Source organism: Chironomus tepperi, unplaced genomic scaffold (genome assembly GCF_022539635.2).
Source record: "Chironomus tepperi strain 1889 unplaced genomic scaffold, CSIRO-AGI_Ctep_v1 contig_429, whole genome shotgun sequence".
NCBI classification, from domain to species: domain Eukaryota; kingdom Metazoa; phylum Arthropoda; class Insecta; order Diptera; family Chironomidae; genus Chironomus; species Chironomus tepperi.
This window is the reverse complement of record NW_027226551.1, coordinates 686716-758804: the sequence shown is the minus strand read 5'-3', so window position 1 is coordinate 758804 and position 72089 is coordinate 686716. Positions and strand designations below refer to the sequence as shown.

At 33.7% G+C, this 72089-nt stretch overlaps 2 protein-coding genes across 3 annotated transcripts; both read left to right on the top strand.

Moving 5' to 3' along the window:
- Window positions 1-20770: 20770 nt before the first annotated feature.
- LOC139097701 (UDP-glucosyltransferase 2-like) lies at window positions 20771-26598 on the top strand. Of its 2 annotated transcripts, none has more exons than XM_070649647.1 (2): window positions 20771-21425; window positions 25619-26598. In XM_070649647.1, the coding sequence occupies exons 1-2, from the start codon at window positions 20788-20790 to the stop codon at window positions 26556-26558; spliced, it is 1578 nt and encodes a 525-aa protein (XP_070505748.1). In that variant the 5' UTR covers window positions 20771-20787; the 3' UTR covers window positions 26559-26598. The 2 variants fall into 2 exon arrangements, with proteins under 2 accessions (XP_070505748.1, XP_070505745.1); XM_070649644.1 differs by lacking the exon at window positions 20771-21425 and adding an exon at window positions 24101-25322.
- A 41789-nt stretch (window positions 26599-68387) lies between these two features.
- LOC139097728 (uncharacterized) lies at window positions 68388-70293 on the top strand. The gene is made up of 2 exons (XM_070649677.1): window positions 68388-68973; window positions 69915-70293. The coding sequence occupies exons 1-2, from the start codon at window positions 68424-68426 to the stop codon at window positions 70259-70261; spliced, it is 897 nt and encodes a 298-aa protein (XP_070505778.1). The 5' UTR covers window positions 68388-68423; the 3' UTR covers window positions 70262-70293.
- The last annotated feature ends 1796 nt before the right edge of the window (window positions 70294-72089 follow it).

Below are 72089 nucleotides of genomic sequence, written 5' to 3'. Positions count from 1 at the left end.
GTGTCCCATCCTCAGAACTTCCTTTATATAGAATTGAATCGACATCCTCAACCATATAAACAAACCAAATAACACAAAAGTATTTGCTAGAAGAGAAAACTTTTTCCTTCATGAAGTGTTGTGAATTTCACCAATGCATCTACCTTCCTGTATATTTTTGCATTAAACTAGATAGAAATAAAAGACTAAAAGAAGGCAGAACTTTTTTTCAGGTTGCGTATGGGGAAAATAAACAAAAATAAAGTTTTATTTTTTATTCTATCAATGCACACTAGCTGAATATGTGAAGTGCACTTTCTAATGTATGTATATGAACACATACATGCGATAAAAAATAAAAGTTTAGCAAATAATTCATCTGGAAACAAGTGTGCAATTGAAGTGATTTATCAAATACAAAAAAAAGAGTCTGTATACCGGTGCTTATAACTTTATTCATACTAAAAATGTGCTTTTTTTGAAGAGCGACTTTTTTTGGGAAAGTCAATATAATGTGGAGTGTATTTGACTGCCTATGTCGAAACTTCAAAGCCATACTGATGAATCGCATAGACTTATTGACTTTCCGGTTTTTAAAAACGGATGAATTACAAGAGGTTCATGAGCTTTTTTATTTTGATTCCGTGTATCTAGCTTGTTATCTGAGTAGCTTGTTGGAACATAATGTATTGAAAAATGCTATACAAGGAGTCCTAGGAAATTTACAAAATCATTTAAAAATAGTTCAAAATCAAGGAATGGAAACTCTCAAAAGTCTACTGGAGCCAGCTGAAGAGGCATCGGTGGAAGGTATCAGAAGATTGCCTGCAAAGAAGGCCTTCGGGAGAAGGTGACAACCAGCAAAAAAAGTTTCTTGGGTAAAATGTGACAACCAGTAAGAAGGGCCTTCGATAGAATATTGTCACCATCTGAAGGGTCCTCCTGGGGAAGCTGTGATTTGGTGGGCTTTAGGCAACTATTTCTACCTGATCCCTACTACAGTTTATGATTACTTTAATGATGTTCAGAGAGTTTCAACAATCAAGTTAAGAAGTGCTGGGTTATGTTTGGAATCTTAAGGATTTTGAGAAGTTTCCAAGCCTTATTCAGAATTGACTTCAAAAAATGTAAGTTTAAGATGGGGTACGTCCACAATTGCAAGCATGCATACAAAAGACGCTGATTTGTTGCCTAGGTCAAACTATAAGGTACAGCCGAAAACTATGGACCAGTGTATCTAAAGTGTAGGTCAGCGGTTCTTAGTCGAAACATATTTTTAGACCATATACAACTAAACTGATCAACTAGTCAATGCCTGTTCCAATCATGCATCAATTCCACAACTTTTAAACAATCAAGCTTCAAAAACATTCCCATTGCATTCCAACTACAACCCAGCAACCACCTTTACCACAAAATATTCACAAAATTCATATTTTTCTTATCAAAAAAATTAATTAAAGCTTCAATAAGCTCCTTGATGTATTTGGGTCAACAACTACAAAAAAAAATATTCAGCATAACAAATAGAGGATGCGTTCCATTTACCAATCAGCCTAAAAACTCACATATTTTTATTTGATGCCGCACACCATCCGTTTGTGTGTTTAAGCAACTAGAACTCTTTTTTTCTGTATGCTATCTCAATATGCACAACTTTTGGCTACACATCAAAATTGACATTTTAATTGATGATCATTTGAACGAGATTTGTTTGTCAGTTTCAATGTGTGTGTCGTTAGAGATGTGAAGATTCATAAAAGGCCAAAAATAGCTTTATAGCTCAAAATTGTAGATTCAATATGTAGCATGTTGTTTTACGTCATGAACAGGGTAAATTAGATTTAATTAGTGCTCTAAAAATAACTGCTTAATATAAATATGGTTTCATGTGACCTTTTTGATTTGCGGTATTGTTGAATGGGTCAAGATATTGACGTAGATTCAGTGAGGTACGAAGGGTAGGTTCACTTATTATGTAATGAGAAAAATCGATATTTGACCCTCTTTAGTGATGAAATTTCCATTAAGAGTTTCAGGCATAACAACATCTCGAACCCCAAACCACCTCTCAATAGCGTCACCTAATGATTGAACGTCCCAAGCTTCCTAATAAGTCATTAAATAAATTACTAAAATGATGAGATAATCTAATTAAAACTGACAAAATAAGTGTAATTCTTGAGAATTTTAAGTTTAATAAGGATTATTGAGATAAAAGTCAAATTAAAAACTTGATAATTTTTAATTTTATTAAATAAATTCCAATAATTAACGATATTCGAGAAAGTTTAATACGCCAACATGAAAGGTTATTTGATTTAATTAACTGAAACTGGAAAAATCGAAATAAAATTTTAATCAAATTATGAAAAGTTCATGATTAATTTTTGTATCGTTAATTACGGATTCGTAATAATATGATGATATGATCAGTAATGAAAGAATGTGCCCAACGTGCGGACAGAGAATTTATACAAACTATGTGACAGAGCCTCCAACAGAGTTAGATGGAAAGCCTTCTGTTGTAACCTAAGCTCCAGATAGGAACATGGTCGCAGTAAGTAAGTAAGTAAGTAAGTAAGTGGGGCACAATCTCAAATGTCAAACATGACGGACAGATATAGCCCGAAAAGTTGGGTTTCTTTGGGAATTAATAGTAAAAGGGCTTCAAATTTACCTAAATTGAACAAAATCTCAATTGGAGATTCCGCTTTTATTAATAAAGGCGACGAAGCTTAGACAGGAATGACAGACAGAATGACACATCCTTTGCAGTGTTGGCAAGTAGTGAAGGAACGTTCGGAAGTTCAGCAACCCTAGAAATAGCATTTTAGACCCTCAAGATCGTAACGCTTCATAAAAAATCATGAATCTAAGTTTGTAGTTTGTGACAAAACTGTAAACCATCCCTAAGCGTTACGTAACTCATAAACAATCCCTAAAGCTTTATGCAACTCAACATTTACTCCTGTTCATTACTTTACACATCTCGTATGCTATAAAATAATTAATATGGAACATGAAAAGTCGACTTTCAACACTGAAGTGCATTAAAAATTAAGGTGATAATTTGCATAATTTTGCATGTCTTTGACTTGAACTTACATGCTTCACAGAACCAAATTAAAGTTTCCTAGTAATAATTTTTAAGGATTTTATGATTTTAGCACTATAAAATTTTATTGCACTATATGTGTCGTGTTTATCATTCTTACAACCTTTGATTACAGTAAAATTTCCGGATAATTTTCTTGAATAAGCCAAATGCTTTCAATGATTCGACCATAGAGGTTTACAACCCAATTGACACATTTTTTGAATTGCAGCTAAATGAAGGCTATGTGGCAATAAAATGACATTTATTATGGCAGTCAACAAGAAAATTGCCACTTGGACGACATATTACAATCAATTGACTACCGTGAATAATTTGAACCGATCGGGTTATTTTCCATAACTCACAACTCATTTGCCCTTGAAACAGTTTATAGATGATTATTTTATTGCAGAAACTGTTATGACTTTTCAATTGGAAAACTTTAATGTGGTGGATAGAAAGCTGTAAGTTGTAAATCCAAAGCTAAAAGTCGACATACTTGAAGTCGAATCATACCAAGAGGACTTCGTATCGACTCAAGTTGGTTTGATTTTTTTGAGTCGACTTCATTCGACTTCGAACTCTGTGTAGAACCCAACTAGAGCAGCATACAACATAACTTACTTCGCTGACCATGCAGATCAATTGTTTTCCATTGTTTACTTCAGATGGTGCCTAAAGCTGCCTAGTCAGGCTCTCTCGAAGGGTCTCTTAGTGTAATTTAAGGATGCTGGCTTGCTAGGTTAATGCACCTTGTATTAACCAGAGCCTCGCCCAATGTCAGCAAATTGAATTTCTGCCGTATCCATAAATATATGATAATAATTAGATGATAAAAGAATAAATTACTTACTTACTTACTTCGCTGGTCGTACAGATCAGTTGTGATCAATGACCTCCCTCCTGCTTGCTAAATACCACTCCAAAACAACAAAACACTCAAAAAATTTATTTTCTTTAAAGGAATTCAGCAAAAATTTAATGTAACTGAACTTTTCACATAGAACAATTTATATTATTAAACTATTTTTTTGCTGGTGCATGTAATAGTTGAGACTAAAACCACTTCATTTGTAGAGTGTGACCAACGAATAGTGTATAAATACCAGAACAAAGTCAACATCAAGTTTATGGAAAAACTATTTAAATTGTCCAACGTATATTGTTGTTGTAAAAGAATGTAAAGTTTTTCTTTCAATTTATTCATTTTTCATTTTTCTCTTTTTGCGGTTTTTGCGGATTTTCCAAGAAATAAAGCACATTGGAACTAACCAGAACCGAGTGAGAATGGGGGATGGGATGAGAAAAAAAAATGTTGTGCTTCATTCTTCATCATTTTAAATTACATGTGTTTGTATACATGTCTGTATTTAGTCATGAGCAGCATGAACAATACATCCATAAATGTATTAAAAAGAGCATTCAAACCTTAAATGAGGTTAACCCACTTTTCCATCTCATAGCATTTTATGCTTTTGGATCCTATAAAACAGACATACATGCATGCATAGACATCATTACTATCATCATCAAAATCAGGATAATAGGTAAAGAGACGTGCTCTTTCATTTACAGCAAATACTCGTTTATAATTATATTTTCTCCATTATTCAAAAATTTTCCTTTCACTCGCATGATTCATTACATTATTTTTGGCATAATACGTATGTATCAATAATAGGGCTTGAAGCACTTTGTTCTTGGCAGATTCAGAGGTCCTCTTCTCATGAATAGACACTGTCGATAGAGATGGTAACGCGTTTGACATCGGTAAATGACAAGCGGTGAAGACGGATGAAGACAGTTTCAGATGCAAACTATTGTAGGCCATTGATTATAATTGATCTGTACAGCCAGTGAAGTAAGTAAGTAAAAGTAAGATTCGGAGGTCAGGGTCCAAATTTAGACAAAATTCTTTAATTGGATTTCGTTTTTGAAGATTCTAGTCTAGAAGCTTAACCTTCGAGAAATTGATGGCTACGACCATGTATGACCATTGATACGTTCTATATGTAAACCGGATTTTACCATAATTCAGTCTTAATTACTGATTTTGTGTCGAGTACCAAAATGAGTCAATAAATCACAACTCAGCATATTCAAAGGATGAGGAACTAGGATGCAATATTGCCAGTTTCATAAAAATACCGCAAAAACAGCCAATACCGCCAAGTTTCTCAGCAATGGCACATTCAGAACAAAAAAAAATGCGCTCTATCCCAACTCTATCCATTCATTCCTAACTTGCAGTTCACAATTTAATTTACTTTTTTTTCACAAGTAATGCAGAGAAGGAAAAAAAATATTTGCACAACACAGCTAAAGCTTCACAAATACTCTTCTCATCCTGTTTGCTTGTTACTGCATGCAGTAAAAAAAAATATTCTTGGTAACAACACAATCATATAGTTTCAACTATGCACATTACCGGTACACAGATTATAGATGCATAAAAAATTAAATACCTTATTTTTTTCGCCTGTGAATGGAATGAGATGGCAAAAGAGCAAGGATGGTGAAGGAATTAAAATTATTCATCATGAAATATGATGTTAAAGTATATCTACAACAACAAAGTAATATGATGATACAAATACACAAAAAAATGAGAGGAGGAAAAGTTAGTAATAATGGAATGAGAATGAGAATCATCACATCAGGCAAGTTGAAAGAAATTTCATGTCTGCAAACATTTTTGAATATGACAATTGGAACAACTTTTGAATGTGAATCAACGACTTTTCATATCAACTGCCAGACACATTTGGGAGTAAAGGAACGAATGCATCAATTATTGTCTCTGAAGAATTCCTGCATTGAGTATTGGAAAATTCCTCGTAATACCCACACTTTTAGTACTTTTGTAAGCATAGTGTGATCTGAATCAAACTCAGGTTCAAAATGTTCAATTTTGCCCCAACAGATTTCCTAATTAATCCATAGCTCAAAATCGACTTGAATTTTATATGTAGTTGAGTCATACTTATTCATACAAAACCTAAATCGAATTCATGCTTTGATTTACCTGACTCAAGACTCATGTGAGAGACGCAAAGCAAAGAACCGTCATTGAAAGGTCGAAATGAGCTGTCGAGGTACCATCAGGGCAACTTCATGTCTTATCATTAATAAGTTGACGCAGCGGTGCCCTAGTAATCAAGTTGTGCTATTAAAGGCTTAAACGTTTCTAAATAGTTTAAGGAGTAAAGCCAAGGAGGAATTTGTGGGGCAAATTTAGAAAATTTCTGATCATCCCTTAGTAGGTGTTTGAGAAGAATTTATGACAGGTACCCCAATTTACTTAATTACTTCGCTGGCCGTAAAGATCGACTGTGATCAATAGCTTTCCTCAGATGTCGCCTAAAGCTGGTTTTACCACCGGCTTCCGCCTGCCATTTGCCAATACCAAACCCCAAAATCACGATGTGGAAAATTTTAATTCTCGCAGCAAAAAAAAAATTCAAAATATGCCATCATTAAGTATTATGGGCTACCTTATAAGCCAGTCTTGCCATTAACATGATGACGTACCGGCACCCTAGCGACTCTATTGTGCTTCTTAGAGTAGTCACCATTTGACTGAAATTATTCCACTGAATTTAATCTAAGTAAATGATAATAACGATTGATGCAACGATGCACAAGTGCTGGGAATTAAAAACTGTCCGAAGTTATTTAAAGACAGATCCAGCTTCCAGAATTCTAAATGTGGCAATGGGACGCCGTGTGCCTTCGCCAAGAAAGTAAAGTAAGTAAGTGATAATATGCTAAAACTGGACATTAACTTGCCATTAACCAGTAGTAGTATATTCTTGTCTACTCATAGAATCAGATTCTAGACCCCCGAAACCATATTGCAGCTACATTGCAAAACATGCAAATCATCAAAAAATGATATTAAAAGAAAGAAGTCTCGTCTGAGAAATTCGCGTCAATTTATTATAAAATCGTAAAAATTTGAGAATGAAGGGATTTCTTCCTTTACACAATTTGAATGTAAAATTTATTATGCACAAGAAAATTATGTTAATAAACTGAGTGTGAATATTTAAAAAGAACCATCTCATTTGTTTACGACAAAAAATGAAGAACTAAGAAGAACAACACAAAAAAGTAGAGGAAGAAAGACAGAACAGCCAAATGAGAGAGTTTATCATTTTTTATATGTGGGGAGATACGATAAATGAAAAAAAAGAAAAGAAAGCATGCAAAAGCTTACAACAATATATAAATTCCTAATAATATAAAAAAAAGAGAGAAACAAGGAGTGGAGAAAGTTTTACTGCTGGAAAATTTTACGAGACGCTTTTAAAATGAGACATTAAAATCTGGCAAAAAATAAGAAGGAGAAAGAAAGAAAAAAAAAACTTTTAATGCAAAACAAGAATGTTCCTATCCTTTATTCTTTATATTCAGAGAAGAACATCGATGGGAAGAACAAGAAAAGAAAAGTTTTACGAGACACGAGAATCATTTAGGAGAAAATTTTATGATTCTTTTTTCTCTTTTTTAACGAATGAGTTATCTAAGAAGTAGCTGTCGTTGTTAAAATAATGCCTTTGTTACGCAGAACTGCCTTCAAACAAACATTATTTAGAAGATAGAAAAAAATGTCATTAAATGACTTATTTTAGTCATTGACAGGCACTGATTCAATATTCAAGTACATTTCGAAGTACGATGTATTTATGTGTGAATATATAGTAAGCATAGATACTAAAACATTACATAAAGAGATTTTGTCTTTGTTAGAGTTTCCAAGGAAAGTTGCATCAACGGTAAGGGATCTATACACTGTATAGAAATATTCAGAGCAGAATAATAGTTTAAATTGGCATTCTGTAAAGCATATCAAACGACCCTGATAGGTTGGTGGTAAGAGCATATGACTGTAATTCGTAGAACACAGGTTCGATCCTCGTTCGGAACAAATTATTGGAAAAGTATTCCGTTTTCTGATCTATACTCAAGTCTTAATAAGTTATTAAGTATCAGAATGAAGTTTCAGCAATACTATAATCGACTCTTTCAAGGTCCTGGCATCATTACAGCCAGTTTATAGCATGACAGTATCGGACTATGAAAGTGATCTTGGATGAAAGTAAGTAAGTAAGAAATACGAGGCTAAATTGAGTTATCCACAGTTCTCTGAGAACCGATAGAAATTTGTATGAAATGTTACACTTTACAGCTCAACCTGATCCGGCACAAATGAACATGACATATGAACGCCAAACGGAGTCGACTTCCATTTGATGTTAATAACGGAGCCTTCTTCATTTGTGTCACATACCCATGTCAACTTCAACTTCAACAAACTACTTCTAAACTACTCTATTAAAGAAAATTTTGAACAAGTCCAAATACTTCTGTAACCATCATACACTCTACTTTTGCCATCATTGTTTAAAGTTCTTACAAATTCAATTCTGCAATTTCCTATGAATAAAGAATGGAACAATTCCTACGTACTATTCTTATAATAAGTAAAGTTGTTTTTGAAAACAAACAATAACCTGATTTAAACATTCAAGCAATGTGGTTATGCTACGAGTAAACAGTCATAGAAAAGTTTTTGAAATTTTAATTGGATCGAAAGTTTTCAATGCCGTAATACTGAAAAATATGTTTTCCTTTATTTCACTGAAGGTGATTATCTTAAATTTCGGATTAATTCAATTGAGTTTTGAGGATGTAAGTTCGTTTTAAATTACAGTATGTTTCACTATATTATGCCTAATGGCACATATAGAGAATGCTCCAATACGGAACTTTCAGGGTCTCGCTAAACCTTTTTTACTATCAGCATATGGAATCTGCTCAAATCTCTTGCATGTCCACATGGATGTCTAATTTAGGCAACTTCCATTTTCTTCTTACTTCCTTGGCTGGGGCGCTCGGGGTCCCATTGCTGCGTTTATAGAACGTCTATAGATAGCTCTATTTTTTGATAACTTCTGTCAATTTGGGATATTGTGAACTCTAGCGTCCTTATCAACACAACTAATCCAGGACATTTTCAAGCAATTTCAATTTGGTATTAATAAAAGAGATTTAGCGGAGCTTATTTCATTTGTGTTCCTCGGATTAGGCTGATAATCCGCAATCGAAGATCATCTACATTAGTGAAACTGACCAATTTTGAAACTTTTGGTATTAAAATTTGAATGGCAAATATTATTGGAGAAAACTTAATGATTAATTTATCTGCTTTAATTAATACAAGATTAAAAAATAAATACTAATAATGCAAACAATTTGAACTTGAGGAACTACGGAAATCATGTTTAATTTAAAATCAGTTCGTTTCAGCACTTACTTGAATAGCACAGATCAGCTAGATAATCAAAAATCAGATTCCTCGCTGCCATTGGGTCAATTTTGAGTTAATCAGACACCATGTTCGAGTCACGTCTGGTGTCAGATTTTGGATCAATTAATCAACTTGCTTTTCCATTAAGACATTTGAAATTATGTCTAATGTAATATCCCATAGATAGCCCGTCATAAAGTTTGATAAGACATCATTTGCCCAATAGTCCTCAGTAAATTTACATTCATTGAAACGTATAACTGTACACATTATACCACATGAGACTACGAATAGCAATTTCCTTGTTTGAATTTTCATATTGATTAAATTAGAAAATTTTCTGCTCATAATTGTACATTATTGCTAATGAAAATTGAAATGAATGTTTCATATAGATAGTATAAGAAATTTTGAAAGAGAAAACTAATTAGATTTTGTGTCATTTTAATTAAAATATGTCTAGAAGATTTAATTAAAGACCAAATATTTTTTAATGAGGTTTCATGGTAATAATCAGCTTTGTGCAAGCTTTGTGTATGCACAATTATATTTGGTTGGAAAGAAAATGTAGGCCCGAGCGACACAAGTGAACGCTTTTAGGAGGGTTCATTGGTGGGTCTAGGGGATAGTCCATTGATGGGTCGATTTACCAGTTGACAATCTCTTGGTGGGTCGATTGGACTGTCAATTGTTTGGTCGATTGGACAACCTCTTGGTGGGTCGATTGGACAACCTCATGATAGAAAGATTGGACAGTCGAATGGACGATTGGACAGTGCCTTGGTGGGTCGATTGAACAGTCCATCGGTTGGTCGATTAGACAGTCCACTGGTGGGTCGATTGGACAATCTCTTGGTGGGTTGATTGGACAGTCCATTGGTTGTTCGATTGGACAGTCTGTTGATTAGTCGATTGGACAGTGCCTTAGTGGGTCTATTGGACACTTCAGGATCTGACACGGAGCTTTTAAGGCTCTTTTACTAACAGCAAATAGCCTTTCCAATTTGGTTGCCATATGCATGCCTTAGAAGAGCTTTAGAAGAGCCTTCAAATCTACACGAGGAAGTCTTCTTCATATGTGTCACTCGGGTAATAAAAAAAAGTAAAAATTAAGCAATCCTCTCAAAAACACAAATTAAATGTAAACGAACTCATTATCGACTTGACTCCCCTTAATCCAAGCCGTATGTCTGATATCAATTTAAGTCACCCATTTCCACGAATTTTTAATGACTCTAGACATAAAGAAATAGCTAAATCGTTTGACATTCAATATGAATATGTTTTCAAATTATAATAAACGTCTTCAGTTCAAATACGACAGCAACAAGAACATCAGCATAATCATCATGATTCAGGATATATAAAAATATTAAATAGGATATATGTTCTTTTAAATGTTTACGTTTGCACAATAAATCTCTAAATGTATGTGCATATACATATTTATTGTGTGAATGAATATAAAAAACGAAAAAGAGATAGAATGAGGATCTAAAGCACTCAGTGATGCTCTGAAAACATAAAACAATAAATGAACAAACATAAAATGACTCAATTAAATTTTCTGTTTGCATTTTATGCAAGCAACAGCAAGTTTCCATCATTTTATGTATTGGCTTTACAGTCATAAATGTAGATTTTTGTGCGTCAGATGCAATATGTGGTTGATAAATTCATTTTGTCTTTAAAATTTTCAAGGCATTCAAACGTCTTTTGACAATAATTTGATTTTAGTGGAGATGAACATTTGGCACACTTGTCATTTTGTTTGCTTTTAATCCATTTAAGCTGATTAATTATTATCCATGGGATTTTGGTTTTGTAATTTGATGAGAAGCATTCTTAATTGATGATTGACCTGAAGGTCATGATATGGCAAATTTAATCTTTTGCTGTAAAAATGAGCCAAAAACAGTCATCATGGTGTCAGCAGGGCATCAACACACCTTGGAATCAACTGGGCAGAATCAAGAATTCCTATTTAAAATGCAGGGATTAAGAGTTGACCAAAGGAGCTCCCCAACCTCCTTGAATAAGCTCTTATAGTAACCCAACGTAGCGATGTCCTTGTGATTCCATTGTGTTGCTCGGGATGAATGATTTACCTAGTTGTCGATACAAGAGAGGACACATATCTTTGGATAGGTGCCTATATAGACCGAGGTAGAACCTAGAGATGTCCTAGGCAGTTGCATTGACTAGGAAGGTATTTTGGCCATTCCATATGCATGCCTTTATGCAGAAAGTGTCTAAGACAAGGCACTAGCTTTCATTCTGCATCATGTACCTTAAAAGATAAAGAGCATGCCCTCAAGAGCTTGCTTATCTTGAATATACTAGGTGAGCATGCTTGTGAGCGTTGAATTCAGCTTTCTTGGCTCTTACAGCTAGGTACATTGCAGCTATTGCATGCAGCTAGGCACATTGCAGCTATAAGATGCAGTTAGGTACATTTCTATAGCCACTTATCTGACAACTCTGATCCAAATCCAATAATGCGCCAAATAAATAATCTCACTGCAATTTCACCCCAACTTTCCTCATATGTTGTTCATGGTGAGGCTTAAACATTGCATGAATAACACAACAAATCCGTACACAAATTTCTCTCCCTTCGCTTGTGATTTTCACAAAAAAAAAGAGAATTTGTATTTTATATTTTATCTCATCCATGACAACCATTCTTGTACTTATTGTGTGTGTATATGTGTGTCCCCAACCACACTCAAAAGCACGCCATATGTTGCAACTCTCATGAAATTTTATAATATATAAAATATGTTCAGCATAAGCATAGAAGAGCCAATAAATCACAAACAATAACTTTTAGTTTCCTTCATACATTCCAATATTATTATTATTATGTATTGTTATTATTAATATTATTGTTGAATAAATTTTTGCTGTCGCTTATGCTTGCTGTTTAGAAATTTATTGAATACAAGCAATAAATTTTCCATCCTTTTAGAAAAAAAGCTTGAATTTGTTATTGATATTCATATTTATTTATTCCTATCTGCATACAGCTATTGAAATATGACAAAAACTGTCAGGGGTGTTAAACCCAGCCTCATTCCACCTTTTTAAGGTTCTACCTTTAAAAAAAGCTTTTATTACTTTTTAATTTTATCAAAAATCGCGTTCCTGATAAAAGCAATCACTGACTACAAAAGACCTTAACTGAGCAAACTATTTCAGCTATTTAATATAAACTTGATTATATGAAACATTTTACCGTGACACCCACGTGCATATATGTTGTTTCACAATTTACAGATCAACCCCCGCTGCATCATATCAATCGTGACATGGGTATTGGAAAATTTTAATAAAATATTTTATTTTTTCCCTCTGTTTGTCAATATTGTTTATTATTTTGCATATTTTATTGGATCGCTAAAATTTCAATCCCAATCAATTTTTTCTTTTTATCTAATGGGGGACTGTACAGTTGTTACGTCATACTCTTAAGGTAGGTTGTGTCTCTCTTCTGTAGAAATGGAGGTCTACTCTAACATTGAAGCATATACCTAATGAGAATATCACGGTAGCAATGAGCATGTTTGCTAAGTATCGTAAGATGCACAATAAGCATATGCACATACAAGGGTTATTGTTACACCTCAAATAATGCAAATGTAAAGAAGCACCACCTCTTCTTTTAAATCGTCAATTATTTTAACGTTGGGTGACGTTCATTTATAAATTCATGCGCAACAACCCAGAACTAACTTCCAGATCTTCTATTTTAGATCAATCGAGCTACTCAAAGCAGGACGACGGTTCTACATGGAGTCCACAAAGAGTCTGAATGGAGGAGCAACTATTTTAATGACTTTCAAATAGACCCTTATATAGTCTAAAGACCCTTATTAGAGGTTACTTAGAGTCTTGCTGACCGAAAACGCAGGCATGGTGCTTTGGACGCTCCAGATCTCGTCAAAAAATTCAAAAGCGACGTTATCAGCGATCTTTTACGTAATGAGTGAACGGCAACTTCTGTAATTAGTGGACAGTTCACAATATGTGGACGGTTTCTTACATAATAAGCAAACAGTCTTTTACGTAATTAGTGAAGGTCCCCATAGTATTTTTATTTTCATCATTTTCACCTAGACAGCTACAATTTTTTTTCGTACAACCCACATACTTTATGACAAAATATGAAATCTTCTTCCTTTATTTATCTCTTTTGCCTTGACTTTTGTGTAAAGACATGAAGGACTTAATTAGCTAAATTAGCTTTTTATAAAAGTATATTAATATTAATTAAAATTAAGTGAAGTAAGCAGAAAAGTGTACAAGAAGTTAACAAGATTTGCTAATTAGCACTCCGAACAGCACAACTCTTAGCAGACAAAGAGAATGCTGACTTAGTATAGAAATAACATTACTGTACTGAAAAACAGTATCTTTGGATGTAAGGCAGCACGTTAATTAAACTTTTGAGTCGACTCAAGATGACTTGACTTCATATGAAATTTGAGTCCACTTCGAACTCTGTTTGTGACTTAACGTTAATATGACGACACAGCTTAGCCCTAAACAGCGCGTTCTCTAACATGCATCATCAGAGCCTGGAGTCAAGTCGACTTGAATCAACTTCGAGTTCTGTTCGCAAAGTTGTCCTGATTTCACCATGACAGCTAATTTTGACCCAATTTCACAGCAAAACTGCAGTTGGCTGCATTTGTGTCACTCGGGCAGGTAAATTCGCCTGATTCTTTTCCATACATAATTAACATACTTGTAACAGACATAGAATATTTATAGATTGAATTTTATAATCAAAATTTCAACTCAGACACAGCTTCTATTAAATGATTATAGCTTACAACCTTGACCTTGACCTACATTTTGTTGCTATTATGATGTAAATTATTAGCATAAAATTGACTACATCTGTGTATACGCATCATAAAATTTTTGGACAATGAGTATTCAAATAAAAGGCCCTGATTCATTCATATCATCTATCATCTGCAATAGAATATTTTACTCAACTAATCCTGACTGAAAATGCCCTCAAAAATTTTACATATTGTTCTCTAAACAATATTTTATTTCCGAAATCTATCCATCATGTGTCATCATGTCTGTATGTTCAACATAACATGAATATTTTTATTAAGTCATAAATTACCTTCATTCATTGCATACATGTGTATGTATAGGATGTACATGCACAGTTATTCAGGTTGTCAGATACTTTTTTTCACTAATTCATTTAAAAAAAAGTTTACAATCAAGCTAGAAAAAGGAGGATTATTCATTACTTCCCCATTGTTTTTCATATATTTAATCTGTAGACATGCATACATGCCTGTCATATAACAAGAATATTACAATGACGACGATGATGATGATGATGATAAAAAAAAAGTGTGGAAGGGATTTTTTTATTCTGTATATGAATCTAAATAAATGCAAAAGCACCAAAAAAGCTCGTTAACATCAACGTGAGTGAATGGAGGACTTTGCGCTAAAATGCAAATTGGTGCTGAAAATTAATGAGTGTTTGTTTTCGTGTTCATTATGTTGCAGTCGTAAATTAAAATGCTTTCATGGGCCCCTCCTTCTACCGAAAAAACAGCACAAAATAAAAATATACGATGTCAACGATATTTATAACAGCAACAGTAAAGAGCTTACAAATTATATGCTTTTTTTTTACTATATCCAAACATACATGCATATGCATTGCATGCAATTATGAACGGTTAATGGAATAAAATATATATGTATGTATACATGAATATGAGAATGGCGGGGAATGGGATAATGAATGTCCAACCTCATCTCACCTCACCACTCATTTGCAACATCATAATTAAATTGTATGATGATGTATTGCACCAATGGTGCTTATAGCTATTAACTCACATACAATATTTACAGCTTAAAAAGCTTTTTTCCTGTGTTTTATACAAAGATACGCTAAAAAAGTGTTTTGAGGGGAAATAGCCTTCGGCGCATTTTAGCTAATTGTCTCATGCAGTCTCATATTGTGTACTTATATGATGATGAAGCTGTTATGGCTCTTATGAAACATGGAATGCGGCATTTTTTTACAAAATATTTTATATGATAATTCGCAGTGCTTTTTTGCCATCCTTCTTAAATGCTTAGCGTAGGATTTGTTCAAAATTGCAGGGCTGCAGACGGAAGATTGCATGTCTAAAGCCTTAGACGAGTTATAAGGTACAGTCTATAAATGTAAGCCTGCAGCCTTGAACGAGCTATAAGGTACAGTCTATAAATGTAAGCCTGCAGCCTTGGACGAACTGTAAGGTACAGCCTATAAATTTAAGCCTGCAACCTTGGACGAACTAGAAGGTACAGATAATAAATGCAAGCCTGCAGTCTTGGACGAGCTGTAAGGTAGTCTATATATGTAAGTCTGCAGCCTTGGACGAACTAGAAGGTACAGTCGAAAAATGTAAGCCTGCAGTCTTGGACTAACTATAAGGTAGAGTCGAAAAATGCAGAATTGCAGCCTTACACGAACTATAAGATATAGTCATACTAATCCTAGTATAACGTCATTTACGAATGAATCTAACTCTAGTTCCATTGAGCCAATTTTATATTTTTGCTGAAAAAAAATCCAATATTTTTAATTGCAAAATCCTTTTATAAAAATCTGTTTGTTAAAATTGTATAATGGAAGCATATACCAAAAAAAAACTTTCAACTTGCAGTCATCCAGCTACAACATACTCTCGACAACGATACATTGTGAACTTTGCTTTTAAAAAAAAGTATGAAATGAATGAATTTTTTACACTATAATGCATACCTTACCCTCCATACGATGTATCGTGATAATGTTCATACATTCATTTGTGTGATATCACTTACTATATATTTATCATGATTTCGAGATCACTATTGACACTTAATAACATCATGCATTACTTAACCTATACATGCTATTTACAATCATACGTTCATTTTTAATTAAAATATATTGAATGACTTGCAATTAAATAAATTGATATTGATTTTCATAAGTAGACATTCAACGAGATGCAATGACATAGAGCACAAGCCATATGTGAAATGCACGAAGAAAGAAAAAAAGAGTTTATGACAACATTTCATGCAATTGCGTTATAAAGATTCATTCCACTGACGTGATGTTTATCATCTGAATCATACATTTTCATTTCTTCGTTGCTTGCTGCTGGTTTTGAAAGGGGTTCTGGAAAGAAGGTAAATGTACGGAAATTGTCGATCTAGTTATACTTTCAATGTGGAAGTTCCTTTGTAGAATTCGAACTCTCAATGATCTTCAATCTCTGCTTTGATGTCATCTTGCAGCATCAGAGTAGTTTATGCGTCCTTACTTCCTTTCCTGGTCGTACAGATCAGTTGAGATCCATGACATCCCAGTTTATGCATCCAATCGTGCTTATTAAGCTTGTTGGTCTCTAGTAGAGCTCAACAATTGCATGCAAGTATGCGCATACGGTTTGCAAATATTACATATAATTGCTAGAATTTCATGTAAATTAAAACACTTGCATGCATTTCTTACAAAACAGTTTGCACATACATACATGCATGCAATTGTAGAACCCTAGTCTCTAGTATCGTAACTGATACTAATTTTTGAGTAAGTTAATTGAAAAAATTCTATTTTTGAGACGACATTATCATGTTAAACGTACTCTAAATCAGTGCGGTGCAACCTGTTTTGCGTCGCGGTACACAATATCAAACAGAAATGTTCAAACGGCATACTAAAAGAGTATGTAGTTACAAGGGTAGTTCTGGACATGGTTGTAAGGACTTTATTGTGTATGAGAGGAATTTTAGAATTTTAGAGTCTGAACTGCCTAAATGCTGCTTACAACTCTGGTTTTAGACTAAAATTTTAAAAAGTTCAAATAATGCGAACAGTACAGCGTGGCAAGCGGTGGCCAGCGAGCCAGCTTAAGGAACCGAATGAGGGATGCCATGGATCACACTTGATCTGTACAGTATGCACTGCGTGTTTGGTAGGGTACGGGTTAATAGTAACGACGCCAAATTGTCGTTGACGGTCGTAACTGATGATTTCGAACAGTGTTTAAGGCAAAATGCAGTTTGCTGAATTTTATGAGGGATTCTAGCTAACCACGATTCACAGGTTATCAACCACTGCTCTAAACGTTTACTATTTCTGTAAATTCGCTTCTAAATATAGCATCCGTACCTACAAAAATAAGGATTCTCTAATAATTTCCACGCTCAATTTTTCACTCTTTACTTCCATTTGCTATATGAGTGGAAATTGCATTTTTAAATTAGTTTCGTTATGAAACTAGTTCATGTGAGAGATCTCACGGAAATGAGATTTGAAGAAACGGAAGGATGAAGCATAAATAAAATTGAGAGAAAAAAAAATGACATAAAAATTTCTACTTTGTATAGACTTTGTTTTCAATCATCTGCAATTCATAGCATATATATAGTCTACAGACAATGAACATTTTTCTTTCATGCTTCTCACTTAATGAATAAAAATGACATTCATTATGTCCCCAAAAGATATTTTTTTTGCCTCATAAAAATCTCTTTTCGTTGTCTCCTTTTAAATCTTTTTATGGCAATAAAGCACGAGAAAATTGCCAAAATATAAAAAAAAGAAAGCTTACAAGACGCACATAAAAAGGATGAGCAAAATGAAGCGATTGATTTAAGCAACAGTAACTGAATGAGTTGGCAATAAAAATTTTTCTCATTCCACAAGACACAACAATAATGAGGGTAATAATAAGAATTACAGCTGAAGCAGCAAGGGATGATGAACATTTCATTCTGACTTTTATGGCTTTTTTTCAAATAAACTACTTGAGCTTTTTAAAGATACATGCTGTGAATCGAAAGTATTGAGAATTTTCTGATGAATTTTTTGGCTAGACCATCTGATGTCGCATGCTTCTTGTGGTTTTATGTGTGTCCAAGCCTTGCTCAGAATTTTAAACCTCAAATGTCGTCCATAAAACTATGAAGGCAATCATTTGAATCAGGACAGTAATATCAATTTGTAAAATGACTTAGGCCATGTTCCATAAAATATTAGTTCCCGACAAGTCAAGAAGGTCGACCAACACGGAGGCTGCCACGGAGCTTTTTAAGGTACAATAAAGCTATTTTACTAACATGGAAGCCAGTTACATGAGAGATCCGTATGGCTGCCATTTGGTCTACACATTTAGGCAGCTTTCATTTGAATGCCCACCCTTGGCTAGAATATCATGGATTCAATACCTACATTTGGCTAGAAAAGTTTGAATTTGAATGTCTACATATGGCTAGAAGAGCTTGGATTAGGATGCCTATATATGGCTAGAAGAGCTTGAAATTGGATACCTACACTTTGAAGCCTCTTTCATCCGTATAGTTGCCATTTAGTCTCGACTTAGAGACGGCTCCTATTTGAATCCATGGCTAGAAAAACTTGAATTTGAATAATTGTAAATGATAAAAGCCGTCGGGGACAATGGCTGCTGATGGACGTCAGTTTACTGGGACAACGGGCTCTGATAGGTGACTGCCGCTGACGACAAGAACCTCCGATGGGCGATTGCTGCCGGATATAAATGCCACCGATAAGCGCCGGCCGCCTTGAACAGAAGGTGGCAATGGACAGTCGTTTTCTAACGCTATCAAATGACTAGAAAAGGTTGTAGCTCCTAGCCGGAGCCATCTTCATCTGTGTCCCTCGGGACCTAACTGTTTCCAATAGACGAAATGTAAATTTCAAGTAATTGAAAAGCACATAAAATGATCAGATTTCAAATTCGGAAAGACTAAATTTATGACTGTTTCCGACTTCTTTCTTTTACATAAATGAAGAAAAATAGGAAATAAAGTCAAGAAGAAGAAATCCAGCCCAGTCGAAGTTGTAATGGCAATAATATCAGCATTATTCTGCAATAAAAATTTTCTTCCCATTTTTATGAACTTGATGGCAAGCACAATTGTGCCTTTTACTACGAAACAAATAGAAATGGATCTGTCGGTAGAAGTGAAAAGGAAAGAACAGAAAAAAGGTCATAAAAAGGGAACATAAATGCTAAAGTTAATAACTAATTGAAAGATCCAAATGAAAATGTTCTTGTAATGGAAAAACTTTTTTTTTGTTACTTCTGGCTTGCTTCTTCTTTAGTCCTTTTCCTATGATTGCTTCAAAATTCCTTTTTTTATGGAATGGATCCTAATAATGACATTAACAAGGTCCTTAAATGTCCATTTAAAAATTAATATAAGAAAGTAACTTTCAAATAACTGAGGCGAAGTAATAATTAGACGAGAATAGCCCCGAACTGGCAATAAAGCATTTTAAGCTTAAAGAGTTTTATTAATCATAAAATTGTTTCATTCTTAAAAAGGTCTAAGCAGTTTTGAAGACCAAAACCAGATGATCCTGCATAATCATCATGAAAATTTGCATGATTATAGCTTTTGTGATGTTTATGGTAATTAAGAGTGTGTAGAGGAGATGCTTTAAATTATAAATAGTCAATTTAAAGTCAAATAACAATCATTTGAAATGATTGTACGCAACCGAGCTATATTAAATGTTGACCATAGAAAGTAATTCTAGATAGTATAGGCATAGTCTAAATGAAGATCAAGGTTGGGTCATGTGCGTTCATGAATAATTTTTAATTTAATTCGTTTTTATGATGCTTGTTGTTGAACAAGCAAGAAGAATACTCATAAGTATGCTTTCAAAACCGAACATGCTCAATCAAACTGATTGAATATAGTCATGCCCTAACAGACTAACATGCTCATGAGAGCTTACTCATTTTAAATATACTAGATGAGCATGTCTGTAAGCATTGCTCTTACCTTACTCTACTTTTGAGAGCACGCTGCAGGCTGGGTGTCCGTTAAGTTAGAAAAGTCACCAAAATTGTATGCGCTTGATAGGATTTGCAACAGGAGCGTGGTCTTGACGAATTTTTGTGGCTGAGAGCGAGCCCTGGACCGAGACCGAGACTACAAGGGATTTGTTCGAAGTGGAAGTCTTGGTTCCAGTCTCGGCCACGAAAGATGATCGAGAATACAAGCCTTAGTTGCTTGACAATAAAACGTCAAAGCAAGATACCGACACTAACAACTTCCCCAAATCTACCTTTATTGACCAAATTTATATAGCCACCCTACAAAAGCCTTGAATTATCAAAAATTGTCTGCGGTCAACAACTTCATAAACAACCTTGAAGTAGAATTAGTCTCACTATCTTTTCTTTCTTTCCTAATTTAGATTGTCTGAAATTTTATCGCAGCAAACTTAATCAAGCAAGATAAGTTTGTTTTTGTCCAACCACAATGTGTACGAGTTTCTTAGCAATTCAGTATAATTTCGAACATCATGGTATCGAGTACGTTCATGAAAATTTTCATCTTGATATTTACGTTATCGTGCGTAAATTGTGCAAACATATTATACCTTCATGGCGTTTTATCGCCATCACATCACTTGTGGAATCGTATTTTAGCAAAGGAACTAGCAAATAGAGGCAATAATGTGACATTTTTATCGGTTGATAAGCCAATTGGTGAAACTCAAAATCTTCATTACATTGTATTTGAGAATGCATATGAGGATTTCCATAAAAATGACGCAAACGGTGCCGAATTTGACTTCATGAAATTCGCTGAGGAGATTAACAATAATAAGATTTTATACGGCACACGAGCACTTACTGACTATGCTCTGCATGTTTGTGACACAATTTACAATACGAAAAGTGGAATGGATATAATTCTGAGCTACCCGGATGACTTTAAATTTGATTTGGTCATTTATGATTTCACATTTGGACCTTGCTTACTTCCACTTATACACAAATTCAATTATCCATCAATAATTGGTGTGACTGCATTCCTCAATCCATCATATACGAACAATATTGTCGGTGGAAACAAGCATCCTGCATATGTGCCACATTTTGTTGCAAATCTACCACAACTTATGACATTTACACAGAGATTTTATAACTTCTTGCTATATACTGTCGAGAAATTGTGAGTATGATGCTTTATTAGTTTATGAATGAATGTAGGTTGCATGTTTACGATGTCAGGTGTCTGTAGAGATTATGAAACACAAATATTTGAGTAATTTAAAACCCGATAAAGTGTTTGTTGACTTCCTAATTTTTGCTGATAAGACTTTACTCTCTTGACTTTGTTGCAATTTATGTCTGTGATTATGCTGAGAGCAAATATTGTCACAAATCATTTGTTTAAATATATACTTTTTTTATTGATATATTACTCTAAATTGGAGAAAATTATCCTTGACTTTGTTACTCTATTATGCATGATGGTTGGTTTATAGTGCTTGCATGATGTCTGGCAATGACTTTTCACTTGGCGTACAACCGTTGAGAAAGACGCAGATCAACAACACAAGAAACTAACAGAAGTAGTCGTTTTGGCAGTTTCAACAGCTTTATTAACGCCCTAAGATTCACAGCGGATCAATAGGAACTGATGAAATGGCTTTAACTTTTAAAAAAATCGTTGATGCAATTAATAAGAGGTCATTCACAAGTGATTCATTTATTAAGATTCAGTTGTATTTAGAGCGGTCTTGACAGGGATGTAGTCAGAATTTCTTGTAGGAGGGGCTTGATCGTTTCTATATGGATCGCAAAAATTTAGAGAAGTTTGCGAATTTATTCATTAAAAGCCATAGCAAGGAACAGTTTAGTAAATATAAAATGTAGAAAGTCGGTCTTTTGACTACTTCAAGTGTGTTACGATGTGGATGATTGTTTTGTGCTAACTCATGGAGAGAAGTTGGACTCACAAATAGAAGCTGTTGATAGAGATATCATGTCATTTCGTATTCGTAATTGGCATACGAAAGCTAGCGATTAAGCCGACTTTAGGAGACGTCTAAGTAAAGTTATGGATCACATTTGATTCGTACGACCAGAGATGTAAGTAAGTAAGTAAGTAAGTAAATAAGTAAGTAAATAAGTAATCGAGATTTTTTAAGTCGACTCGGCTCGACTCGACTTCAAGCTTTGGTTTTGACCCTCTTCCCCTGAATCCACCCCGTATGAATACGTCTTATATGGGACAATTCATATATTTGTTAATTTGACCATTATCATATGTTGATAAGAAGAGTTCAAAAATTTATATTTTGAGCATAACAAAATAAGTATGTGTACAAATTTCTCTGCAAGTGTATTTGATATCAAACATAAAAATTATAAATCGTAAAATACAGCTTTAAATTTTTTTACGTCATGCAGTTGTGATTATAATAATTCAGAGTGTATTGATGACCCCAGAGCTTGAAGTCAAGTCCAGTCGACTTTAGTCGATCAGAAAAGTTTGGAACAGCTGATTTAGCTTCAAGTGGACTCAAGTCGAATAGACTTAAATCATGTCGACTTCGAGCTCTGGATGACCCGAAATATTTTGATTTCTGTGCTGTTTTCGAGTACAAATATAAACATAAGCCGACTGAACTGTACTCTAATTTAAAAAATTTAACATCAAAATCTCATAGCTTCATTAATCAAGAATCATTCTCAGTCAGCATTTAAAGTACATCCGAATGGGTTTGCTAGTGAAAATAATTCTTATTTTGTCAATCACAAGTCATGTCTACAGCAAAAATATTCTGTACCTGCACACTCTTTTGTCACCGTCGCATCATTTTTGGAACAGTGCAATAGCTAAAGAGTTAGCTCATAAAGGACATAATGTGACATTTTTGTCTGTTGATCCACCAAAAGGAAATGTTGAGAATCTTCATTATATATTCCTGGAAGGAGCAAGAGAGGAACTGTATTATGGTGAAAAAATTGACGTGTTTGAATACTCATCAAGGAACAAATTCAATGCTGCAAGGGTTACATCACATTATTGTAGGAGCACATGCAATGCCGTGTATAAATCACGAAATGGTTTTGAAAAAATCCTAAGCTATCCAAATGACTTTGAATTTGATGTTGTGATTCACGATTTCACATGCGGACCATGTCTGTTACCCATTATTCACAAATTCAACCAAACACCGCCAATTATTGGAGTTACACCATTTTTAAATCCACCATATACACATTATAGCATTGGTGGTCATAAATATCCAGCATATATTCCACATTATGTGAAGGATTTTAAACAACCGATGACATTTTGGCAACGATGCTACACTTTAATCCTTTATGTGATTGAGATAATGTAAGTTGAGGTTTTAATGGTTTTATTTTAACTGGAATCGTTAGACTGTTACGGTTTTCATAAGACAATTGCATGATATTGATCGAGAAATTGATCAGGATCTATTCACTTATAGAGTGGAAGTGGCTCGGAAATGGAATGATTTAGTACTTCGGTACATAATTATTGCAACATCGGTCCCACGATCACAGGTTCGAGTCTCGGCATTGGAAATTTTTTAAATACCTCGTTCGAATCATATGTAGAGAAAACGCGCCTCACAGCCTCCCTTGAAGGCTCAATACAATAAGCTGACAATAACATCATCAAATGAGTGGTTCTGATTCCACTATAAACTGTAGGTCTCTTGAGTGCAGAGGTCTGACGCACTTTCACTCGTTAAACAATAATTAGCCGAGAAACGCCCTAGCGCAGATCTGGATCTCAATGATCTGAATAGCTAAAAGCTTTGTTTTCTGTTCATTTATTACATAACGCTCTAAGGTGGGGTTGCGATGCAAAACGGCTTCTCAATTGAAGGTCGGAAATTTGATCTTACTTGATTTACTTACTTACTTCGCTGTCCATACAGTTTCCAAAGTCTCGATCTCGGTCTCGGCATCGTGAACCTTTAGTAAAGTTCATCTTTGATCCATTGTCTCTCTCTGTTGTCGACTAAAACTGGTTCTATCTCTATAAGGTCGACAAATTCGGGAATTCTCAGCCTTTATCTCGGCATCAAGAACACTTATCATCAGCGATCGCAATAAATGATCGATCGTTGGCAGATGCTAGACTTTTGGTTATCGAATGAACTTTACGTAGCAAGAGAACATCATCATTTATTGAGTTACTTAATATTTAAATCAAGCTTAATTGCATTTTGGATGCCCAAATTGTTCAATTTAAGTCTAAATTGAATGTGACAGCACAGTCTCAAGATCAATGACCTTGACGTAATCAACAATGTTGATTCAGTAAATTTAGATATCTTCCCTATCACGTTTTATTAAGCGATAAAAAACGATACGGCACATAAAGTTCTAAAATCATAGTCGTCAGTAATCATTCAGCTGGCGACGAGATGTGTTCGATTGTGAAAAAAATAATTTTTATATTTTTTATTGTCGGTCAAGGTTACTGTGCAAATGTGCTGTATTTCCATGGAGTTTTATCACCGTCACATCACATATGGAATAAAGCATTAGCGAAAGGATTAGCTGATGCTGGACATAATGTAACATTTGTATCGACTGATCCACCGAAAGGAGATGTCAAGAATCTTCATTATATTTTTTTGGAAGAATCATATGAAAATTTGGACGCAATTATGGCATCAAGAGGCGAAAACTTTAGTATAATGGATTACGCAAAGGAATCAGAAAGTAGTAAATTTAATGCAGCTAGAGTTTTGAGTGATTATTGTATTATATCATGTGACGCAATCTTTAATTCCAAAAATGGATTGAAAAAACTTTTAAGCTATCCAAATGACTTCAAGTTTGACATTGTTGTCAATGACTTTACTTGCGGAGCTTGTCTGTTGCCAATTATTCACAAATTCAACTATCCACCAGTCGTTGGAGTTTCGGCATTCTTGAATCCACCTTACACTCATTTTCTAATTGGTGGTAATAAGTATCCAGCATTTGTTCCTCATTATCTGTTAGATTTTAAACCACCGATGACGTTCTTCCAACGATTTTATAACTTTTTGATTTATTCGATAGAAGATCTGTAAGTAATGCATGTGTCTTATTATCAGCAACAACGTGACTTTGTTAGTTTTAAGTGAATGTGTCAGACAGGGGCGTACCTTGATAATTTTGAAGTGGGAGGAAAGTTGAGGTTCAGAATGTTAAAAATTAAAAGAAATTTTGGGATTTTTGTCTCTAGAAGGGATGAGGGGAGGAGGGTTTGACCCCTAATACCCTCCCAGAGCACGCCCCTGACATCAGCTTCCAAAAAATTATTCAATCAGCACTTTACTGAAGCTAAATAAATAATTACTTCTTATTTTCTCTATTCCACAGCTCATTTGAGTTCGAGCTCTATCCAGGATTAGAAAAGACTGTCCGCAAGCATCTAAACTTCAAAGACTTGCCACCACTAAGAGAAATTGAGCAGAAAACCAAACTTCTCCTATTGAATTCCGATCAAGCTATCGATTATCCCGAACCATTGCAACCAAACATGATTCTAGTTGGTGGTCTACAAATTACAGAACCAAAAGAATTGCCTGCTGACTTGAAAAAATTTGTCGAAAGTGGTAAAAAGGGAACTGTATTGATGTCATTGGGAACGAATATACTGTCGAATCTTCTCGGTGATGAAGTTCTTACATCAATTTTAAAAACATTTGAATCACTGCCAGAATATAATTTCATATGGAAATTTGAATCGGAACCACATGAGTTGCCAATTAAGCCAAGCAAAAATGTGATGGTATCGAAGTTCCTACCACAAAATGATTTACTTGCACATAATAATTTAAAGGCATTTGTAACACATGCAGGAGGATTAAGTACACAGGAGAGTTTATGGTATGGAAAACCGATGGTCGGCATACCATTCATTGCCGATCAATATCGTACAATTGAAAAGTCTGTTAACATGGGTGTTGCAATTAAATTGGAAATAGCAAAATTGAATGTCGACATTTTCAGAAAAGCAATTAAGGATGCAATTGAGATTCCAAGTTATACTGAAAATGCACGAAAAATTTCAAAACTTTTCCAAGATAAGCCAAAGAAGCCATTGGAAACAGCAGTTTGGTGGATTGAATATGTCATGAGAAATCCAGATGCTCCAATTTATAAATCACCAACACTTGAATTGGGATTCTTAGCATCCAATAATTATGATATTTATCTTGTCATACTTGCATGTCTTCATATTATTGCATTCTCTATTAGGGCTGCATACTTGAAGATTTTTGGAAAGAAAAGTACAAAGAAAGTTAAGAAAAATTAACGGAAATTACGAATTTAAATTAGGTCAATTAAATTTTATATGAAAATAAATATTTGGAAATTAAAGACGGAATAGCTGAATATAGAGCAATTAAAATTGAAATGTGTAACTTTGTTGCAGCATATCAAAATGTGATTAAATGTGAGGGGTCAAAAAGTGATTGAAAACTAATAAAATTTTGTTGATTATTAATTTCAATATGTAAGAGCGTTGATTTACTTCCGTATTCAATATTACATTCGAATTAGTTTGAAGCTCAGCACTATGGGGCAAAATGAAAAAAAAAGGGACATTCACTTTGTTTTTTGGACTTTTTCGAATTACATCTTGTGGATATTATTTTCTTGTAGTACATATAGCAATAGACTTGCATGCCAAATTTCAGGTCATTTGGTGCTGTTTGGTCGATTCTGGAGCTGTTTAAAGTTGAAAAGTACTGAAAAAACAGATTTTTTACAACCTGTTTGACTCGGGAAATTCCATATTTAATTAAAAGGTTGATTTGAAAAACGGTTTTCGGTTCCTAATTGTACTATATAAGAGCTTTAATTTCATACTATGGAAAGTTTATATATACTGGGTTTTAGTGGCTGTACTTTAGAAAATGTATGAAAATACCAGGAAAAAAAGCTTCAGGCGTCCGGAACTAACATTTTTAGGTCGATTTCCCCCATACGGAGCTATACTAGCTTAAACTACTTACTTTCTAGTTTTTAAAACCGTTAAAACCTTTACAATAAGTACTGGGGAGCGAAAGTTATTGCATTTTAAGTTTTGGACGAATTTTTTTCTCAAAACTAATATTTCTAATATAAATTTGGAAAATATCATTTGGAAAAAGTTTTTTTATGTTTTTGTATGCATTTAGCCATTTAAGAACGATTTGTGAAGAAATTTTTACGAAAAGTTCAAAATTCGCCGAGTTAGAGGTACATATGCTATTTGACGACTTGACCCTTTTTCTCATCACTCAAACTGCTATAACTTTTACATGACTAAATATTTTTCAGTTTTGTTTCTTGTTTAGTGTAGCTTGTTATAATACCTTTCCAACAATATATAATACTTAATAGTTGGAAGTAGTCTTGGTCGTGAAAACGGACCCTGTTTGACTGACCCTTTTCAAAGAAATTTTCAAAAATGTCATTTGCAAAACTACCACTTAGAAATTAAATAATGCAATGTTTTTGTGTTTTTTAGGTCGAAATATGATAGTTTTGAATCTCAAAACACAAAAAATCTCATTTTGTAAACTTTCTGTAACTTTAGGGGCCTTCATAGGTAATACTCAGATAGTCTCTCAATTCTCAGATATGAAACCTTTTTATTAACTTTTTTTGATTGATATTCAATATTTACACTTATTTTGTGCAAAATATATCAATTTTTAAAAGTTTGGGTCGAAAAAAAAGTGATTTTTGATTATTTTGTTAAAAACAGGCTTAGGTAGGCCACATTTAAGGCACTCCAGTAGCCACTATGATTAAGTTCTATACATGTTTGATACATATTTATAAAGGTAATAGTAGTAACTAGTAATAACAGAAAACAGAATGCAAAAATATTGGTTCCAAAAAAAGTTATAGTCATTTGAGTGGCCAAAAAAGTGTTGAGGAGAGCAACCAGCATAGGCAAAAACACGTAAATTCAAAATTTTACGTTTATTTTGACAAAAAACGCAATAATTTGAATTATTACGACATAAAAATAGTTTTTATTCAAAAAAATCAAGAATTTCATTAAAATTTTGAATTTACGTGTTTTTGCCTATGCTGGTTGCTCTCCTCAACACTTTTTTGGCCACTCAAATGACTATAACTTTTTTTAGCACCAATATTTTTGCATTCTGTTTTCTGTTGTTACTAGGTGCTACTATTTCCTTTATAAATATGTATAAAACATGTATAGAACTTAATCATAGTGGCTACTGGAGTGCCTTAAATGTGGCCTACCTTAGCCTGTTTTTAACAAAATAGTCAAAAATCACTTTTTTTCGACCCAAACAAGTAAAAAAGTTTCATATCTGAGAATTGAGACACTACCTGAGTATTAGTGGTGAAGGCCCCTAAAGTTGCAGCAAGTTTACAAAATGAGATTTTTTGAGTTTTGAGATTCATAACTATCATATTTCGACCTAAAAAACACAAAAACATTGCATTATTTAATTTCTAAGTGGTAGTTTTGCAAATGACATTTTTGAAAATTTCTTTGAAAAGGGTCAGTCACAAACAGGGTCCGTTTTCACGACCAAGACTACTTCCAACTATTAAGTATTATATATTGTTGGAAAGGTATTATAACAAGCTACACTAAACAAGAAACAAAACTGAAAAATATTTAGTCATGTAAAAGTTATAGCAGTTTGAGTGATGAGAAAAAGGGTCAAGTCGTCAAATAGCATATGTACCTCTAACTCGGCGAATTTTGAACTTTTCGTAAAAATTTCTTCACAAATCGTTCTTAAATGGCTAAATGCATACAAAAACATAAAAAAACTTTTTCCAAATGATATTTTCCAAATTTATATTAGAAATATTAGTTTTGAGAAAAAAATTCGTCCAAAACTTAAAATGCAATAACTTTCGCTCCCCAGTACTTATTGTAAAGGTTTTAACGGTTTTAAAAACTAGAAAGTAAGTAGTTTAAGCTAGTATAGCTCCGTATGGGGGAAATCGACCTAAAAATGTTAGTTCCGGACGCCTGAAGCTTTTTTTCCTGGTATTTTCATACATTTTCTAAAGTACAGCCACTAAAACCCAGTATATATAAACTTTCCATAGTATGAAATTAAAGCTCTTATATAGTACAATTAGGAACCGAAAACCGTTTTTCAATATCTTTTAATTAAATATGGAATTTCCCGAGTCAAACAGGTTGTAAAAAAATCTGTTTTTTCAGTACTTTTCAACTTTAAACAGCTCCAGAATCGACCAAACAGCACCAAATGACCTGAAATTTGGCATGCAAGTCTATTGCTATATGTACTACAAGAAAATAATATCCACAAGATGTAATTCGAAAAAGTCCAAAAAACAAAGTGAATGTCCCTTTTTAGCGCATTTTTGAAATTTTTTTTCAAAAAGGTAGCTTAATAAGACACAATAAGGCTGTCATTAAAAACTTTTTATCTAGACATCGTAGAGAGCTCGGAATGGTTTTAAAAGATCAGTTCCATAAAGTTATTGGCGCCCCGGGCATTTAAAAGTTTCAAATCAAAGCATAAATACTATAATTAACAATTTTTCGTTTTCATATACAACAACAACAAAAACAACAACACGTTTTTTCATTGTTTTACAGTGTTTTTCAATGTTTGTCGATGTTTTTACAGTGTTTACTGAACAATGTTTGAATTTTTTTTACCGTTATGAGGTTTGAATTATGAAAATCCGTTAAATGATAAAGTTCTTAAATTTGTGGAAGTTTTATATGGATCTTGTGTTTTTGGTCTGGAAGTGACCTGGATCTTACTGGATCTCGTGTTTTTGGTCTGGAAGTGACCTGGATCTTACTGGATCTTGGTTTTAGGTCTGAAAGTGACCTGGATCTTACTGGATCTTGGTTTTTAGGTCTGGAAGTGAACTGGATCTTACCGGATCTTGTGTTTTAGGTCTGGAAGTGAACTGGATCTTACTGGATCTTGTTTTTTAGGTCTAAAATTGACTTATTAATCAATTACTGATCGCTGGGACAAAAATGCACTTAAGTCCCTCGATCAATAACACGAGGACTTTTGTAATTTTTTTTTCATTTTGCCCCATAGTGCTCAGTTAAAGTGCTCCAAAAGAGAGGTGTCTTTATGGAAATATGCAGTGCGGACTCCCAAAGTTCATACAACTCTGATTGTTAATTTCATCGATTTAGTCACGATGCTTAATTCGTATGTTGGCTGTAGCATTGCAGTCTTTGGTACAGGTTGTGTTTCTGTTGATAGGTATACAAGGATATAGTCCCAGAAGTTGGGTTTGTCAACTTAAGAAGTTCGATAAGAATTGATTCAAATTTGCATGGCATTTTTTGCTGCTGGCACTTGTGAAGTATAACATTTCATGCAAATTTTAATCGGTTTTTCACAAATTGTGACGAACTTAGTTTGGCATCGATCTCTGCGAGATGCAATCAATAGATCCAATAGATCCGGTTGTTTTTGCCAAGTGGCAGCCACTTGGCTTTAAGTATACGACCGACTCGTCGCCGTGGTGGCAACATTTCAATTTGTGCCGATTGTGATGGTTGCTCCACGACTTATGGCAGTGTCTTCATACACAGCATATTCCAAATGCTGGGGAACTAGGCAGTATTTGTATGAATTACCGCAATATTGAGCGGTTATTGCATAAAGCTACATATACAGCATTCCCACTTAGTTTTACAGCCTGTGACATTCCCATTGTCAAAGCTTTTATTAAATTAAATTAAAAATAAACAAAAAGTTTCTCTTTTAACAAGATTTTCAGAAATTTTTTAAAATAGATTCAACATCCATTAACAGCAGTGTCCAATTTACCAAGAAAAAATCTTTTTTAATGGCAACCATTATGCCTAACGCTATGCTCGTGTTCTTTTACTTCTTGTTCTTCACGACATTTTATTCTAAAATTCTATGCTCATTATTACATGTAAATAGTGTGTAGCATCTAAAGCAGTGGTGGACAGCCTGTGTGCTGTGGTACACAAATGTGTATCCAAGATATTTTTTTTGGATATGCCACGAACGGAAAGCCGTATGGGGTATTGGTCGAAGTTTATAATCAAGACATGCAGGAACATATAAGGTTGACCATCACTGACCTAAAAGGACCAACAGTAAAATTCGCAATAACATCCAAAAAAAATTTTTTTTGTTCTGTCTTGTTCATCTTGCCGAGAAAAAAGCAAACAAAAGTTGAGGGCAAACACAGAAAAAAAAATAATACAAGACAGCCTCAAAAACATTTTCCATGTTTTACTGTTGAGATTAAATTGAGTTGGGGAAGCAGGGAAGGCAGCACACAGAAAAAAAAAGTTTATCTGATTTAATTCAATTTTTGTGCTCAAGAGATTATCTCAATTAAGGCATTGAAATGATTTTGAGGAAGGTTAGCGCTACTTTTCTTTCTACTTTTTTTTTCTGTGTATGTTTGCATACTTTTGGAAGCGACTGATTAAATTTGCTTAATTAAATTTCTTTCTTTTCTTCATCCTAGCTTCCTTTTTTTCTATTGTTGGTTCATTAAACTTTTAGCAATTTTCATTTTATTTCGTCGAGATTTTTTTTATTTTCGTCTACGATATCGTGTTACTTGCTATTTTATTTGATAGAACATCCTACGCTTATCAATTTGGTTGACAGACTAATGTCAATATCACTCAAATACTCAGAAATTACACGGCATAGAAATTGTTGAAAATCCGGCTTCTAGCCGACTTGACTTTGCAGTCGAAGGCTTAACTCGAAAGCCGGATTACATCATCAGTGTCAAATCGTCCTAAAGCCAAATTTTCAGTTATTTCTACTCTGTGTGCCTTCTGGGATAGTGAAAATTGTGTAATCGATCAAAAATCTGAGCACTAAGCCGACGTGACACTGACTTAGCCTTAGTGTCGAATTCGGTTTAATTGCATCACCATGCATCTCAGATTTAAATCGAATCCGGTTCCAAGGCTAATCCAAAAGCACGCACCAGATTGGCGTGACACTGATTTTGCCTTAGTGACACTGACTTAGCGACACTATGTGTTTTGGATTTAAATTCGAACCCGAATATCTGAACCCTTCGAAGGGTTTTGGAAGGCCTTCCAAAAACGGACACTAGATCGAAGTGAATCTGAATATGGCTTAGTGCCGGTTTCGATTAAATAAGACACTATGCATCACTGATTTCAACCTAATCCGGCACCAAGCCGCCGTGGATCTAACTTAGACTTGGTGTCAAATTTGGTTTGAATAAAACACCTTGCATCCCGGATTTAAACTGAATCCGACACCAGGTCGGTATGAATCTGACTTAGTCTCGTATATGAATTTGGCTTAAATGTGGCACCATGAACTTCGGGTTTAAATCGGCATGTATCTAGCTTTGCCTTTGTACCGAGATGCTAAATCAAAGTCATGTCGTTCAGATGCCGGATTTTGGATTGATTAACAGACTTGTGTTATTCGGGACAGCAATACCGTTAGATTTATGACTGCTTGTAAGTCTCTCGTAACATCCAACCAGCCCCCTTTCACATTTTTTAGACTTAAAGCCACTCCAGAATTAGAGTCAGAGTCAGTATTATTTTCCGGTTTTTCACTAATTGTTTGTTTCTTTTCCTGACATCTAAATATCTGTAGAATACTGCATCATCTGCCATCCAACACAAAAAAGGAGTAGCAACAACAAAAAAATCCTCTTCATTTGAATAAAATTCATATGATAAAAATTTATGACACAATTCTGATTGTACATGACGTGGGGCATATGCAACATAGGACTCTCTTTTTTTGTATCCATATTCATTTCCCATCCACTTTTTCATGTTTTATTTTTCCCGTGGAGTAAGTGAGTCCTTTATGTCAGCAACAGCAGTTACTGTGTTCATTAAAAATTTAAGCATAAAAACGAGAGGAGGAAAATGCATAGCACAGCATTCAGACTATAAACAAAATAACAAAAAGTGGAAGCAAAAAAAAAATTAAAATCACTGTAAGACTCGCGAGGGAGTTGCTTCATCGCTTCAACAGGCAGTAATTTATTGCTCCATAGCCTTTGCCACTGCTACAAGAGGAAACGACGAGGAATAAAAATTTACCGAAATGTACATATGTTTGCGAAATGCCGCGCTCTTTACTCCCACACTTATGTGAGACCTTTTTTGTCAATGATGATGGCACTGATGCTTATGATATGATAAATTAAGATGTTTTAAGTAGTGTGGGAGGAATTTAATTTTTGGCGCAATTTTGTATAAAGGGGAATTATACACGTATATAAATAGCATTGCTCAGGTAGCTGACTGACTGGCTGACTGGAAAACAGGGTGACTAATTGGATGACTGATAAGCTGACTGGCTGACTGGTGAGCTGACTGGCTGACCGGCTGACTGACAATCTGACTAGCTGATTGGCTTTCTGGCAAGATAACTGACTGACTGGTAATATGACCGGCTAGCTGATTGGCTGACTAGCATGAAGACTGGATGACTGGTATGAAGACTGGATGACTGGCCTACTATCAAGCTGATTGGATGACAAACAAAATTTTTTTGAATTCTATAAAAATCAATTATTATTATTATAATTAAAGCATATAAAGCTTAAATTTAGTATTATTGATCAATATTAACACTTTCACAAAGTAGAAATATTGAAAGTTAGACTTACTTTGGTCTTATCCAGAGCTCGAAGTCGATATGGTTGAAGTCGACTTGAGTCGACTCGACTCGACTCAAAAACACTAAACTTCAAGTCGACTCAAGTCGAGTTCATTTTTTTTAGTCGACTTCGAGTCGACTCGAGTCGAGTGTTTTTTTTCAAGTCGACTCGAAGTCGACTCGGAGTCGACTTCAAGTCTCCAAGAAAAATAATTTTTTCTTAACGAAACTCATTTCTATTTGCGTTTGTGAAGTATATATTTACATACAAAAAAATTACCAAATCAAATTTTTCCGAGTTCATTTATTCTTTTTTGATTTTTTTCATGCAAAAAACTTTCAAAAAATAAATAACGAATAGTCATTAATTGATTATCTTGTTTAATTTTAAAACATTATAATAAAAATAACAAATAAAAAATAAATTAAGAGATTTATAAACTTTTTCTAAATTTCTTTCTGTAAAAAGCTGGAGAAATTCCTATTTCATTAATTTTTTGAAAGTATCTTGCATAAAGAATCAGAAAATAATTAAAAATTTGAAAAAAAGTAGATTTTGCAATCTTTTTATATGCAAATATATACTTCACAAGCACAAACAGAAATGAGTTTGATTAAGAAAAAATTATTTTTCTTGGAGAATTGAAGTCGACTCGGAGTCGACTTCGAGTCGACTTGAAAAAAAACACTCGACTCGAGTCGACTCGAAGTCGTCTAAAAAAAATGAACTCGACTTGAGTCGACTCGAAGTCGAGTTCGTTTTTTCTTGTCGACTCGAGTCGACTCGACTCGACTTCGAGCTCTGGTCTTATCGACTCAAAATCGAAACCAAAGAAATATTTTCACTACTATAGTTTATTATCACGTAAAATTGCACAAATTTTACAATTTAAAGTAAATAAATAGTCCGGGTGCATAACTTGAACAATAATCACAGCATAAATTTAGTTATTTCTGAGATAATTAGTGTTTTAAGGTCGGCACAAGTTTATGAGTAGCTTCGATGACATTTCTTGGTTACATGGACGTTGTATAGCGTATACGGAACTTAATTACGGTCGTCAAAGTGGTTTTAATCCAGTTATTACCCAAACACTAACCGTAATTCAACAGTACGACCAGAGAGTAGGAGGTTTTAGACCCATCGTTATTCCTGTAACCCAGATCTTGGACCCATTTGGAGAGGTAACCTTTCACTCAAACCAAGTTCACAATTTCATTTCAGCCTTACCGATCACTATTCCACAAATTCCCCAAATACAAGCGAACTTTCACCACAATACTACTAGTTCCACTACACTAATCCTACTGGATCTGTTTTATAATCAGAGAATCTTACTTGGAATGACTGATCGCTGTGACAAAACTGCTCTTAAGTCACTCAATAAAGTCGAGAACTTGTTTAGAATTTAGAAAATTTCAAACATCGTGGCTTCACATTGTGTATTATGAAATATTTCAAAAGTTGAAAGGTGATGTCACCTCAACTAGTTTAACATAAAATCACAAAGCTAGTGTCATAAGCACCTTATTTTTTCACAAAAACATTTTAATAACATTTCAATCAAACAAACACAGCAGAAACAAAAAAAAAAAAAGTCAAACAAGTTTTTTAACAACATCAAAATTTCTCCCTCGATTTAGCCTGTGAGAAAGCTCCAATTAAGCTTTTCTAACTACAGTAAACTTTCTCGTTCACAACCACTCTTGACACTAGAAATTGTAAAACTTTCTTTCAATTCTTTTTTTTAATTGAAATCACTGCGTCAACATGAGCTCACTTCATTAAGGATTTTTGCTCATTCATCCATTGAGAAAGTTTTTTTTATTCGATAATCGGAATTTAATTTGAAATTACCGTCAACTAATGCAATTGGGATCTCGTTTCAAGTGATTATAATTTCATATAAGAAATTTAATTGAATCCCGAGCAACAGGAATGAAGAAGGCTCTTCCTTGAAGAATTAGACTATGCAGTTGGCATATACCTATCAGGAAATGCAAGAGGAACTCAGAGACCTCGAATCAGAGTCTGCAAAGATAGAGCTAATCATTTTACGTATCTGGCTAGCTGACTACTTAGCTGGCTGTTTCGACTGGTTAGTTAAGCTGGCCGGTTGAGAGGCTGGTTAGTTAACTGGATGACTGGATGACTGAATGACTGGATTAGTGGATGACTGGATGACCGGATGATATGCTGACTGGCTGAATGGAAGACTAGAAGACTGGATGGTTGACCGGATGACCGGTTGACCAGATGATCTGATGACTGGATAACTGGATAACTGGCTGTCTGAATGACTGGCTGGTTGGCTGACTGATTGACTGGCACGTATCACGGCATCGCCATTTCAACCGATGATGGTACTCTAAGACTGCATGAGACTCTCAAACATCTGGAAATCCAACAGCTTAAGCAAGCCGCTGAAGATGAAGAACTTTAATCCGTGCATCAAGTCGGTGCTGCTTTGTGGTTGTGAGACTTGACTTGTGAGACTTGACTTCTTCTTGGATTTCCGGTCCTAATATTGAGAAAGCATATTCGTAACTGTCGAAAAACAACAAAAAATGTGGATATTTGTGAATCGCTGCTATAGACGGAACCTAATGTAATCGGACGGTAATTCAGATGTGTAACTCGGGAAATGATTGTTGACTATGACAAATCTCCAACTTAAGGAAGCAACAAGCGTGAAAAATTGGTAAAATCTTGATGGAAGAAAAGAATAAAATCAAAGACAATGCCTAAATGGGTGAAAAATTCGCCAATGGTTGGGGTTGCAAATAACAATTTTAATTTGACTTTGCTAATGCGTGACGAGGGTCTGAATATTTTTTGCCTATTTGTTGATTTTCTTTTTTATGCTTGCCTTGAAAATGAACATTCAATTTTACTTTTAAAGTTCTTTGAAGAAAAAGAGAAAGAAAAATCCTTTTTTGCATTCTTTTCGTCCTCCGCATTTTCGCTCTATTCAAAAGAACATTTAGAAACAACAAAGAAGAAATAAAAGCTATCAGATGTGATTTAGATTGAACTCGTTTAAGCATTTAATCCTTTTAATGGAAAGGGGTCGGAATTTTTTTTCCTTTTCCTTTCACTTTCTATTGTTTAATCAATTATATCTTTCTCGGATTCTTTAAAATACGAATTGTTTTTAAAGAGATGCTTTTTTGGAAGGCTTGAAACAAGCTTGAAATTTGAGTAATTGAAATGTAAAAAGTGCTGTTGAATTTAAATTTAATTTATTAATGTGACTGATTAGTTTATTACGCATAAATTTCAATGGATCTGAATTTTAAAAATTTTAGGAATGGAGTGATTATTTTAATAATCAGGGTTGCTTACAAAAGTGCTTGTGTCTGATTCTAACAGGCAAAGAGCTTGGTCTCGAGAGCCTACTTACTTTACTGCACTAGTAAGTATGATCACGAACATTGCTCTCCGTTTACTCTGCTCATGAGAGCATGCTATTTGCCTGCTCGGGATGATAGACCATCAATCACAATAAACAGCTATCTAATATATTTCCTGCAAAGTCAGAGGTGCAAACAGTCGGCTTATTCCCAACAATCTGCTTAGATGTTATCTTTCATGTAATTTGACAGTGTATATAATGCTTGAAGAGCCCAGCCTTATGAGCTGGAGGCACTGCGTTTAATAATCTGTTGTATCAAACCCTTTAGGTCTACAGTTTATAGTAGGATCTGAATCGCTTGACCAGCAATTCAACAGTAACTTGATACAATGTCGTGAACATTATGCGAATCTTTGTCATATGGTAAGCAATATCGGTATCTGATGGGAAATGGACCCAAGTGCTCACAAAATATTAATATAGATTTCTGGTCTGTTACCTAACCATTCAATAAGCCAAAGATTTGTCTGTATAATGCTCAATACCCCAGAATCGACACTGCTCAGACATCACATTTTGGCTTTTTTAAAAAAGGACTGTAAAAATGTCTGAGATTTTATATCCCTCATAATTCCTTCAGATTAAGGTATCTTATAAACATGAATGCTGTCCAAAATATTCATAATACTTCATTCATCTCTTCGTAATTCTTATTTACCTGTTTTCCTTTTTGTTCTATTATTTAAAAATTCAATTCCTTCTAGCTATTTACTCATTTCTTTCTATTTCATCTCATATTTTTAGTCATAATATAATATTTGACAGTATGAAATCTAATATGTCGATACGCTTCTGTTAGTAACTGATGACAATAGCTGAATAGACATTGAGAAGTATTAAAGCAGAGGATGATGAATATGCTGACTGACATTAACGGAAATTGAATGAAAGTTTTTTAAGATGTGAAGTTCATGCTAAAAATACCCGACTTGAAATCGTTTTGTTTCCTTTCACTAACTCAATGCCGATGGCTTTATATGAACTTCTTCACTTTCTTTGTGTGCTTTATTTCTACGGCAACAAATGAACTTACTGTTATCGTCATTTCATTCAGAAGCAATTTCATCATCATCAAAGTGCTCGTACGTGTGATAGAAAGTGATGAGATGGCAAATTAAATACGACAATAATAAAGAAAAAGATGAAAAATTTATGCGTAATTTTCCTTTTTTTCTGATGAAGGCGGAAAAAAGACATCAAACATTTAAAAAAGAATATTCTGTTTGTGGCTTTTTCAGTCTCAGCACTTCACATGGAAAATGAAAGATCAGCGATAAGAGAGTGAAGAAGGCTTTCGACAAAGAAATATCGTGTAAGCATTATAATCCGAACAGCACAGCGTGTTTGCTTGGATAAGGCTTTGTTGCCATATTAAGGGTAATGGGAAGGTTGCTCTGACGGCACCGTGAAGGTTGATATCGTTTCGATCAATTTTATAGCAATAAATGCAGTTCGCTTCAATGCTTTATTGCTACTACTACTTTACATTCCCGAGCGACATAAATGAAGAAAGTACCTTCATGGCGTCCATATGGCTGCCAAATTTAGGCTGCTTCCATTTGGTGTCAATAAAAGAGATTTAGCGGACTCTTTAAAGTTCTTTAACGGAGCCTTCTTTATGAGAATATCCGATGAACTTCACGTTTGGTCTCAAGAATTTGTCAAGACCGAGACTTCGGGAAACTTATTTCTTCATATGTGTCTCTCGGGATTCTATCTCAATTCATTTTGCGTTTTTTTCTGTCGATGATCCTTTGAATTTCCAAAAGCCTTCTATTATTGAGCCTTCTTTATTACCATGTGTGAATCTTGAGATCATTACAATAAATTTGTAATGCTGGGCGGAAACGGCTCTTTATATGAAGATAGTTATAAGATAAGAATCGCTAGCCTTTAATAAATTTTAGTTAAGTCTTAGTTTGGCTGCAACATTAATCTAATGGCTTTCTCGCACAAGTATGTAGATTCTTTTAGATAAGGCTTTATAATTCAGGGTCAAATCAAATATGCAGGTAACCAAGGAAAAAACTTCACATAAAAGATTTGACTCTTGGATATTCGTGTCTCAGACTCAGTATTGAAAACAAAACTCGAAGTTATTGAAACTTTATTTTGGTACCTATTAACTTGAGTCTTGGCAATCAAACAAAGACTTTTCAAATTATTTGTTCCAAACGGGAATCGAACCCACGTCCTATGATTTCCGGTACCACTAAGATATCGAGGTTGTTCGATGTGCTTGACAGAATGCCAATTTAAATTAGTAATATCACCCTTGGTTAGAATTCGCATGGGAAACGCCGTCTTAGAGCTCCTACAGCTACTTGATTCTGAACAGTGATGAAAGAATTCAGATTGATGTCAGTTGAATGTTCGGACAGATAAATAGTAATAACTAGGTTGCAGAGCTAGATAGAAAGCATTTTGTTGTAACCTAAGTTCCTCATATCTAGGAACATGGTTACAGTAAGTAAGTTGGCAAGTATTCTGCTTCAAATATCTCTAGACAGTATATAGAACTTTACCCTTGATGCAGCTTTTCTTGGAAATTCCAACAGAAAATACTATTCTGGATCTTTATACTCATTCTATAAGGGATATTCCAAAAAATGGTTTCATTTTGAAAATCAAACAGCAATTCTTCTTCAACTTGTTCGGTTTGAATTTTTTTCAGCCGTTAATTTTTAACCAAAACTTTCAACCAAAAATTATTTTCGATATATTTTTTTCTTTTAAACATACTAATTAACATTTGTGACACTATTAAAGTGATTTAAAGAAGTCAACTATGATTTTAAAGATTTAAATGCAAAGACCTTCTAAGAAAATATTTTGACTCATAACGGCTTTTAAAAATTTAAATGTTGATTTATCTACAAATTTTTTTTCAAAGCGCTGATATTACTCGGTTACACTTTTTTTTGTCAAACATTTTTGCAATTTTAGAGATAAATTAAGCATTTAGATGGAAAGAAAGATGCCTAAAAGCTAATTCAGAACTTGAACTGTCAATTTAAACCATTTAATGACACTTCGAATGCTCAGAACGTGATTAATTTTTACATTAAAGATTGTAGACTCACGATTTTTAATCATTGTGTAACCGAGTAAGATTTTTTTAAATTGAAATAACTATTTAAATAGACAAAATAATCAACTCAAATGTGGTATTATCAATGCTAAACAAGTGGTTAAATCAGTTTTGCTAAGAAAATAGCAAGTTGTAAGCATACTTAGCAAGAAAATACGATTTGGAGAAAAAATTGTAGAAAAATCTTCTCCTGGATCTTCCCATAAGTAATTCCCATCACACAGTTATCAACCTAATAAATAAATTCTATCATTTGCCAGAAATAATTCGCCAAGTACAATACGAAGAAAAAACTTCAAAATGAACCTATCCGCACGCACAAACTGTCAATACAATCAAATAAATTTTTCCTTTCATCCCCACACAACATGCACAACAATGAAAATGTTGTCAGCAGCAATAAACGAGCGAATTTATTGTGAAATTTTTAAGGATAGAAATTGATAAAAGAATTTTTGGCATTCACCACAGAAAAGCATCCAAGAAGAAAATAAATTCATTTTACTTTGAACCGACAATGGAAAGGAAGAAGAAATTCTTTTGTCAGAAACATGACAAGATTCTTATTACAATAAAGATGAAAAATTTTATGACTTGTGTATTGAATACTTATTGGGAAGATGGAAATAAATTTAATTTGTTGGCTTTTTTCGATTGTGATGCGGTTAAGTGGAACTGCTTGAATACTTGAATAGTTTGAGATATTTTTACGTGCTATTGTTAAGTTGCAAATTAAAACCCGAATAATGTATTGATTGAGCATAGTCATGAGCATTTTTATTTAGTTGAGTATGCTCACTGTCTGTTAGGGATAAGGATTTGGGTCGTCCTTATAAATTCTCCGAATGTTTAGATCTACTATAATCTATGTATGGTTTTCAGGAATGGGAATGTTCCTGCTACTGATTCCTCAAATCTTAAAGCAGCCCAAATTCTGGACCAAAGTGTCTCCACACATTGAAATGATGCCAACATGACTGCAATGATACATTATACTTAGAACCAAGTCGCAGTCAATTAGGAAATGTAAGACTAAATCCATGTCTTTTTAAATTTGTTGACTGGTGCTATCCCTATTTTTGGCTGCCGCTTGTCAATTGTTAACACTTAATACATGCTGTTCAATAACATGTTCATTAGGACACAGCTACGTCATCGTATTAACGATAAGACACATAATTGCTCTGACGATACCATGATAGCTAATTTCTAGATTTCAGCCAAGAATCGCATTTAAGTTGCGTAGACCTACATTTTTCGGATGTTCCTTATAGTTCGTCCAAGACTGTAGGCCTGCATTTTTTGTCTGCAGGTCCCTTGTTTTGTCCGAACGCAACTGATTTGGACCTAATTCTTAAAGCGAAAAATGTATTTCGTCGCATTATGCCACTCAGTACTAGTTTTATCAATATCTTCATCCAACAATATCCAGACATCTTCCAGGCGGACCTAAAAACCTAATTTAATTTATCTTCATTAGTTTCGTTTTAAGGCCATAAGTCAAAAGATGTTCAATATGTACTCATTTCAGGCTGAATAAACTATTTGTGCTCTAAAAATATCAATTTATATCTTCTTCCCAAGTGACAAGGACTCGCATAAATCCCTCCTTTATTCATCATCCTTTCCATTTATAAAGCATTTAAAACATTTAAATCAGCACATCTACTTAGAGTTGACATTATAAAAAATTAACAAAAAAGTCATTTAAAATAAGTAAAGTGATGACAAAATGTTAAGTCTATTTCAATTGAAAATCCTTTTATTGTCTCCTCCTTTTTTATTCAGCATTGAATTGAAATGCAACCCTCATTGATGCCATACAAATTCATTTTAAATGAAATTAAATAGGATTTTTGCATCATCATTGTTCAATTCAATTATATTATCCCTTCACATTTTAAGGTTCTACAATTCACATTTATGTCGCCTTGCAGAACAACAGCCTGTCAAATTTCTTGTCTGACTTTGATTATTCAACTGAAATTATCAGCATGCTGATTTTGATGACTAGATTTAAAGAGATTTATGAAAATGTATAAGGGAATGACTATGAATTTTAAAATCCTTTTGCTGATCATTTACTGATAAATCCATTTAATTTCAGTTATGCCGCATCAATGCAGATGCTGAAATCGGAATCAAATTTAAAAATCTCAGCCAAACTTTTCGGTTATCGATAAAAATTCGCAAACACAATTCATCTAATCAATGAACCATCATAAAAAATTGTTGGAATCAGTAAATTTATAGGAAAACGCTGATGGGAAGAGATAAGTGGAAGTAGAAGATATAAAAAATTTTGTTTCAAACAAAAAAAACTTTTGATATCCAAAAAAGATTCTTTCTTTTGCAAATATTTTCGATTACGATAAACCTTTTTTTGGGTAGATTGAAATGTTTTTGTTTGTGTTTTGTCTGCTTGATCTATCATTTTTAATGAGAATCAAAATAGAATGGTTGGTTGTTGAATCTGTAGATGAACTTTTTTTTTAGAAACGGGATAGTCTAAATAGAGAAATTGAATTTTTAGATCCTTTTCTATCAATAGGATCTCTAAAGGTTCTGAACTTTCTTACTTACTTAGACTTAATACAAATATAATGATATCGTGGAAATGTAGCGAGTCCTCGTATTAGTGATAGAGGGGAGTAAGCGCATTTTTGCTCAGTATATTGTCAGTAAATGGTAATTTATCTCAACAATGCGGTAAAAACTCTGTTCAGTGACACAAATCATTCACTAGAGGATCACCTTGGTGACGTATAGGGTATGACCTTGATCCTGTTTTAAATAATCTTTGTTGTTAATCTTTGAATAACAATTGCTTGATTTATGAATTTCCAAGTAGATAGGGTTCTAGTTGTATTTCCGTTTTCTAACACTTTCATGTATAGTAAACATCTCTTGAACTAACCATATCTGAGACTCACGAAATTTTAGGAACGTCTGATTCAGAAACGTTCCTATTTTTGAGGAAAAAAATTTTCATTTTGCCAGGATTTTTTTCAGGTAAAAATCTAAAAACCTTCAATTTTAGCACAAAAAATTTAGAAACTCCGCACAAAAAATTTAGTCGCCACGCCCCAGTCTTGGTCTAGATAAAGTCTTGTTGCATTAAAATATACCAGAGATCGAAGTCACTAAGATCGGCGGTTAAATGTTCGCTTATTTTAGCCGGGCAAAAAATTCGCTTAGAATATTTTAGCTCGGCTAAATTTTCGCTTAAATTAAGCGAACATTTTTAGTCGGCTAATTTTTTCGCTTCTAGATTAATCGTAGAATGACTAAAACAAAGAATACTCCACAATTACTAGCTGTCTTTACTCAAGGTCTCCATTCATCTTTCATTATCACAAATGTTTTTGATCTCAGTAACAAGTTAAGCTGTGAAATTAAACAGATATTCTTAATTCCAACTACGCTCAAGTCAAAAATGCTGCGATTGGTCGACCCCAAGACCCAGACTCATTTACAATTCCACAAATGTTAACTTTATATATGTCTCGAATAACGCAGTCTGTCTCATTTCGGATATTCATTAAATAATTCCAAAAACTTGTTTGAATTTTTAATTTTTCAATATTTTTAAGTGCTTTATAAAAGTATAAATAAAATGTAGGCTGGGATCCATCATATTTAAAAGTGCGCAACAATCATGCCACGCAAGTAAATATTTTGCCTGATTTTTGGATATTTTAAAGAAAATAAAATAAATTTTCTTGTTTTCATCCAAAAAAAGAAAAGAAGTAAACTTTTTCGGAAACGCAAGGAAGAGCACAGAAAAGGAAAAACAAATAAAAGTATTCGAAACAAAAATTTTTAAATGAGATCACGAACAATAAGAAAGGAAAAGGAAAATTTTGCACATTTGTGAAATCTTAATCGCTTCCCATAGCTTTTCATTTTTGTTTTATATCAGTTCAATGTTTACTTTTTTTTTTTTTTGATTAAAGAATCAGATTAAATTGCTTAGAAAAGTATTAAAAGCTGATCATCAGCCATAATCATTCTAAATATTTTTGCCTTTTTTTGCCTCCTATTCTTTATAGCAAATCAATTTCAGTTTTATAAGTCGGCACACAAACATAAAAAATTCAGTTCTTCTTTCTTGTTTTTTCATTGTTTCAAGGCACAGCACAGAAGAATAAGGCAAAATTATGAGCAGCAATAAAAGAAGAAATGAAAGGAAAAACAAAGAAATTTCGACAACTTTTCTTTTTCTCATTGCTGCCTCACATGAAGAGCTTAAGTCTGAAAATTTGTTTTTTGTGCTTCTCAATGACATTTTTATTTCCATTCAGAAATGTCTTATCGATGGACGAGAAATGGGAAATTCCTCAATTTTTATTCATATCTACTTGAAACTTCCTTTATCATATTATATATATTATTTCTGTAGGTATAATCGAATATACTTTATGCTCATGCTAAACTTCTAATGAAATAAAATAAAAAATCTTGAAAAATATAGAAAATTTCTATGGAAAGAAATTAGATTTGAACAAGATAATGATGAGGATGAAGAAGAATCGATAGCAGCAAAACAAACATAAATTGATAAGAAATTTGATTTTCATTCCTCGTATTTTGTATTTTATCTGTTTATTTTCATTGTTTCTGATTTATTGATTTTTAACCGAGAAAATTGACTTTAACTTATATTTCGATGTTTATGATAACTGATTTGAACATTTTAAATCATAAAAATTTAATGTTTTATTAATGAATCAAATTTGTGTTACTTGCTTTCCCGAGTGACACAAATTAAGAAGGTTCCGACATTGAACTTTGCAAACAAAGCTAATGCTCTTTTATTATCACCAAATGGAAGTAGTCTGAATTCGACCAATCGTATTGACGCCATATTGATCATCTTCTTCATCTTTCAAATCAAATAATTGGTAATGACAAAATTTTCGATCAAATTTTACAGGTTTTTACGAAATTTTTACCGAATTCTTCCAAATTTCCTGCAGAATTTTGCCAAACTTTTCGAAAGAATTTTATAATTTAGACTAAAAATTTTACTTTTTCAAAAAATTCAGGAGAAAGTTTGAGAAAGTTCTCATAAAAATTTGAGAAAATTTGGACCCTATAATACACAATCAATCCTGGTGCCGGATTCTTGAGTCAATCATTTTAGTAGAATGGGTCTGTATTCAAACAAGGAACGTTTCCAGAAATTATTCTATTATTCCCAGTTTTGGGTCATATACTTATTTCATAATACTCTTTAGGAGTCCGTCCCGCTCCCTTGTCAAAGTTTTGTTACTCTTAAAATAAATTAAAGAATTTTTATAGACATTTTGGTACATATTAGGGGAGTGGAAGAGGGCGGTCAAAAACCTTGCAACATAAAAATTAAGGAGGACCTTAGAACTTTTTCGAAACATAATAATTAATGAAGACCTTAGGATTTTTGCAGATCTCAAAGATGACTCAGATTAAACAGACTTATAAAATTCAGGTCGATTCTAGATTTTTGTCTCAAGAAACCCCAGTAAATTAAAGAATTTTGGACAATACCCCCGAATACGTCCCTAATTGCAACTTATTCGAATTTCTCTTGAATAATCAATAAGCATTAAACAATTTCCAAAGTAAATTAAACTGAAAATTAAATACAATGATCAGTCAGTAATGGGTAGATAATTGCAAAGTTAATAAATTTTTAATGTTGTTAAATTTTTGGTTAAACCAAAGTGGTTTTAATGGAAAATCTATAATAAGATAAATAATAAAACACGTAATAATGGATATGAAAAAATAAAAGTATTCAAAAATTAAGCTTACACGTTGATGAATTGCACGAAATGTTTTCATTCCCGAAAAAAGTATAAAATTCAACTGATTCTTAAGAGGATTACAAATTTCGTATTTTCAATATTTACTCATATCCGATTTTAAAAAATTGGAACAACACTCACTGATTTTTTTTCCAATCAGCTTAATAACGGATGCAAATGTTTTAATTTTTCAGTAGCTAGTAAAAATTGAATCCAAATCTGAGAAATTTTTCACTTAGCGAAATTGCATTTGTTTCTGCGGTGGCATGTTGTTGTACTTGTTGAGATTTTCATTTTCATTATCAATGTCATAAAATGCAGTGTAGCAAAAAAACGTCGAGTGTCGAGACAGACGCAAAAAATTGCATTTCAATTTTAATCAATTTGGTAATGAAAATTTATTTTTTGGATCAGAGTTGGATTCTTTGTTTTTAATTAATATGTAAAATTACAGGCAGGAATTACTCATACTCAATACTTGAGTTACCTGCTGCTACATTATGTACCCTGCTCTGGATCTCAAAAATCCGTATCCAGGTCGGCTTGAATCTGACTTGGTCCCTAAAACGGTTAAAATCTGGATCATGTCAGAGTCACGTCAGTCTGGTGCTGCATTTTGGATCGATTAGCCGACTACAGTGAGTCAAGATTAGCATATACAGTGAAAACGCGGCTCACAGCCTCCCTTTGCAGACTAAAGACAACAAACTGAGTGCAGTGGTCTGGCGCATTCCCACTCGTTTAACAATAATTAGTCTCAAATCGTCCTAGCGCAGCTCTTGATCTCAATGATCTGAGTAGCTTAAGATTTTTTTTCCGAATACAACAACTCTGTCTTTTATCCACTCTATCCAGCTATCGAATGACACGTTTAAATGATATTATTGCTAATTGATTTCAATTTTAATTATCCCAATGTTTAACATTTTTTCGTCGTTCAATTTAATTTCAGATATTGATATTAAATTCACAGCTTCAATTAGTCAAATCTCATTAGATGATTTATTAAGCTCTGTCATATTGACAGCGGTCGTGTTTTATTAAAATCAAGGATTTATTGTGTTTATTTGGTATTTATAGATGAATGTGGAAATTTCAAGACTCTTCTACATGATTAAAGTGGTTGAATATTTTTTAATACAAGGCACATGATCATGTACGTAAATCATGTTGGAACATAAAGAGCAAAAGAAGTGTTTATAGGAAAATCATTTGGCATACAACAGTAGAGAACAAGGCAGAGCAACAATACAAGAAACCAACAGAAATAGCCGTTTTAGCCACGAACAAAAACATGTTCAACCGATTAATGGACGCCCTTATATTCACAGTGGATCAATAGGAACTAATCATCATATGCATTTGCATTCGTGTTTATTAAAAATAAATCCACTGCTTTTTGAATCCATGGAATTTAATTACTGCATCTTTCAATATTAATCCTGATATTTTTTTTAATAAAGTGCATTCATTGAGGCTTAAATAAAAATATTTTATTATTAAATTCATAATCAGGAGCAGCTTGTTTAGCGTAAAAATTTCAATTGAATTAAATATAAAGGGAGTTATTTAGTTCCAGTGACATTTGAATAGAATTTTTTAAAAAGTTTATAAAAAGAATATGCAAATAGAACATAACCACTGCCTTTTTATTGAAATCAGTTGAAATGAGTAGGATAGATATATGAATAAAGCGCATTTATGTTAGAATTGAGTTAGTCGTAGTTGCTTGGTGGTGGAATGGTTTGATACTTCGGTACCTACATATTGCAATACCGACTCTGCAATCATAGGTTCGAGATCCGGCAGGTTAAATGTCCATTTTTGGGGCATATGTAGTGAAAACTCAGCTCAAAGCTTTCCATTGTAAGGTACAGGCAGCAAAGTCATGAAAGAAGTGATTCTGGACCCCCTGCAAGCTATAGATCTCTTAGGTGCAGATGCCTAGACCAGACCTCGATGTCCACTGGGATTTTGTATGGAAAAGTTTATTCGACCCCATAAAAAATTCAAGTTGACTTCGAGCTCTGGTCTAGAGCACATTCACTTGTTGAAATTTAATATGTGAGTCATACAAGACTCTCAATTCTTTTAAGACAGCAAGACAAATTTTCAACCCATCAAAATATCCAAAAATCAGCCAACACCATGTCAAGGTTTTAGTCACGATTGTTATCATTATTATGATTTTTAATAATGCAATTTATGGTAATTCCTACTCACCCTTTTTCACATGCATACAAAATTCCAAAAAAAAAAAATATTTTCAAGTTTCTCGTCTCTTACAATTGATTTATTAACATCCTTTTTTTCATGCTAATTAAATAGACGTAATAAATTCAAATTTCAAAACACACCAGCAGCGTCAGCATCAACCAATAATTTAATATACACAGCAGTCAATTGTTGAACCTTTATGGGGTTCAATTCTATTGAATGTTGCTTCATTATTATTATAGAAGGGTAGAAAGAGAAAGAAGAAGTAACAATAAAAAGGTTTTGAATTTCTCGAGTAGTCATGTAGTTGTTGCTACTTTATATGATGTCAACTTACTTATTTTGTCAAAATTTAGGACAATAAGTACAATACAAGCTGGTAAGTTGTGTAATTTTTTTAATGACATAATAGTTTAAGCTATTTATGGGTCAATATGGGCTGGATTGTATTAAGTTACAGTTAATTATTTTTTTGTTTGAATGATCTTGCCCGAGTAGCACAATTTGGATAATCGATACTAAATCCGGCACAAGGATGGCATGACTCAACATTATGTCGGGTGCAAACTTGACTCAAACCGATTTCGGACCTTAATCAGAGTTACGCAGCTCTGGAACCAGAATTTTGGTATACGACCCATTGTGTGCTAGTCGCGTTAATACTTGCCATCTAATGCTGTAGAGTAACCGTTAAAAACAATTTAAAAGTAAAAATTCCAGTTTATTCGCATAAAAGAATTAAAATTCTCTACAAATTCAGCTCAAATGACAGCAAAAATACAAAACTGTCAGAAACACTAAAAGCTCTAAAAAGAGCATAAAAATGCCTTTGAACCTTTGTCATGTAAGGCTTTCTATCAACTCACATGTGAATGTAAATTTTGTATTTTGCCATATAAGAAGTATTCATATGGAAGAGCGGAACTAACATTGACTGAATAGCATGAGAAACCTTCATTGACTCAACATGACGTTTCAATTTTTGCTCATTCTCTTCTGGCACTGTTTTTGCAACTCCGCAAAATAATGAAATTGTTGGAAAATAAAAAATGGAAAGGCACACAAAAAAAGAATTTTTTTATCGCATGTTGAAAAGTACTTGAGTGAGTAAAGGAAGGTAAATAAGGCAGAAAAAAGGAAGACAAAGCAGTAAGTCATTGCGCTTGTAAGCAAGCTGTCGGCAAACATGAAAAGATCAGTAAAGGATAAGTCAAAGATTTACTTCGTATCATCGCGTCCTATCCAAACAATCGCGAGATGAAGGAACCAATAGAAATGACTGACTCATTGTCGGACTATCCATCAGTCATCATTAACATGTAGATTTTTCATTTTTATAACAGAAAAAATTATAAATAAATAAACACGAGATGTAATGAATAACAGAGTCAAGACAGAGTTGGGGATTGTGGTGGACTTAGTAGGAATTATGATCATAAGATCCATGCATAGACATTCAAAGAGCATGCTAACAAGAGCTTGCTTTACTTAGAATTATTCTCAGCTTGCTTAGCACTCGAGAGAACACTCTTTGTCTACTAGGGATAATGATCATGGTGGAATCTAGGCAATGTTGAATTTTGGATGAATAAAGGACATGCATGAAGATAAGGATAGACATGTAGATTTTCAACAGCAATCTACAAAATATGCTGATTAAGACATCAGTCTCTAGCAGGAATTGAATCCGCGGACTCACAAAAGAGCAATTCAGATTTCCGATCTATTGCTTAACCATTCGGCCACAGAACCGGTCTAACTCCCGCACTGGCAAATTAGCCTATAAATAATTTGGTACCATAGATTCCACTCCAATCGAACACAAAAACACGTCCATATGACTGCCAAAAATAGCTGGATTCTATTTTGGTGTTAATATTGAGGTTTAATGGAGCGTTTGAAATTCCGTGGAAGAGTCTTCTTTATTGTGTCGCTCGGGTTTCTTGTGTAAATATAAAGGATCATAAAGACCTTGACACAACAGACATTAAAGCAGTATAATGACTTCCAGCAAATCATTACCACAGCAACTCTGTTCAAAGAATTTCACATCAAAAACCATCAAAAAATGAGAAAAAATTTCAATGCAAGATGATAAAAAAAAAATAAAATATTTCACAAAGACGCCGAAACGAATTTTATGAGCTCAAATGAGTTCTTTCCACTTCACAGTTCTTTCAGTCATTTTTATAGGCATTGTTTTCTTTTCATATTTTGATGAGCCGTGAGCATTGTAAATTAATTTTTGTTTTTTCTTTCAATTCACATATTTCATTTTTTTGATCTTGACTGGATGAGCCAATAAGTCGAAACGAGATGGAAAGAATTATTAATGAAAAATAATCAATAACTCTCATGTGTGTGTGCCGGCTCCACATGTTTCCCAATTACATACAGATTATACACCTTCTTCATCTCATCTCATCTGTTCTGTTCTGTTCTCTTTTGTACTTCATTCCTTTCTTTTCTTATTTAAACTTGCCATAAAATGATCTTCTTGTGCTGTCTATGGAGATCTTGTTCTGTTCCATGAAATGAAATAACGAATAATAAAAAATATAATAAGAGATGAAATGAGAAAATTGAATTTATGCGGAGATACTTCTTCTTAGTTCCTTTTGTTGTGACCTTTTATAGAGGCTTGGTATCATCACATCAATTTAAAAGACCTCTCACACAGCACCAAAGCAATGGTAGTAAGTGTGTATAGACCAAGAAAAGAAGATGATAACAACAGAAACAGCGCACAAGACATAAACAAGGTATGAATGATATGACAGCAGGTAGAAATTTCTTCTCATCCTCAACGTTCCATTTCATTTGAATTTTAATAAGTAATATTTCTCTCGATGACTAACATTCAGTGGAAATGAGATAAAGTATTGCTTGACGTTTAAGGAATTATGATAGAAACAACGGCATTAACATGAACATGCTGATTGTACTGCTGTGAAGATTTATGCCAAGAAATTTTTTTTGGCTGTTACAATGGATATTATTCTTTCCAGATTCATGTCATTAAAGAGTAGATGATAGAAAAAATCGGAAGTGAAATTTTTACAGACGGAAGTTTTTGTGTCAGTGAATTTTATAGACATAAATTTGAACTGACTGCTTGGTATGGGAATTTTGTATTAAAATCACAATATCTCAGTGTTGTCCAAACTGTGTGTTGCCGGACATGGAGTAGCTTGAATCGTAAGTCTCAGTGCCTGTATGCCGTGTCATCGTGGACATATAGTGCATTAGCATGCCGTGTTCGATTTCAATATTGGCTAATCACCAAGTTGTACCATGACTCAAAAAAGTTTGGACAACACTGCAATATCTTGTGATTATTTGCACACATTTTGACCTTCAATCCAATGCCGTACAATAGGATAATCATCCCCAAGTCACCTTCCATTTACTTTCCCACGTTTAAATCCGCTAACAAAAAAGTTTAGAAGTAAAATAGCAAAAAAGCGGCCATAAAATCGTGTCATTCAGCAGTTTAATTAAAACCACAATATGGGTAGCAATAATTCATTTGAATACACAAATTTTAATGGTTAAACATTGTCGTTTTTGCCGTGCATTTATGCCGCGGATAAAAAATCCTCTGCTGAAGCTTGTTTTTTAGACATTAAGGAAGTTGCGGACAACCTGTGTGTTAGAGGACATTAGTGTGATGCATAAAATTGTTGAAATTTCCATGAATTGTATGACACTTGCGGTTCCAGTCGAGGCTTACAACCAAGATGTAACGCAAAAAGGAAAGGTTGCCCACTACTGCATTAAGGATTAAAGTGGATTGAATAAAGGACTGAGCAAACAACAAAATGAATTTTTCTTATTTTTTACTGTTTGTGGAACAAACAAAAGATTGGAAATGGAAGTGAAATGAAGAAAATTAGGAATGAAACATGAAAAGGCCGCGAAAGGTCAGAATTGGAAATTTCACGTCCCTTTTTGTAATTAGAATGATTCTTTTTCTGATTACTCACATTTTGATGATTATTATTGTACATATCTATGACTCATGCAAGCATTGCAACCCCTAAATCCATAAAAAATATTATTTTATGAAGTGTATGAGGCTCGCCTCCTTTACAAATAAACCATCACTATTGATGCTTATTTTCTATATTGTTCGTCTAATAAAATAATTACAAAAAAGAAACCGACCTGAATGAACAAACAAAAAATCATTTTTGAAGCCAACTCGTATTTCTGTTCAGGTTTTTGATTAGATCAAATCGTGTAATTTCAATGCATTGTTAGAAATTTTTTGAGGGTTGAAACCAAAAAGTTGTTGAAAATGCAGTCACGATGCAGTCATGCAATGCACCCCTTCTAAAATAATTCAATTCAATTCTGCCTTTAGATATTTTTATAGCTCTAAAAAATGTGCAGTTTAAAGAAATTAATTGAAAATCACAACACATCACAGCTTGTGCATGCAGAATTTTAAATTCATCTCCATTAATGACTGAATCATTTTTCCAGACTTTATCTCCTTTCAAAGAAATTTTCTCCCTCTTTACACTTGGCACACGTAAAAGTTTAATTAGATTTTTTTCACTTTATTCAGATCTCATCACACGAGTGCATCAAAAAAATGTATATACCGTAACTATGACTAAAGTAAGTCTCACTCATGTATCTTTAGAATATTTTATGACTTAAATTTATGATCGTTTGCACATATTGCCTCATGCCACGAGATTTAAATGACAACATTTACATAATTTTCCACTTTGGTATGGTTTTACTGGCTTTTATATGTTGAAAGATTACGGCTTGATGGCTGTTAATAAAATAAGAATCGACCGTTTTTATTTTGGATTCAAATGCTTTATTTACTTTATCATATGAAAGTTTCTCTACACGCCTTTTGTTCATTTTATGAGCTTATAAATAAATATTTAAATAGTAATTGATTCGAAGAAAACTAAAGTAACTGACCCGAGCCATGCAATCCAACAAATTTCAGTTTTGGCCGTTAAAATGGATCTAAATCAACTCTCACAGTATAAGGCAAATTTGATTCTTAACTGATTAATGCAGCGACGTAGCGATGCCCTGATGAATACGTTGTGCTGTTCGGGCAACATAAAGATTTTTTAATGTTTGTCAACATGTAAATGCTTCAGAATGTCAACGGTAACTATTATGAATAATGCTTTGACCTACTAAATGAGAAATTTATTAATAAACAGAATAGTTACCATCAGTAACCAAGTTCTGCTTTTGATGACATACTGCATGAATTAGAATTGTCACAGCTACTCATTGTGAGACGTCTGGATATGAACGTTATTACTTACTAAATTGTCTGGACGTACACATCAAATTGTGATTGCTGACCTCCCATAGATGCTTAATTTGAACCCATGTACCACGGGACAGACTAAAATGCTGTCAATTTTTTGATCAAAACATCTGAACAAGGACACTTCAATGTACAGTACATACTTGTTGAATTTATATGAAAGTATAAAGTTTTGACCTGTACATTTTGAGTATCTGATCTTTGGTTCTGAACGGCCAAACGTTAAATTGTCAGAAAAATGCTGAAAAATCTTCAAAAAATTGCAGAATTCGATAGACTTACTTACCTACTGCACTTGTTGAATTTATATGAAAGTATAAAGTTTTGACCTGTACATTTTGAGTGCCTTTATCGCTGGCTTCCGCTTGCCAATTAAATTCGATCACCAAGTGTACTACTATCTCTATCGACAGCTTCCTTCCAAGAGTTCTTTGGAAAATTTGATAGAAAAATTGCATAATTCGAATTCATGATCTACAAACGTTCATTGACTACCGCTTGCCAAATTTCTGATTTCAAGTTCAGTACTAATTCTATCTATAATTAGTAATCACAATCAATACATTAGCAACATGTGACACATAAATAGTCATAAACTCACACAAATGTTATTTATCAATTATGTAGTCAATTATGCAGTAATTATGACTGTTTTATCACACATTTCTACAGTAAATTATTCAAAGACAAACGCAGAAAAAATCACCTGACCTACTGATCTGCCTCAAAAATAGACTTTTCACAGTATCTCAATCATATTATTGCAAATAAATAATTTTGATGCTCAAAGCTGCACGTTTTACATTACTATAATTAAAAACATCAATTGAATATAGTTCCAAAAGTAAATTTACTATTTGATACCGCATTTCCATTCGCATATCTTCCCACTACTTACATGTCTTTTCACTGTCAATTTTCCCAACAGTTTTAGCTTACAGCTGTCGAATTCCACTTGAGATAATTTATTTCTGCAAATAGAGAAATAGACACTTTTTCTGTATAAATCTGTTTGCTTTATCGATTTTTTCAATGCTCCTGTCTAGTCAAATCTTTCAAGAAGCTATGAAAACAATCAGCTAAGTCTATCATGCTTTTAAAAAATAATTGTTTTCGTTCATCTTCTTTTCCTTCTTAGAAAAATTAGTTGAAGATTCTGGAGGCTGATTTTATTATCAGAACTCGAACTTTATACAGCATTGAGCTGACTCGAGTTGGCCTTTCCATACCAAATTCGAGTCGATTTTAAGCTTTCCCAAAAGGCAAATGAACAAGGTAGAAAATGTGGAAAATGTGAAAGATGTGGCCCATAGCAGCGTAAGTTTGGAGTATGCTTTCTCGATACTGGAACCGAGATCGGGAAATCCCGGGACAGTCCCGTCCCGATTCCATCAAAGAATGTCTTCCGGGACCGGGATTTCGGGAAAACATAGTTTGGAGTAGAGCAGGATTTCATCGAATTCGGTCTTAAGCTAGAGTCATCCTGGCCTGGCTTCAGTTTTCGTCTTTTCTGCGCCATGTGACTTTCGAGCTTGTTTGTTAGTATTTGGATTTACGAAACCAAACAGCACTATGTGTTCACTAGGACACTGCTACTTTTTCATAATACGGAAAGAAGCGAATATGTCTTAACAGCACCGTGACTTCTAATTTGGACCCTTTTCTATGACCAAAAATACAGTTCACCCCATTGTGCCACTCGGGATAAGTTGGACAAATTCATTAAATTTTGTGGTCTTTGTAGTTTATACAAATTCAATTCATACTGCTCATCCTTAAATAAATCTTCAATATCATAATCTTTGAGTATGACAAATCCCATCAATGTTTATCCTCGAATATAGGCCAAAGAAACGACAAAAGGATAAAAACTATTGATTTTTTTTCCGGTAATCTCAACCAGCAATATTCAAATGGATCATCAATTTATCGAAAAGATTTACTAGTACATCCTTTTCTAGAGAATAAGTACAATACCATGAACTAGTAATTTATCCTTTCGATTTTTGCATATCAATAGAATCTCAATTTCCATCTCCAACTTTTTTTAGCGCATTTTTGAAATTTTTTTCAAAAAGGTAGCTTAATAAGACACTTTGTTCGTTTGTTCGTTTGTTCGGCTGGAACGCGAGATCTCGAAAACTAGACATCGTAGAGAGCTCTGGTTTGTTTTAATAGCTTCGTTCTATCAAGTTATTGGGTTATCGGTCATTTAGAAGTTTCAAATCAACGCATAAATACTATAATTAACAGTTTTTCATTTTCATATACAACAACAACAAAAACAACAACACGTTTTTTCATTGTTTTACAGTGTTTATCAATGTTTGTCGATGTTTTTACAGTGTTTACTGAACAATGTTTGAATTTTTTTGACCGTTATGAGGTTTGAATTATGAAAATCCGTTAAATGATGAAGTTCTTAAATTTGTGGAAGTTTTATACGGATCTTGTTTTTAAGATCTGGAAGTGACCTGGATCTTACTGGATCTTGGTTTTTAGGTCTGGAAGTGACCTGGATCTTACTGGATCTTGGTTTTTAGGTCTGGAAGTGACCTGGATCTTACTGGATCTTGTTTTTTAGGTCTGGAAGTGAACTGGATCTTACTGGATCTTGGTTTTTAGGTCTGGAAGTGACCTGGATCTTACTGGATCTTGTTTTTAGGTCTGGAAGTGACCTGGATCTTACTGGATCTTGGTTTTTAGGTCTGGAAGTGACCTGGATCTTACTGGATCTTGGTTTTTAGGTCTGGAAGTGAACTGGATCTTACTGGATCTTGGTTTTTAGGTCTGGAAGTGACCTGGATCTTACTGGATCTTGGTTTTTAGGTCTGGAAGTGACCTGGATCTTGGTTTTTAGGTCTGGAAGTGACCTGGATCTTACTGGATCTTGGTTTTTAGGTCTGGAAGTGAACTGGATCTTACTGGATCTTGGTTTTTAGGTCTGGAAGTGACCTGGATCTTACTGGATCTTGTTTTTTAGGTCTGGAAGTGACTTATTAATCAATTACTGATCGCTGGGACAAAAATGCGCTGAAGTCACTCGATAAGAACGAGTACTTTTGTAATTTTTTTTATTTTTTCCTTGCTTACTTACTTCCCAATATTTTTTTTTATATAAGAGGAAAATAAAGATCGATGAAATGATTTCTCGTTGCCAAAAGATATAATCTCAATAAAGCAGCACGAATGAGCGCAAAAAAAAATCTTCTTTTGATATCAAAGAGTCATAAAAAAGGCTGCGATGATGAGTTTTGAGATGTTTTCGATCGATTTTTATTCCATCCATTTCACCATCATCATGTGTTTGTTTGCATTACGTTCACAGACATAGCACAAAAGTAAGTGAATGAATAAATATCAGAAGATGTTGAGAGAAAAGGAAAGCTCTTATCGTGAAATGAGTAAATGGCAGAACAATTTTTATGGCATTTATTCTCACACTGTGTGTTATGTGTTGCGATGCGGTGATGGCGGTTGTTGTCTTGGAAATTTATCATCTATCAACATTTTATATTTCTTCTTTTTGTTTTTTGTTATTTCCATTCATACTGTTTGATGATATTTTTATGTCTTGGAATTTATTTATTGCCTTCTCATTCCATTCGTTATGATTTGATTAAAAAATTATATTTCGTTCTTGGATGTTCGGAAATTATGGTGATTTTCTTCTTATAAGTAAAATTTGATATTATTCATGTTTAGGAAGACTTCGCTTGGAAATCGTGTAACAAAATAAGGAGAATATGTCATATACTATATATAACCATGGAGGGTAGCGATAGCCACGAGTTTTTCCAAGGTGGAGATTGTACAGCTGTTTTATAAGCTTTTAGTTTTTTCAAAGAAATTTATCCTTCGAGGAATGTTTTGATCCCAAAAACCTCGATATTCTATGCCTCAATCACAAATCATTATACACAAAATAAGGGATTATTTCAGCATTTTAAAGCTATTAACAATTTTAATTGCGGACTTTTCGATATAAAGCATTTGACGTCGAGAAATCTGCAGATCGAGAAAGGGAAGTCTTGATCTTGACATCATGACCTTTAATTTCAATACAACAGATTAATTCATAATCCTCGAGTTTATTTCTTAATTCTTAACTGAACAGGTTCTTACAGAGCTCGAAGTCAATTCGTATTTTGTATTGACTAAGATTTTGTGGAGTCAACTTCGAGCTCTGGGTATTTACTTAACCATTTGTATTTTTTGGACCATTGTCGTCCCTATAAATTGCAACCAGACAATATTAGAAGAGACATTAGAACTAAACAAACAACTCGATAGTTAAATAGTTATCTGTTCAATTACGATTGGATCTACAAATAGGGTTCCCCAAAGTCCAAAGCAAAGATTTAGTTTAGTTTTACGACATCATGTCGACGTCTTTCAGCCACACCCGAATTCTCGGTTTTGAAGAATTTACGAAACCAAGACCGAGACTGAGATCAAGACCAGTACCAAGAATACAAGGAAATTCTTCGAAGTCCCGGTCTAAAAATTTGTCGAGGCTCAGTCAAGAGATCTCCTGACTACAAATGTCTTAGTTTCCTAGAAAGCATTCAGGGTAAAAATGAATGAAATCCAGAATCAGTTTAGAGCCAAGTCTGCTTGCACCCGGATTTCAGCTCATTTCTACCCCGTGTGTCTTCAGATATTATGTAATCTAAAGGTAAATTTGATCTTTTAGCTGAAAAAACTAAACTTTTTAAGCATAACTTTGCCAAATTTATGATGTTCCAAAGTGCATTATCTTAAATGTCTCAAAATACTTCAAGTATTTTATGTTTTCCCCAAAGATATAGCAAATTCAAGTAACCACTGAATTGGTATTTTCCTTTAATAATCTTTTTTGCTTCTTCTTCTTATGCTTCCATCTATCGTAACATCTAAAAAATTTTATTATATCTATTGAACATCTGAAGAAAGAAAAAAAAGACAGAACAAGAAGAAACAAACATTTCGATTGGAAAATTCAAGTCACGAACGTGTAAGCATTAAATGAAACTTGTATTTTTCCAACAGAAATAAAGGAAGCAAGAGCAAAAAAATAAAAAAAAACTATCTTAAGACAACATCAATACCATTATTGTTCAATATTAATTTTCCTTATGGGAAAGGATAAGCGAACATGATAGGAAATAACATGAAAAGGAGAGATGATGATGATGATGATGATGGTTTTGGTAATACAATAATATAGTGATAAGGATACTCCATGGAACTTTATATTCAATTTAGAATTCATCTCAACAATCCAGACATGCTATATGCTGTGCTTTTTCATTTATGTCTATATGAATGTATCCATATCCAAGGATCTTTATCAATCATTATTGAATTTTGATAGGAACATACAAGATATACTCATGAATGTTCATGTTTGGTGTATGTACATACATAACACTGAAAGATTTCCTACAAAATGAAGGATGTGGGTTGGTTGGTACTCTCGATAGTTCGATATGGAGGTTGAGTTGTGAAGGATGTGAAAGATGAAACTTTTCCTAAATGAAAATCAAAATAAATTGATTAGAGTACAATAATGATTGGATCAATATATGGAAATTTTTGAGTAGATTCCATCAAGTGTGCTGTGTGGATGAAAAAAAATCCAATATTAATCCTTAATTAAAATGCAATAATTTTCTCTCCTCAGATCTTCATAATTTTTTCATGGACGATTGTCAGTCGAGATGATAAGGGTATTTATATAGGCACGATAATTTGCATTTGGAAGATTTGATTAAGTAAGAATTAAATTACAGTGAATTTTGATGAAAGCCATGAAAACACATAATTTTTAATAAAGTCATAAGTTTTTTAACCGCAAGGTATGAATATCTTATAGACCTCATTAATATATTAATTTTCGGTATGCAAACATGGAAAACACTTGTTATGATTAGTTAGTGAAATTTAGTGTGTAGGCGTACACTCGTGTACATAATAATTAATTCATGATGATTTATTCAGCTACAAAACTTGAAAATAATTTACTTCAATAAAGCTGAATTTTCTAGATTTGAAGCTTAATCAAAGGTTGTTCAATTAGTTCTTGTCAGTAATACAACTGAACTGAGTATTTTAATCAAACTTTTGTCAAGTAGCAAATCAAACCATAATTCAGTGGGATAACCTTCTCTTTTTTGCGGCAAACCTTGGTGGCAAGCCTCTATCGAAACAATACACGGCATACATTTTACGACATTTCTTAAATTTTTTAACGACACACAAATTGCTTATCACTGCCCTAATTGTTCAAGGACGTTTAGACGACAGATGATGATTCAACTGGTTAGAACACTCTAACTTGGATCTAAAATATAAACTGTGGTAAAAGACTGAGTCTTGTTTCTAGAATATATGATTCGAGAAGTTCACATACTGAGTTTCAAACGCATGATTACATGATGGATTTGTAACCCGATCGGCACATATTGGAATTGCGCCACCACGACGACGAGGTGGCAGTATACTCAAAGCCAAGTGACTGCCACTTGGCGAAAAAAACCGGATTTTCCAAGTGGCTTTAAGTATACTGCCACCTCGTCGCCGTGGTGGCAAGCTTTCAATATGTGCCGATCGGGTAATAATTTGAGCTGGAAGTATATTCAGATTTTATATAAAAATGTCGACTTCAGCCGGCTCGATTTCATATAAACCCGAATAGCATAAGTAGATTAATCTATTCAACATCCAATACACGGCAGGTGTGACGCTGGCATGACTGCATGGTATCGAATCTAACTCGAATTCTGACCAAGTAAGAGACAATTTAAAGACATGATGGCCTGGAGTCAGATTTTTGATCGATTAACAGATTTTTTGCAGGAGAATTGAGCGTTTTCAGTTTAGTTCATACTTCCTGGTACGCAATGCAATAATAAAGTAGAGAAATCATGATAATCCATCGACAATGAGTATCTCTCTTACCCTATTCTCAGCATTAGATAATCAAAAAATTTAAATTTTTTAATTATACGATTTATCTATCCATCCATCCGTTTATTTATCTACCAATCGTCTACCTTCATTACAGGAAAAAATAACAATAATAACTGATATTACTGTGGTGAAAAAAATTATTTTTTCTCATCAGAAATTTTTCCTCTCTGCAGCATGTGAATTAATTCTCTTACGGTAACGTTTAACATACACTATAAGCTTTAATCCTTTTGTTAGTCATCTACCCGGAAATAAATGCTTACATTCTTTTGTTGTTGTTGTTTGAAGAGTTTTCATATTTTACTCAGGGGTTGTTCGTAAATAGTGGGTATTAAAAATGGGAATATAATTAGAAATTTAGGGTTGGTCCATAACTGCTGGCCTGAAGACTTGGACGAACTATAAGGTACAGTCGGAAACTGCAGGTCTACGCATTTATAATGCAGAACAACTGTTTTTGGACAAAATTTAATAAATCCCTTTTTGACTACCCGAACGGCACACCGGGGCCGTTGGGACGCCGTTATTAACGGTAAGACACGAAGTTACCCTAGCGGCACCAGGATTCTTCGAATTTTTATCATTATTGTCCCATTCGCGACTGTGATTCTAATCAGCTTACAAGAAATGTCACAAAATTATACAACAAATCCTCTAACTACGTCACGAGCTCACTCAAGCTTCTCAGCCTTTACATTAGACATCAATTATGAATAAGCTCTTGTCAAACTTGAGTAAAAAGTTTCTGTACTCTTTTCTTCTCGACAAGCTCTCAATTAAAATGCTAATTTGTTTAATTAGCAACCTTTTCTATTGGCACTCATCAACTAAGACGTGAAATGCTTTTTAGGAATAAATGGCAAAGTTTTTTTTCTCATTCTTCTTTTGATTCCTTTTGTGTTCATAGGCATGCTAAAATGCAATTTGATTATGTCGAAAAAAAAGAGGCTTCGCACTGATGCCTTTTCGAGGATTTTTTTTCCTCTCTTTTTGTCTTGAACAGTCGTCAATTGTAAGCCGATTTCATGCTTCTGTTGCCACTGAAGAGATTGCTGAAAATGAATTTTGTTCCCTTTGTGTTTCACATTCCAAATGATTCCAAAAAGAGACAAAAATTCTGAGAGAGTAAAATAATTGAGAGAAGTAAATCCTCTCACCAGAGAGAGTAAGTCTCTTACATAATGTTTATAAACACAATTCAATGTCAAACTTTACGGCAGTGTATTCTCGATGATTATAATGCTCGGTTGTACAACTTTTTTCAACTGAAAATTGTAATCGGAAGAAGAATATTTCTTTTCGGAATTATTTTTGTTGACTCTTTAATCCCAATCGAGAAACCCAATCTCATTTGTCTTGTCCAATAACCCGTTTGGCTCTCTTGACATGTCACAAAATTTGTTTTCAGCATATATGCATAATTCGGTTTTGACAGACTTAGTTCTTAATTTAAAGAGAAGTTTACACATTTATATCCGATTTGAAGTTGGGGATGTTCGTAAATTATGTGACGATAAAAATAGCTTTCCAGACCACTCTCTAGATCCTTGTATTGCTTTTAGCTAACTGTAATGCCTTGAGGATTATGCGAATTCTAGACATATCGAGATCATTCTATATAATGATTGAGAGATCGGTCTCTGGTGGGAATTGAACCTACGTACTTACAAAAGACTGATTTTTTAGAAATACAGATATCCGGTCAGTTGCCTATGAACTCGATCACAGAGGTCATACCCTCAGACTGGCAGATTCACCTATATACTTATGGTTCTTCAGATTCCACTAAAATAACAAACTCATGATGTACTTGTGGGCATCTATTTATTTCTATTCATGATACACCTTGGTGGTAAGACTCGACCAAAATCGCACGGCATTCAGCAGATTGATGATATCTGGCCCTACCCCAAAGTCAAATTGACCTCATGGGCCCTGATTTTCGATCATCTACGTGGTGTGCCTTCCGGGTTCGTAATTTTTAACCATTCCTACTACTTTAAACTTTTTCTTGGAATTTGACCATTCAACAAACTCTACAATTTATTGTTTTGCACAAAACTCATTCTTGTTTACGTTGAAGAATCAGGATCATATTTTTCATTGTTTACACAAGCTTAAAAAAATACCTTGCATTATTAAAAACAAAAAAGTTTATTGTTTTGATCGAAGAGGTAGTTGCTAAGTGACTACTTAAAGCTTTAAATTCTGAAAAATTCATACCTTTATTAAATTTTATAATTTTCAAGGAAAAAACATCAAGGAATGATTTGATTCGATATATACTTTATGGACTTTATCAGAAACATCAAGCATATTTGTTTTTCTTAAATTTTTATGTTTTCAGACTAATAAGAATAGACTCTGTAAAAATTGGGTAAGGATTTTGATAAAGGTCAATCAAATCAAAACAGGACCTTACATCATGTTTACAGATGAATAAAATTTATCCGCAAAATTGGCAAATGTAAAAGAAACGAAGATGAAAATCTTGGAGAATAATGTCAATTTAATGCGGTTTAATGTTTTTCCTTTATACTTGGAAGGCACAAGGCTTAGAAATAACAAAAAATTTTTTTTCAAGGACAGGGTGACTTTATCCACAGGCCAGTGTGGACTTATTTCTTGGCCAGATTCGATTAAATCCTGCTTTATGCCTAAATCAAGTCTATTTTAGGAACTGACCCGATACGATAATAAACTTAGATCCTATTGGTACTTAATTGACACAAACAACAAAATTCGTCAATTGGCTAACTCTTGGTTCTAAGTTTATTCTGTCTCGGAGTCATGAAGGAAACATTTGAAGTTGTGCTGATCAGGCTGATGAAATTTTATGTAAATTAACTGCATCCTTCCGAAGATTCTGCAATAAATTCACGTGAACTTAGATTTTGTGAACCTAGTAGCAAACTAGCAAACAAGCAAAGTCCGTCGACTTTTTGAGACTGAATTTAAATAAAATTAGTCATTTTCGCTTGAAAGCTAGAAGTAGTTCTATTATCCAATCAAAATAGTGATGCCTAATATTCATAGACAAGACATGTCACGAAATGGACTATGACCATCTTGACTCTGACCTGAAGCTAGATTTTATCAATTCTGTTCTAGACTCAGAGCCACGCTGACATAGGACCATATTTTTGACCATTTCTACATCATGTGCCTTCCGGAATTGGAAATATTTCACTGTGATTCCATTATCCTAATGACTGCAGTAAATTTCATGGTAAAAATATAGGTAGGATATCAAATTTTAAGTCTATGAATTCGACAAAATATTCAGACACTAAGATGAATATCCAAGGAATTTCCATCATTGGCACATACATTTGTATCTATATGAACAAGCAGTTTAACAAAATTTATTACTCAATCAATTGATGCTCATATTTGAAATGCTTTGTAGTCATTGAAACTTCAATACATAGTTGCATGAATACAGAATATCATATTTACATAAATTGCCTCTTATGGCTGCATAATGATATTCATTGGAAAATTTTACGATGATTTTTTTTAATAATTTTATCTCTTGAGCCATAAAATGCAGCCAAAAATCCTAGAATATTCATTTACAATTCCGTTCCCAACAAAATGCAAATTAAGAACGTAAAAGAAGAAAGTTTAATTTCCGATCATTTCTTCAGCTGTCTCATTTATCATGTCAGTAATGTAATATTATCATACATTATAATCCTAATTATAGTTTTCAATACCATTAAACTGCATGCATGCATATTATGTGTGGTGGAATCAAACAACAAAAGTCTATAATTAATTAATAATAAAATACCACCAAAAGACACGAGAGCAAATAGAACTGACTCTTTATTTCATGCAATGATAGTTTTTCCATTCTTTCTCTATGCATATCATGTGAGGCATGCAAGCATGAAGAGAAAATATAAACAAAATTGACTCCTCCACAAAATAAATTCGGTTTTGTCCATAAAAGCATATTACTTTACATCTTTAAGTCAGTGGTGGGCAACCTGTGTGCCGCGGTACACTAGATCATAGAGGATTGACTCCTCCACAAAATAAATTCGGTTTTGTCCATAAAAGCATATTACTTTACATCTTTAAGTCAGTGGTGGGCAACCTGTGTGCCTCGACACACTAGAGCAGTGGTGGACACTATTTTATTTCACGAGACACATCTTGATGTAAAGCCTGGACTTAGAACGCATCCGACATACAGTTCATAGCCTTTTTAGTGTGTCACGGCACACAGGTTGCCCACCACTGCACAAAAGTACCGCTGAAATTACTTAGAAATGCAATGGAACGTATTCTATGTCGTGACTTACCGCGAAGGTGTGTCGTGACCCAAAACAAAGGTTCTCCACCACTGTTCTAGTTCCTTAGCGAGACACAATAGAAACAAAAGGAACAGACAAAATAGAAATTGATTCTTAATGATTATTAATAAAAATTACATCCATGTCTGCATATATTTATCCATTATTTGAGCCTATAATTTTACTGCCGTTACAGTTTTTCTAAATTAAAAATTTGATGGCGGAACTAATTTAATTTTTATCGTTCGTTAACTCTGTGCGCATTATTTTAGGAGCTGTTTAATGCTTCAAACTATAAAATTTGAAAAGTAATTTGTGATACAAATTAGAGGAAATAGATAAAAAGTTGTAAATGATTTTTATAGGGTGGACTTTATACGCGCATGTGAATATTTGAAGATTAATGTTGAGGAGAGTTTGAAGTGGATGTGAATTTTATATGGAGTCATGTGGAGTCGAATGTGAAAAGGCAAGTAATAGATTCAGATGGAAAGCCTTTTGTAGTAATCTAGGATCCACATCGGAGCATAGTATCCAGTAAGTAAGTTTAGAAAAAACAGTACTCCACTAAATAATGTCTTTAAATCAGACTTTGTGGATGGTAAAAGAGCTCGTGGTAGACCAAAGAACTCCTGGAAGGAAGCTGTCGATAGAGACAGTATTGCATTTGGTAATGGCTATTTGCAGGCGGAAGTCGGCGATAGAACCAGCTTTAGGCAACATCTGAGAGAGTTAATGGATCACAGTTGATTTGTACGGGCATCAAAGTAAGTAAGTAAGACACAACCAAAACATGATCGATAGAAAAATTAAGTTAAGTAAGTCCCGAGTGGCACAAGATAGTTGCTGGGGCATCACTACATCACTCTTTAGACAATATAACATCAAATTGACATGATAACCAATCAATATCCACCATAACCACTGCTTTTGCCTGTTTTAACGCCCAAAATTGAGGTTGTCCTTAGCATCATGCACGTATATCACAGAATCTTGGATGAAACTCAACATTTTCCTCCTAAATCAGCAATAAATTGAAAAAGGATCCAAAAATACAAGTTCTAAAATCTTAAAGCCATCAATCTTTTACTCCACATGACTCACACCAAATGTCCCACCTGATCAATCAAACAGACAAAACGCAGACATAATAATTTAACTTTTATTGCTCACATATGTATCCATACCCACTAAGAATAAAATGCATTTAAAAAACAAGTATTAAGTATCCCTTTTAAGAACAATAAAAAATTCGATTAATAGCCAGCAATAGGTGCCATTTAGGCCATCAACATCCGTTTTTTTTTTCTCCCGTCACAACCGAAATTAAGAAAAAAAAACCCATTGAAGTTCATAGATAAATACACACAGATAGATGGATGGATGAATGGATACAATAAATGTGATGTGTACCTTTTTATCTCGTTCTGTTCTTAACATACATATACGATAAATGGCCTTCTTTATGCTACATAGAATGGATGTTATATCATAAAATAAATTACATTTCAAGAGGCACCGTTGTCTGCCCTTACATACTTGCTGCATTCAATTTTTTTAAGGTAATTTTTATTGAGATCGTTTACGAGAAATGAGGAATAAGAAGAAGGAAATTTGTAAACGAGATTAAAGTGGAGATTTAAAAAAAAAGAACATAAGATGAAACTTTTTCACACGTAGATGTGAAGTTTATTGAATTATTTTATGTTTGAGGTTGTAGGATTCCTTGTTTCACAAATCGATTCGGAATGTCTTTGAATGTTAAAAATAAAAGATTTTTATCTCACAAAATTCCTTTTAAAGATCAAGGAATTCTGACCTTGAACCTGAGAAAAAAGAATGTTAAATCCAAAGTAGCTTAACAAAGTCGAATAGAGCACTCCTTGCCATGTTGACAGCTAAACGTTAAAATGTCATACAGATGACTTGGTTTTGAGATTTAGAACGGCATGATACTTGAGAATCCAAGATTAAACAGTATTAGATTAGATATATCACGTGGCAATATATAGATATGGCAATATATCACATGGACGGCCAAAGATCTCATGGTAAGAAGCTATCGATCGAGAAAATATTGAAAATTGGTATTAATTAAAGAGCTGGTTTTAGGCGTCATCTGAGGGAGGTAACATGGATCACAACTGAACTGTAAAGCACCCAAGTAAATAAAGTTAGATGGGATATATTAAATTGTAATCAAATATCAAGCCTCAAAACCTGAAATGCCAAGTTTACATATTACTAGTCTAAAGGTCGACTAATCACAGCCTGTTCCAAAGTCTAACTTGAAAACTACACAAAAAACCGAGAATTCAATTGCACAATACACTTCAAAGGCATTGCTCTATTTCTAAGTCATGCTAATTATTTCGTGACAATCCAATAAAATGAAATTGTTTTAAAACTGTCAGCTTCCGTAATCAGGAAAGAAAGTGAATGCATTCACTTACCTGATAAATAACAGATAACGACTAAAGTTATTTACAATTTCAGGTTCAAGGCTTGTATTGGCTTGTAGCGTTTTATGCTTCTTTTATTTTTATAGGAGGCCATGGATCAGAAATGATATTTGCAGACATTGAAGCAACTCAAATAGCACAAATTTGTTAATAGATCAAAAATCCAGCACCAGACTGACGTGGGTGACTTTGGCATTTGATTTAGATCGAATCCGGCACCAAGTCAGAGTCATGCAGTCTTGGGACCGGATTTTCGATGGTTACTCGAGCAGACAAATAGCATTCTCGTGAGCATGCTTATAAAATCAGTGAGCACGCTCATTTAAGTGAATGCGCATTGTCTGTTAAAGTTGCTGACTTTTGTTATTCGGGGAAGTAAGTAAAGCTAAGAATTTAATGAGCTCTAATTTTTTGAATTAGAATAAAGTGCATATGATGCTACATATGAGTATAAGCACCAATTTCTAAATCAAACAAGATAAACATCCGATCCTCATTTTATCAAAATTTATTTCTCTCAATATCCACAAAACCTTCGAAATTCAATTTTCCACAAAACCAAAAATTGCGAAATAAACAATTTAACATCGCAGCAAATATGCACAACATTCATTATATCCCACAATTAGATCACTTAAATACCTAATTTCTAGTATTTACCATAATGGTAATTATTTTTAACTTGATGCGAGTAAAATGTAGAACAGACATAAACATTCATGCTGAATAAAAAGTAAAAATGAAACGGTTTTCAATCGTAACGGTTGAACTGTACGATTAGATCCAACAGAAATGTGGACATCGAAATCTGAAAATGCTCGCAAAAAATCCATAACAACATTTTCTTTTCTTCTTATTTTCTACTTTCATTCTTTTACTGCTTTTATTGCCACTGCTTAGAATTTAATTTGCAGTCAGTTTTGAGCTAATCGTTGAGCAGTGTGGATCGTAAAAGTGTTTGGTCTGGAAGAAAATAATAAAGATGTTTAATTGGAAGCTGTTGATTCTTGTATTTCTATCAATACTCAATGCAAACTGCAGAGTCCAAAAAGCATTAAAACCTGCAAACTTCGATGCAGATGTTCCAAAATTTACTCCATTTGAGGATGATGATATTTTCGGAAATAAAGCCAGGCATTTGAAAACAACCGAAGGTTCAACATCTCCATCACCGTCAGCAGAAACATTAACGAAAAAAATTAGCAGTAGAATTAAGATGCCTGAAAAATACGTTGCTGAACTCAGCAAAGTGAAAGACGTGAGGCACATTTCAAATGACTTTGGTTCATTTGATTTCAAGAACACAAATGAAGAACCGCAAAAAGAAGAAGCTCAGCAAAATTTGATTGCCGACGAAAAAGATTCTCATGATGATGATGAAGAAGAGAAAATCGATGAGGAAATTGAAGTAACAGAAAATCAGAATTCAACGCTCTTTAAAGTTGGTCAACTGTTGAATGTTACAGTTGATTCCGATGATGACACAGTCAATGTGAATTTAGATCATCGTGCGTTGCAAGAAATATTTACAGGTAATTTTATGTTAGATTGACTGACTGATTGTATGAGACTTGATTCTTGTGAATTTTATTGTGCCACTTGCTTAAGCATTGAAACATACTTGGCATAACTAAAGTTTGTTGAACCAAAGAATCCAAAAAAATTACATCTGATTAACTTCTAGTTCAGGCAATAGAGCAGTTATTATTGTTATTTATGTAGTGAATCAGTCAGTGAAGCACAACAATCTTGAGTTCTGGTTTTCTGATCTTGAGAGCAGATTGAATCATTTTATTCAAAAGTTCTGACTTCATATCCGAGCGATACATATTTTAGAAAAAATCAGTTTCCATCCCGATCAACACAAATTAAGAGGCTCGAGGGTATGGTCGGATACATTTCTCAACACCAAACCCGAACAGCACACAGTGTTCTTTAGGCCACAGATACGTCGCCGTATTAGCCGAAGACGCGAAGTAGTCCTAAAGATGGAGACATTTTCTTGATGGATTTTACTTAATTTGTCTACTAAGTGATTATTATGTAAATATATCCATTGGACGTAGTCTTGATAGAATAGGGATGAAACCTTTTCTAATTTGTACAGTTTAAGGTTTTTATGATGTTGTTCTTCTGGATGCTATCTGACAAAAATGTCGTAAATGATTTATTCCATTGTGATTGTTACACTTCACCCGAGTGACACAGTTTATGACTAAGACAATGTGGCGTCACAGTGACATATTTAAAGGCTCAGCACTTTGTCGCTGTGCAAACAGTAAGACACGCAATTGAGCTGAAGGCATCATTAAATTGATTTCGACTAATTTGCCTTGTGTCGCTCAGGCTTAAACTGCAAATTATTTGCACCATACTGTCAATTATCGACAGCAATTCCTTAATTTTAATTTAATTAATTAAATTACCTTAATTGTTCTAATTAAATTTTCTTCATCCAATTCTATTCTAACAGGTCGCGGTGACAAAAAATCAGGTATAGGCAAATTTCTTCCACTGTTCATTCTTCCGTTCCTGATTCAGTCAGCAGTTTTGCCATTTATGGTTGCCAAAATAAAATTACTCTTAGTGAAGTCTTTGTTCGCTGGAAAACTTGCAATTATGCTTTTCCTTCTCGGTGCATTAAAAACTTCTTCAGGAAATGGACACTCAAAATCTTATGGACAAACTGCACCATTTTTGATCAACAGAGACTTTCCAACACCATTTTTACCAGACAAGAGAGTTCAGAACAATGTTCGCGAGGAGAATGAATATCAAAAGAAGGCTGAGCCATTTGTAAGAAGTCTGCAATCCAAATGATCATCAGAATAGTACTTTATTCATAAATTAAGACTTGATGATTCATTTTGGTTAATTATAGAGCATCAAATAAGAAAGAAATTTGAGATTATCGAAGGCTATTTATTTTTATTAGAAACTAACGGAATTTAGTATAAAGTTACTTGAAAATGAACTAGTAATCAACTAAGACTTCATATTTTTGGGAAGAATCACGTAAAGCTTGCTTAAAGCGATGGACAGCTTCTGTTTTGACAATTTGTGACTTTAACAGACAAATAACAAAGAGCTTACTAATATACTGATTGAGCATATTCATAAGAACAGTCATTTAGTGGAGTATTCTCTTTCCCAAAAGCACAAGTCGGTTAATGTTCGAAATCTGATACCAAGCATTAAAACAGAATCCAACTCCAAGTAAGAGTCACACTGGTCTGGGCCGAATTTTGATTATTAACAGATTTGTGCTCTTCGAGTATATCTGTTTAACGTGAAGTCGGTGACAAAAAATTTTTGATCATCTAGTAAAATCTGATACTGAGTACTATATGAAGTATCCATATGTAAAGTTGTGCTAGTTCATTTTTGACTAACAATTAATTTATAATCCTTAATAAAATGTAGTTTATATTAGAAAATCAATCAAAATCCGAGTAGAAGTCCGTAATCACAGGGACACCACTAAGTAGCCGTATTGACGACAAAATATTGAAATAGCGTTAAAAATACTCTAATTCGAGTAGACAAAGTGACAAAATGTCTAATTAATAACTAAGACCTACAGACGACTAATGACATTTTCTTTGAACATTCCGTAAAATTTGTCATTAGATTAACGTAAAGTCTATTTAACTAGACATTATGTCAAGTTATCTACTCGGGAACGTGTCCGTGGTGACTGTCTTTCTTCCATTTTAGAGTAGATTTCCTGTTAGGTATGAATATAGTAGAGTCAGGGCAGCATGCATCTACTATATATGTGGGAATTTACAAGAAGTTCCAAGCTAAAATTTTTAATGATCCATAATAATTGAACGACTTTAACACGAACAATTATTCAATTAATCGTGGAAAATATTTCTTGAACTAAACTGTATAAAAAATTAGTGTTAACGAGCAATAAAATGGCAATTAATTAAATAAAGTATGTACTTTAATGAATTTAACGATTACAACTGTTTATTGATTACTTATACTTACAGCAACAGCTATAAAATAAATTATAATTTTCCAATCAAAGTAATCAATGAAAATATTTTCACAACAACAAAATAAAGACAATAAGATGAAGTCTGAGAGATCATACAACTGTTTGTTCAGGACTCTCATCTTTCTATTCATCATCGAAATCCTTGCTGGAATATCAATAGCTTTAATTTGCGAATATGTCAAATTATTCATCCAAAGTCACTTCTTTCAAATTGATAAGCACGAAGTTCAAAGTGTAATTTTCATCATCAAACTTTATGGATTACACATATCAATATGTTATTGCTGTGGATTTGCTGTCATTATGTTATTCGATGATGTTTATACAAGACATTTGGGTGTTCTCATCAAGTTGTGGATATTTTTGACAGTCGAAAGTGCTATTGGATGTCTTTTCACAACATGGCTTTTTGTGGATACGATGAATTATGTCACGGCGAATTTTGAAGATTCACTCATCAAGGGACTTCAATTATATCCACAAGATCCCCACTGGGTCTTGATATGGGATGACCTTCAATATGACTACAAGTGTTGCGGCGTTCACAATCATACCGACTGGATGAAAATTAAATTTCCAAGAGACGAGACAAGAGTGTCAAAGGAAATTTCTTCATGGCTGCCTTTTAGCTGTGCCAAA

What these genes read in the sequence shown, in the direction of transcription:
- LOC139097701 (XM_070649644.1), top strand. Translation starts at nt 24,670, where the DNA reads ATGTGTTCGATTGTGAAAAAAATAATTTTTATATTTTTTATTGTCGGT. An exon ending in ATTTATTCGATAGAAGATCT is followed by an intron (nt 25,323 to 25,618) that starts GTAAGTAATGCA and finishes TCTATTCCACAG; the next exon opens with CTCATTTGAGTTCGAGCTCT.
- LOC139097728 (XM_070649677.1), top strand. Translation starts at nt 68,424, where the DNA reads ATGTTTAATTGGAAGCTGTTGATTCTTGTATTTCTATCAATACTCAAT. An exon ending in GTTGCAAGAAATATTTACAG is followed by an intron (nt 68,974 to 69,914) that starts GTAATTTTATGT and finishes CTATTCTAACAG; the next exon opens with GTCGCGGTGACAAAAAATCA.